The sequence below is a fragment of the Benincasa hispida genome, chromosome 1, assembly GCF_027475165.1.
Source record: "Benincasa hispida cultivar pf3 chromosome 1, pf3_genome.v1.1, whole genome shotgun sequence".
Lineage (NCBI taxonomy): Eukaryota > Viridiplantae > Streptophyta > Magnoliopsida > Cucurbitales > Cucurbitaceae > Benincasa > Benincasa hispida.
Genome location: NC_143478.1, coordinates 42183846 through 42244793, shown reverse-complemented (window position 1 = coordinate 42244793; position 60948 = coordinate 42183846). Strand labels below are relative to the sequence as shown.

Here is a 60948-nt window from a genome sequence, read left to right as displayed (position 1 = left end):
ATGTTGTTAATTCTCAACATGCTTCTCTTTTCGTGTATTAAACTCAAATGACATATTAACACTACAATCAACTACTAACATATAATTTTATTAGAAGATTTAAGTCCTAAGGTTTCTTTGTGACTCCAGTATTATTTTTCTTCTTGTTATAGTCTATATACCTTAATTGAAGGAGAACATTTTTTAAAGATAAATAAAAGTCAAATAGTTAGCTAAAAGGAGAGTGAGAAGGTATTAAAGAAGAAAGGGGAGAAAAAAGAGAGAATATAGAAAATGCTAGGTCATAGATTGAAGTAGGGTGAGAGAGGAAATGGAGGATGAAGGTGATGGGGTCTAGATAAACACTGAGGGCATTCACTTTTTTTTCGAAAAGTAAACATACTAATGCAACTTTTGAAATTTGAGATATTTTAACAATATAATTAAGTGTTAGCGATTTTTTTATATACTAACAATAAAGGTATATTTGATTTTTTTTTAGATTTAAAAATATTCCTAAAACTTGTAAAAGTAACTTTTAAACAAAAGACCAATGTTTATATTTTTTGGAATGTGGTTAAGTGCTTTTCTTTCCAATTTTAATATTAAATGTTAAATAATCCTTTAAATTTAACCCTAATACCTATTAAAAGTCCTCGCCTTCCATCATGGTCGAGAGTGAAAATATCCCCTGACGTTCCTTCATTCATTCATCGCCATTGGCTGACTGTTCCCATTTCGCCAAATTGTTCTCTGCGAATTCCATTACCCTCGATAACAGTCGACGATGATGGAAGAATCCGGTACAGTTGAAGCAGATGCGCCGCAACAGTCTGCATTTCCGCCGGACTCAGTTCCGACTGTTGTTACGCCTCCTGTTCCGGTGCAAAACTCCACTACTTCTCAGCCTGAAGCAGATATTCATCCTCCATCTGTTCTACCGGACGCAATTCTGGTTCCGAGTGTGGCTCCAGCTCCGGTTCTGTCTCCGAATCCCTCTGATCCGACTCGTAAGTATATGACATTGTTGCCTATCATTCTCTTTGAGGATGCGTTTTTAGTTGGCGTTTGCTTATCATTGTTTAGTGTTTTCATTTCAGCAAATGCCTGCTACATTAGATGGATTTCCTCTACATTTGGTGCATTAGGTTCTCTATCTGTTTTTGTTTCCTGTCAGAGAGAATCAATTGCGTGCCATTTGTGGGTTTGTGTGTTTGTGTCTGTGTGTTGAAAAGATTACTCTGTTTTCTGTATGATGAGGTCCTGAGAATTCAATCATAAGTTGCTATTTTTTACTTCAATCTTCTTTCCAAGAACTTTGAACGGTAGATTATTTTGCAAGTTAGAATACTGATAATTGTGTGGTGACGATCTAGAGATTCCTTCTTTGTTCTATTTTTTTTAAAAAATTAGGTTGGGATTCTCTTATTAGAGTAGTTTAGAAATGGTCAAGTGTAAAATGATTGTTAGTTTGTTGGTTAGTTGTATAATTACTTTTATGTCCCTATACCTCACTGGCTATATAATGCCATTTTCTACACAATAATATTATGCGAGTATTTTATAATTCTCAGATCTTTAATATGATATCAGAGGTAAACTTCCGCGGTTTCTTGTAAGAATTTCTCACTTGCATCCTCTGAGAGTATCTCTATGTCTACATCGGAGAACTCATCTCTTCTGATTACTCCTCTGGCCACCAATCCCTCTGTTCTTGAGCAATATACCAATCCATACTTCCTCCATCCATCTGACAACACGAATATCGTTCTTGTATCAAATCTCTTAACAGAAACGAATTACACATCATGGAGTCAAGCGATGGTCATTGGGCTCACGGTTAAGAACAAATTAGGGTTTATCGATGGTACAATCACACAGCCAATGGGAGAGTTGTTATAATCTTGGATCATTTGCAATGGAGTTGTTACCGCTTGGATCCTTAATTTGCTGTCCGAAGAAATCTTTACAAGCATTAATTTCTCCGATTCTGCGCGAGAAATTTGGGTCGATCTTCAATAACGTTATCAACGTAAAAATTGGCCACGAATCTTCCAACTTTGTAGGGAACTACCCAACTTATCTCAAGACCAGACTTCCATCACCACTTATTATGTAAAATTGAAAGCATTATGGAATGAACTTGTCTCGTACCGACCAATATGTTCATGTGGAAAGTGTACTTGTGGAGGTGTGAAGGATCTTGTTGCTTATTTTCAAACAGAGTACGTCATGACCTTCTTGATGGGACTGAATGATTCTTTCGCACAAATCCACACTCAACTCCTGTTGATGGAGCCAGAACCATCAATCAATCAGACATTTTCTCTTGTGGTTCAAGAAATGGAGCAACGTGCGATTCCAAATTCAACAAGTCCAACTATTTATTCAGAAGCTTCATCTGCAACTGCACTGATGGTTAAAAACTCCTTTGGTTCTAACTCTAATTCGAACACTCGAAATCAAGGATCTGGTTCTACCTCTAAGAAGAAAGACCGGCCGATTTGCACACATTGTAATATGCTAGGACATATAGTAGATCGTTGTTACAAGGTCCATGGATCCCTCTGGTCATCGTCTTCATCAGAAGACCATTCCTAAAGGTGATTCACCTTCTGATTCACTTGCTTCTCTTGCAACTGAATAATGCCATGGTTTGTTGAGTTTTTTTCAATCACACTTGGCTAAAGCAAAGACCGAAACTAATTCATCGACTGGTACTTCACACGTTGCAGGTATTCTTCTTGATCTTGCTACATCTAAAATAACTTCTGGTCATTGGATTTTAGATTTAGGAGCATCTACACATATTTGCTACATTAAGGAATCATTTATATCACTTTCTCTAGTCAATGATGCTTTTGTTTCCTTTCTAAATCAGTCTAAAATTTTTGTTTAGTACATTGGAAGTGTTCGGCTTACATCAGAAATTCTTCTTTAGAATGTTCTGTTTATACCCGAGTTTCACTTCAATTTGATATCCATCAGTGCTCTCACTTCACAGTTACCTATTGTTATAAACTTTGTTGGGAATTCTTGCATGCTTCAGGACAGGTTCTCTTTGAAGATGATTGGTAGAGTTGATATTTGTAAAGGATTATATCTGTTTCAAGATCATCGGCCACCTCTTGCTTCTAACAATGCGGCTGTCTGTCACTATCAACTAAGTGCTCTTTCACTACTTGGCATGACCGTCTTGGTCACCCATCTGGCAAGTATTTGTCACATTTGAAAGATCTGTTATCCTTCGATTCAACTAGACATGGTTTTTTTGATTCATGTCTAATATGTCCCCTAGCTAAACAAAAACGATTATCATTTCATTGTAATAATCGCTTGTCAAATAAAATGTTTGATTTGATACACTGATACTTGGGGTCCATATCCTACTTCAACTCATTCTGGTTATAAGTACTTTCTGACTATTGTTGATGATTTCTCCCGGTTTACTTGGACATTTTAAATGCGTAACAAGTTTGATGCACTAACTATTGTACCTCGTTTTTTACTATGATTGAGAATCAATATGCTACTTCTATCGAATGTTTTAGATCAGACAGTGCACCGGAGTTATCTTTCACAAAGTTCTTTTTGTCTGAAGGGGTAATTCATCAGTTTGGTTGTGTAGAACGTTCTGAGCAGAATTCTATAGTTGAGAGAAAATATCAGCACCTTTTGAATGTTCCTCGTGCGCTAATGTTTTAGTCTTGTGTTCCTTTATCATTTTGGGAAGAGTGTTTATTGACTGCCACCTTTCTAGTCAATCATACTCCTTCTCTTATTTTGAATTGGGACACTCCTTACAAGAGATTGAATGGTTTGCAAGCTGATTATTCCATGATCTGTGTATTCGGTTGCTTATGTTTTGTCTCTACATTGCCCTCACAGTGCACTAAGTTTCATCCTCGAGCCATTCCTTTAGTCTTTGTTGGTTATCCATCTGGTGTGAAAGGTTATAGATTGTATGATATAGAAAATAAACGGTTCTTCTTATCCAGAGATGTTGTTTTTCATGGATCTATATTTCCCTTTCACAAGATTACTCAACAAGATAAAGTAGTTGATTTGTTTCCTGACTTGGTTCTACCCACTTCATTTGGATTCTCAAATGATGTTTCAGTTTCTCGCCTTCGGAGTCTATACAAGCTTCAGAATAAAATAATAGCAATGAGGTTTCTGATTGCATTGATAATGGTGATGTTACAATTGCTGCCAATACACTTGATTTGATACCAAGTTCGATCACTGTTAATGAACATGTCGTTAGTGATCATACTCTTGTTGAAGCATCTACTATTAATGAACTGCAGTTGGAAATGCTCAACTTCGACGTTCATCAAGAACAGTCAACTACTTATTTGAAGGATTTTCATTGTAGTCTTCTATATACACAGCCCTTGCCATCCTCCACATCAAAGTTTCCTATGCAACAGTTTTTGAATTATGACAAACTAGCTCCTGCTTAAAGAACTTTGTGTTCAATGTTTCTTTCTTCAACCTTTGAACCCGAGTTCTATCATCAGGTTGCTCCCTACCAGCATTGGCGTGAGGCTATTGCAGCTGAATTAAAAGCTATGGAGGATGACAAGACATGGTCCATTGTTTCTTTGCCTTTTGGGGAACATTCTATAGGATGTAAATGGGTGTATAAGCTGAAATACAAAGCTGATGGAACCATTGAACGCTATAAAGCCTGTTTAGTTGCTAAGGGATATACTCAACAGGAAGGTTTGGATTATGTTAAGACTTTCTCCCTTTTAGCCAAGCTTGTCACTGTCAAAGTTCTCCTTACAATAGCTGTTTTTCGAAATTGGTCTCTCACTCAGTTAGATGTCAATAATTCGTTCTTACATAGCGATCTTGTTGAAGAGGTATACATGGATCTTCCATTAGGTTACAAATACAAAGCTTTATCTCACGGGGAGTGTATTGTTTGCAAACTCCGTAAGTCTATATATGGACTTAAACAAGTGTCTCTACAGTGGTTTGATAGGTTCTCACATGTTATTCTATCTCTTAGCTTCAAACAATCAAAGAGTGACTATTCTTTATTTGTTAGAGGCAATGGATCTTCATTTATTGCTCTACATCTGTATATCGATGATATCATTATCACCGGAGCTTCAAGTTCAAAGATTAATGTTCTTAAGCACCATCTTAATGATGTGTTTAAGCTTAAAGATTTGGGATCATTGAGGTATTTCTTGGGACTAGAACTTGCTCGATCTTCTAAAGGCATTCTTCTTTCCTAACGAAATTATACGTTACAATTACTTGAAGACACTGGCTTCTGACATCCAAACCTTTGGCATTTCCAATCGATCCCAATGTCAAGCTAAAATTTGATGAAGATCCAACTATCTATCGTCGGCTGATTGGTAGACTTCTATACTTGACTATCTCTTGACTGGACATCACCTTTGCTGTGCACAAGTTAAGCCAATTTGTGGCTAGTCCAAGAAGTTCGCATCTTCAAGTTGTTCATACTCTATTGAAATATCTCATGTCAAGTCCATTCTTCTTTTCAGCCAATGGCTTTTTTAGATGTGGATTGGGCCTAATGTCTCGACTCTCGTAGATCCACCACGAGTTTTTTGTTTCTTCTAGGTGATTCTTTAGTCTCTTGGAAAGCCAAGAAACAGACCATTGTCTTGAACCTCAGCTGAAGCAGAATATCAAGCTCTAGCTGCCACTACCAGTGAGCTTGTTTGGCTTAAGCAATTACTTGTTGATTTTCAGATTTCAGTTGATCAGCCATCTATTATATATTGTGACAATGATGCAGCCATTCATATTGCTTCAAATCCGATGTTTCATGAATGAACAAAGCACATAGAATTGGATTGTCACTTTGTACGAGATCATGTTCTCAAAGGGACCGTTAAACTCATGCCTTTTTGGACAAATATGCAGCTGACAGACTTTTTACCAAAGCTTTACCATGTTTGGTTTTTCTACTGCTACTGTCCAAGATGGGAGTCATTAACATTTTAAGTCCATGAGGGGGAGTATTAGAGAAGTTTAGAGTGGTTAAGTGTAAACTGATTGTTAGTTTATTTGTTAGCTGTGTAATTACCTTTATGTCCTTATACTTCATTGGCTATATAATGCCATTTTCTACACATAATAATATTGTGCGATTATGTGAGTATTTTATATTTCTCAGATCTTTAATATCTCTTGAAGAAACTTGTTACGGGGTTTTTAGCATTCTATAGTTGAATTATAGCCTATCACCTTGCCCTTGATCCTTACTGGTGTGGCCTTTGCGAAAAAAAAGAAAATAGTGAGACCATTTATTCACTGTCATCTCATAAGGCTGCTTGTCTACAATCTGCGGTGTGTCCGTTGAGAGATGGAGTCACGGAGAAACTAAAGACTAGTCGCTTCAGGCACGGGTGGATTTGACTCATAATGGGGATGCTTTCTTTGCAGACCAGTTTCTTGACAATCCTTTAATTATGCTCATTTTATAAGTAACAAGAGAATCCTTGAAGAAGTGGAAGATAATTGGGAGGATTTTTTAGTTATGCTCATTTTATTATTATTTCTTTTCTATCTCTTGTGATTTTTTTCCTCTGTGAGAGCCTTTTCTTATAATTTCTTTTGCTAGGTTTGCATGTTGGTTAGGCACTCAGGGCTATGTTTTTGTATGGCCTTTTTGTCATTCCATTGCCCTCAATGAACGTAATAAAAATGAAGGAAAAAAGACTAAGTCGCTTACTGAAGTGGAGAGTTTTGCACTGGACTTGTTTAGGTACAATCTGACACTGCAAATTGGAAAATTTTGTAATTTTCTACCGTCGTACACGTGGACTCGTCTAATGTTCCTCCTCTCTGTTGGGCTTTAATTTTTTTTTTTAATGAGTAATATTTGGGATGCGCCATTCTTTATGCATCCCACTCTCATCACACACTAAAAGAATGAAAATATTTCAAAAAAGAAGAAAAATTTGCCACATGGAAAATTATGATTGGACAATTTGGTGGAATGCACAATGATAGGTGCTGCTCAGGATGCAACTATGCATTTTTCTTTTTTATTTATATTTTAATCTAGTTGTGTAATAAAGAAAAAAGGGCCCCTCAGTTTTATCGTGTAGAAATCTGTTATTTGATGGATCTTTGTTTTCTTTATAAGAATGGAAGAGAAATCAATGTTATGGTTTTGCAGAACTCTCCTTGTACAAAAATCATTTGCACGAGTACACCCAAAAGTCAAGGATCCAATTACCTGTATATCAGACTTTCAATGAAGGATCCCTAGGTGTGCCTAAATACAGGTCAACTGTGATGGTTGATGAGGTACATTATGTGTCTCCTAATACATTCCGTAATCGAAAGGCGGCTGAGCAAGATGCTGCGAGAATTGCCTTTGAGTACATATCGAAAAAGACAAAGGATGATGGCTTTCTTCTCCTCCGTGAGGTATGAGTTATACAGTGAGATTGAAACTTGTTTTGTGGCCTTCAATTTTTAGTATGCTTATAACCGTGCTTGTTTATTCATTTATTTTTTTATTTTAATACAACATATATGGTGGGATTGGAGATTTAAACTTTCAGACCTTAATGGAATTATGGAAGGAATAAATGCCTTGACCACTATATTATACTCATATTGGTCATAATTTTGCATGTTTAGTTGATTATAGATGTGCTCCAATTGATTATAGAGCTAGGTTGTTGACATTCCGGAGAGGAGCATTAACAGAGAGCTCTGACTGGGTGTTTTCGAGAGAAGTATAGTTGGTCTAGCCATCGAGATGTCGGCTTTTCGGGGATGGGGTTGATAGACCCCCTATAATTAGAAAATATGAAAGGAGAAACAATAGGAAGAATAGGAAGGGAGGCACAAATGTAAATGAGGGAGTAGAAGGGAATAAAAGTAGTTAGAAAGGATGAATAATGTGGGGACCACAGGGAGGAATTTGTTATCAAATTTAGTATAAAACAAGAGGAGGGGAGTGAGGTAGAACAGGGAAGATTTTGATATGAAAATAGCTTGCAAGCTTGTAAGGGAGGAAGTCTCGGCTTCCTAGGCCAATTTTGAGCCAAAACAGTAAATACATAATCGAGATCTATCAATTTGGTATCAGAGTCGTTTCTTCTTGGGAGGGGCATGGTGAAGAAGATGGAAGCAAGAATGTCAGCAGTCATAGAACAACACTTACCTTACTACAAGTAGGGATGGAAAACCGGATGGACCAAAGGTTTGTGGAAATGCTACAGGTCACCGAAAATATTATGGTTGCCAAGATAGAAACTCTGGGAGAGACGCTCAAGCAGAAGATGATACGAGCACTGGAGGTTTGGTCAAAGAAGATGGAAGTGCCCGGAGAAAGAGAGTCGGGCTCGTTCGAGCAAACTGTGACGGATAAGGGAAAACAGCCGGCGATGGAAGGTAGCAAGGAGAGGAGAGAAGTGCCATTATTCGATATGAGATTGAGGAAATTAGAGATCCCCATCTTCAAGGGTGAGGTAGGAGAAGATCCGTTGGATTGGTTTCATCGGGTCGAGAGGTATTTCGTGGTAAACCGTTTGTCCGAGAAGGACAAGATCGAGGCAACAATATTATGTTTGGAAGGGGAAGCATTGGAATGGCACCAATGGGAAGAAGAAAGGACACCGATGGACACATGGGCGAAGTTCAAGGAGCAGCTACTGTTGCGATTTTTACCGATAAAAGAAGACCGGCGAGCTCAGTTCCTCACACTGAAGCAGGAAGGCAGCGTTCGAGCATACCGGTGGCGATTCGAACAACTCTCTGGGCCATTGAAGGACCTTTCAGATGAAACATTGGAGAGCAAATTCGTTAGCGGGCTGAAGAAGGATATACAGATTGAGATGCGGATGTTCAAACTTATTGGGCTTAAGGAAAAGATGAGGATGACCCATATCATCGAGGACACGGAGGAGGCCCGAAGAAAGAAATGGGTGGGGGCGGCCCAAGCCCATCAAAACCAACCAGGACCGGGGCAGCAGCAGGCCTCAATGCACCCGCGGGTTAGACCGACCACAACCCAAACCATCTCACTCATTTGATAGCCCAAACCATTTCACTTAACCCGACCCGCAGCGGAGGTACATCTTCTAACTCTGTAACGTTGAAGGATGTAAATGGAAAGACGTTCAGCACCGACGCATTCAAACGCTTGTCCGACAACGAAATGCAGAACCGGAGAGACAAGGGGCTATGTTACCGCTGTGACAAGAAGTACACCCCGGGCCACCGTTGCAAGGAGTTAAGTATCTTGTTGCACCATGATGAGGAAGAAGACCGATGCATCACCACCGACGACCTTGGAATCTATGGTGGTCGATACCACGAAGAGCGAAGCTGCAGAACTCTCCCTTAATTCATTAGCTGGAATCGGCTCACCCCAAACGATTAAAGTCAAGGGAGCGATCGGGGACAGAGACGTGGTTGTTCTCATAGAAAGTGGGGCGTCCCACAATTTCATTGACAAGGAGTTGGTAGCGGTCCTTGAATTGCCGCAAACACCTACGACGAGCTACGACATAATGTTGGGAACGGGAAGCTCTGTCCGAACTACCGGTATTTGTAAAGGGGTAATTTTGAACCTCCTAAACCTTACTATTATTAATGATTTCTTTCCCTTACCTCTGGGCAGTGCCGATGTGGTTTTGGGGGTCCAATGGTTGATGACGTTGGGACGAGTAGAATGTGACTAGCGTACGTCGGAGATGAATTTCCAGATCGGAGATTGGAAAGTGCACTTAAAAGGAGACCGAAGTCTGATGAAAGCACAAATATCCCTCAAGTCGATGTTGAAACTCGTCAGAGAAGAGGGCCAAGGAATTTTGCTTGAGTTGAATTCACTTCTAACCACAACAAGGGGGAGGAGCGCCGACCAGAGGAAGGGAACCCCCCTGAGATCCTGGAGGTTTTGCAAAAGTTCCAGTCAATATTCCGGACAGTGGAAGGATTGCCCCCAACACGACACCACGATCATCACATTGAGCTGAAACCTGGAGCAGGGCCGGTGAATGTCCGACCATATCAATGCCCTCAATTCCGAAAGGATGAAATCGAGAGACTGGTGGAGGAGATGCTCACCGCCGGAGTTATTCAGCCTAGCACAAGCCCATTCTCCAGTCCAGTGCTAGTAAAAAAGGACGGCAATTGGCGCTTTTGTGTGGATTACAGAGCTCTAAACCTAGTAACGGTACCCGATAACTTCCCCAATCTGGTGGTAGACGAGCTTCTTGATGAGTTAGCCGGAGCATGAATATTCTCCAAGATTGATCTGAAGTCAGGTTACCACCAAATCCGGGTGGCACCCTCAAATGTCCACAAAACGGCATTCCGCACCCACGAAGGCCACTACAAATTTTTAGTTATGCCGTTTTGATTGAGGAACGCTCCATCGACATTCCAATCGGTAATGAACGAACTCTTACGACCTTATTTATGAAAATTTGTGCTGGTTTTCTTTGATGATATCCTAATCTATAGTTCCTCAATCTGTGATCATGTCCAACACTTGTCCCTGGTGTTGCAAGTATTGGAAGATAATCAATTGGTGGCCAACTTCAAGAAGTGCACATTTTCGGCCAACCAAATTGATTACCTAGGCCACATGATCTCGGCTGAAGGTGTAGCGGCCGATCCGTCAAAGATCGAAGCCATGATGAACTGGCCCACCCCGACCTCTGTAAAACAACTAAGGGGATTCCTTGGATTGACCGGATACTACCGCAAATTCATAGCAAATTATGGCACCATTGCATTTCCATTGACCCAACAGCTCAAGGAGAAATCTGATGGGATGAAGAAGCTCAGACGGCCTTCGAAGCTCTGAAGCATAAAATGGTGCAACTCCCTATCTTAAAACTCCCTGACTTCAACTAGTATTTGTGGTAGAGACGGATGCATCAGGGGTAGGAGTTGGGGCGGTACTGATGCAAGAGGGGTGGCCAATAACTTATTTCAGTCGAGCACTTCCACCAATGCATCGCCTCAAGGCTGCATATGAACGGGAATTGATCGCCAGGGTCATGGCTGTCCAAAAATGGAGACCTTACCTTTTGGGCCGGAAATTCACCGTGCGCACCGACCAAAAAAGCCTCAAGTTCTTGTTGGAACAACGGATCATCGCTGGAGAATATCAGAAATGGGTAGCCAAGCTGATCGGATATGATTTTGACATAGAATACAAGAAAGGTTTGGAGAATTCAGCCGCTGATGCATTATCTCGACTACCATCCACAATGGAATTGACCATGTTAAGTGTGATTAACTCGATCAATCCAGCCGTGTTTAGTAGCCAAGTCGAGCAAGATCCGGAGTTACAAGGCATTTGAGAGAGCATTCGGACAGGACAGCCTTACCCACAAGGATACTCACTCAAGGGGGAACTTTTGTTGTACAAACAACGAATCATACTACTGCCCCAATCTCCAACAATTCCACTACTACTCCAAGAATTCCACAGCAGCCCGATCGGAGGTCACAACGGAGTAGTTAAAATGTACCAACGGCTTAAAACGAATCATGCTTCTAATTCACGATTGACCACTTTGGAAAGGAATGAAGGCACGGGTAAGGGCTTTCGTGGGAGATTGTTCGGTTTGTTAGCAAGCCAAGTACCTATCTTTAGCACCCGCAGGGCTACTACATCCGTTGCCTATACCAGAGCTTATTTGGGATGATATCAGTATGGATTTCATAGATGGGCTGCCAAAATCCGAGGGATATGATTCCATCTTGGTGGTGGTAGACTGTTTGTCCAAGTATGCACACTTCCTCGCCCTCCGCCACCCATATACCGCGGCCACAGTAGCAGGGGTATTCCTTCGGGAAATCGTGTGATTACATGGAGTTCCCTGGAGCATGGTATCGGATAGAAACAAGATATTCACTACCCTATTCTGGGAAGAACTATTTAAACTAATGGGCACTTAGTTGAAAAGGAGCACGTCATACCATCCTCAAACGGATGGGCAAACCAAAGTGGTCAATCGTGAATTAGAAGCATACCTCCACTGTTTTGCCATGGGAACACCCTCATAGTGGTCTAAATGGTTGGCATGGGTTGAGTACAACTACAACACATCCTACCACATAACAATAAAAAAATCACCTTATGAAGTGGTCTACAGCTGACCGGTACCCCCACTAGTCTGTTATGAGCACGGAAACGCAGTAGTAGGAGAAGTGGATGTGTTATTGAAAGATAGAGATGAAATGCTCAAACAATTGAAGAGTACACTAGAGGCAACCCAACAATAAAAAAATCACCTTATGAAGTGGTCTACAGCCGACCGGTACCCCCACTAGTCTGTTATGAGCACGGAAACGCAGTAGTAGGAGAAGTGGATGTGTTATTGAAAGATAGAGATGAAATGCTCAAACAATTGAAGAGTACACTAGAGGCAACCCAACAACGGATGAAAGCACTAGCGGATTCTAAACAACGAGAGGTGGACTTCGAGGTCTCGGATTGGGTGTACATCAAGCTCAAACCATATCGCCAAAGCTCCCTACTAATTCATAAACATCCAAAGTTGGCACCACGCTTCATCGGTCCTTTTCAAATCATCCAAAGGATCGGGGCCGGTAGCATACAAGCTAGATCTTCCCCCCAGTGTCAACATATATCCAGTACTTCATGTTTCACAACTGAGGAAGGCCGTAGGTACCCTAATGCCTAGAATCTCTACATCACCAGCATGGCAAGCAGAAGAACAACACAAGCTTCACCCAGTGGTCGTCTTGGGGATTAGGAAGATTGGCACCACTATATTATCACCTACTGATTTTGAAGTACTTATTCAATGGGAAGGACTGCCAATCGAAGATGCAACGTGGGAAAGCGGAACACAAATTGTCGAACAATTTCCAGATTTTCACCTTGAGGACAAGGTGGTATTTTGGGGGGAGGGTAATGATAAACCTCCTATAATTAGGAAATATGAAAGGAGAAACAATAGGAAGAATAGGAAGGGGGGCACAAATGTAAATGAGGGAGTAGAAGGGAATAAAAGTAGTTAGAAAGGATGAATAATGTGGGGACCACACGGGAGGAATTTGTTACCAAATTTAGTATAAAACAGGAGGAGGGAGTGAGGTAGAATAGGGAAGATTTTAATATAAAAATAGCTTGCGAGCTTGGAAGGGAGGAAGCCTCGGTTTCCTCGGCCAATTTCGAGCCAAAACAGTAAATACATAACCGAGATCTATAAGGGTATTAATAGGAACCAAGGTAGTATAGGCTATCTTTGACCCACATGGTTAGAATGGGATGACCAATGTGATACTTAAGTGACTCGGCTCTCTCACCTCAATAGTTGGCTTTTGGGGTGTGGTTCTCCAAGGTGTTTAAGAACCTAAAAATGGTATCAGAGCTAGTTGTCGACGTTTCAGAGAGGAGCACTAGCGGAGGGTTCTGATCGGGTGTTTCCAAGTGAAGTACCGCTGGTCTAGCTGTCGGGACATTGACTTTTTGAGGATGGGGTAATATTAAGAACCAAAGTAGTATGGGCAACCTTTGTCCCACGTCAGTTAGAATGGGATAACCAATGTCGTAGTTAAGTAGTTTGGCTCTCTTACCTCAATAGCTGGATTTTTGGTTTGTTACAAATAAGATTTTTTGCATTGAAAATAATATATATTTTTTTGTAATTTTCTTTCACAATGTGTACGATAACTTATTTGAAGCAAACAGAAGCAGTAATTTCCACCTGATATATTTTGTTTTTGTTCTTGGACGAAGAAATCTTAGTAACAGTTGTATATAATCACTTAAGTTGTGTAAGATTTCCTATAGTCATAGTCATAGACAACCTCAAAGGTTGGAATTTATTTAATTGGTTTTAGTGATGAGGCATTTTGTGTCTGAATAATAAGTTTGGACATAATGCCCTCAGGAATATGGTCGTGAGAAACTGGATGCTTTTGTTTGTACTTCATAAGGATAGGATTCAAATGTAGTTTTATTTATTTATTTATTATCTTTTAGAAGAATCTAAGCTTTCATTCAGAAATCAGAATTATGACGGGGCATATAAATAATTAGCCTCAATGGAAACCCAAGAACTACAAGGCGTCAAATCCAAAAGAATAAGGCCTAATGGATAATTATAGTAACACCTTATCCAGCAAGGCCCTAACCAAGGTATTATGTAATGTCCCCCCACAACTCCTCCACATATCTCTCCCTCTAAAATTTCTATTATTTCTTTCCAGCTACATTTCACAAACACTGCAAAAAAGAACATATTAGATAAACAGAGGTTCTATCTCAAAGCCAATCGCCAATGAGAGGAGTAACCCATATATCTTATAAAAGTTATGAGGTTTCTTCTTTTGATGTGCTTTCCTCAACAAAGAAGCCATCACATGAATTTGCTCAGCACTGGCATCCCTTTTCTATTCCAAAGAAACACCAAATGCACTGAAAAAGGGGGATTTAATTGGTATTTATGTACTATAAAATCTAGAACCAAATTCAATTGAGACAACGACCTTGAAAGAATATTTTGAGTTCTCTCTCCATGTCGCTCCTGTTTTGGCTCGAAATTGGCAGCTCTTGCATCACCACATACAATCAACCAACGCAATCATCACAGGTGCTCACATGTTAGGTGCTCACATCAACACAATCATCAACACAATCATCAACACAATCATCACAGGTGCTCACAATCAACACAATCAACCAACACAACATAAATTTCTCCCTCTGTCACTAGACCCTTCTCAACCAACACAATCATCACAGCTCTTGCATCACCACATACAGTCCGATGGAGTCCTCACAGCCTCCCATCAACAACAATTGAGAGAAATTTACTATGGAAGTAGATTCTATGTACATAGGTGCTCACATGTTAAAATATCTTGAGCGAGATTCTTTTAGAAATTTGGTATTGGTTATTATTTTATTTATTTATTTATGTACCTTATGAAATCAACAACTTTTATTGAGAATAAATGAAAGAATATAAAGACATACAAAAAAAGTCAAGCGCACAAAAAGGAAGCCCTCCTTAGAGAAATGGGCTCCAACTACCTAAAATGGTACTTATAGAATAATACAAAAGATCTTCAAAATGAGAGCCTAAAGAAATATGAAAATTACCGAGAGACCAGATATCACTAGGATCCCTCTTCAATCCTCTGAAGACTGTCATTTTGTTTGCCCCAAAGATCTCATAATATAGCACATACCCCAACAAGCTATAAGAATCAGCCCTTCTTGCAAAAGGACGAATGGAGGAGGAACTCCCTAATCATATCACTAGTGTCTTTGTGCCGAGCAAGTGAGAGGCAAAATGCCTGGAGACAAAAAAAGACTTGATGAAACTGCTAAGCTAGCATGGAAGAAGGAAAATGGTTGCTCATGGTCTGATAGGAGGTTGGTGAGAGACCAATTTCTCTGGGCGGATTAGAAATTGTGAACTTAAGAATTCACAATAAAACTCTGTTAGCCAAACGACTCTGGCATTTCCCCCTTGAGCTCAACTCTCTGCCATATATATTAATTATTTTGTTAAGTTTGCCTCATTTCGCTTGGCAATGCCTTTTTGGTGCCTCTTGCCTTGAGGCGATTGTGAAACTTGTTGCCTAAGGTGTGGCTTGCACTTCAAAAATATTGTTAAGTACTAGCGCTTCACCAATAATGAGATTAAATATTGACATGTTGAAAAGAAAATGTTTTATATATTTGTGGTTGTCAAAGTACTTTTTATTGACTTCATATCTGATATACAAACTATGTCATTGGTTCAATTTGCAGGATTTGATGTCATGCAAGTCCATTTTGTCTGAATATACGGACAAAATGAGTTTGAAAAGACCTATATACACAACTAAACACCATAAAGGCTCGGTTCCATTTTTCCAATCCACTTTGGATTTTGATGGTGTGGTCTATACTAGTGATGTTAGTCGGAGTAAGAAAGAGGCAGAGCAATTGGCAGCACGTGCTGCTATTCTTTCACTTCATGGTATGTAGTTGTAAACAATTACTTCTGAATTATTTCAAAATATTGGTGCCTTGTCAAAGTTGATTCTTTTCTAAATAATTATTATTATTATTATTATTATTATTATTTTGTAGGAGATGCAAGAAATCCTAAATCACAAAAAACTCTTGCGGAAATCATTGCATCTAAAGTCAGATTCCATGCAACGTTGCAAAAGGTTAAAGATTCACATTTTTCTCAAATTCAACCGAAATCCATGCCTGAAAATAAAGTGGAACATGTTGCAATGACAGTTGATGAAAATAAAGAAGTTAAAGATGCTATTTTGGACAATGGAGTGGTATGCGGTGCAATTTCAGAAGTTTGTCCAACTTCTCATTTTCGACCTGAATTTAGATCAACAAAACCGGAAGCATCATCCCCTCCAGTGAGACTCCCAATAGAATTTGTGCCTTCAACTTTAGAGGAGCCTGTTGGTGATCATGCTCGTGCAACTGGCTCTAAAAGGAGATCTAAGAACAAGAGAAAGGCACGTAAGAAGCTGTGTATGGAGAACCAGTAAGTCTTCCTCCATGAATTTTCTTTTCATGAAACTTCGTCCAACTGTATAATGTATATGTTCATTGGTTGCCGGTTCTTTTGTCGTTGTAATTATTAAAGTCCACAAATTTCAATTTAAAACTCCAGTGCACACTTTATGGTTTTTAGGGTACTATATAATTGTTTACCGTAAACACCAGTCTTGTTACGACTAGAGCTATTCAATTTGCATGTTCATGGAGACAAGAGAATGATCGAAATTTCTGTAGTAAGACTACTAGGCTGCAATTCCTTTCAATAAAAAGGTGAGTTTATTTATTATTTTCACTAATTTTTTTAGTACGATAGTGGGATGGGGGATTGGACTTCTGACCTCTAGGTATAGGGCACATGCCAATACCATTGAGTCAAGTCTCACTTTGGCACTTTAACTATTTTGAAGTGATTGAGATTCTTTCAAAGTGAGACATGGATTTAAATCATGGTGGTAATATACTAAAATATCTTGCAATTTTCTTAATACTCAATGTAGTATCTAGTAAGATTTGATAATTGTGCTTACGACTAGTATAGATTTATAATTTATTTAACTTAGTCTGGTTGCCCACAATTGTTAAAAATCTTAAAAAACCGAGGAGCCTTCTTGGTTTTGTCTACAGTATATGATGAATCACATGGGTAATAAATGAGTTCAAATGTGTGATTAGTCGAATGGGAAGTTATTATTCTTTTTTGGGCTATATGACAGAGGAGAGATGGCATGTTCCCTCAAGCTATGTTTTTCATGAATAAAATTAATTTGCGCTCCTTATGTGTAAGTTATTTCAATACTATAACTAAATCTTCTTTTGCTAAAAATGAGCAGGGTGACTACCGAGACGAGTCAAACTGCTCCTTGCTCCGTAGCTCAATGACTGTGAAGTGACTTGTACTATAAGGTACTCATCTGCTTCAAAGGTCGATAGTTTTTAGACATGAATTCCATTTTTGTAGTAGGTCCATGTTTTGTACAAGACTTTAGGTTAAGTTGGTCTCGTCATTCATGTAATTCTCTGCCATCAACCACGTGAGTATACAACCAGTCAGTTCATATGTTATTACTGAATTTAGTGGTTTGCTTTGTAGGTTGTCCTTAGGAGCCATAGAAAAAGCATCACAGATTGGTTGATTAAGCTTCCTCCTGGCTGTTTAGGCGTATAAAAATGATGCTTTGAATTAATTGCTTATATTTGGTCAATGCAGGGGTTTGAAATTATATCACATTCGGCTTTTTGGTTGGAAAACGATTTTGGCATTGAAAGCGAGAGTGCAATTGCTTTCGGAATAATGTCAAATAGCCTGCACTAGAAAGGTTCTTGTAATTGTTTTGACAAAACCTAAGCATGTGTTAATTGTTTATTTGTATTTGTATTTTTATTTTAAGAGGTTTAGGTAGTCTAGGTTTAAAAAATCTGTCTTTGTGCAGTTCTAGCAGATTTAGGAAGCTTGAGAATGGAGGGTAAATTTAAAAATTTGGGTTGTGAAATATTTAGTTGTATTCAAATAATGGTTGATTTTATATTAGTTTAAATTTGTCATCTTTATTATTTATTTTAATTTTTTTTAATCTAGTTAAGTTAAAAATAAGAGGGGATGGGTTCACTTCATGGGACACCTACCTAGAATATAATATCCTACGAGTTTCGATGATATCTAAAAAGTAAACTTAGACACATGAATTAAAAAAAAAACTAAATTCAAAATTAAAATTGTGTTTCTTATATTTGTTATTAAGTTTAAAAAATACTTTTTTAAAAACAAAATTAATATGGACTTAAAATTAAGAATTCATAATTCTCGATTTATAAAAACCTCAATTTTATATAATTTCAATCCTAGGATTAGGTTAAACACAAACTGTCTCAATCTCATTTGAATGTCTTTTGCAAACTTTAAAAAACTCTCATAGCTAAACTTGACCGAATCAAAAAGGTCAAAATTTAATGCAATGTAATCTTCAAACGACCTAAAACTGTAATGTCACATTTTAGATGGCAAAATGGCAAAACCACGCTTGCTTAGTATATCATGAATCATAAAATAGATAAAAATATAAATAATAATTGGTTCATATCATTTTTTCCTATTTGTGAAGGATTAGTTTTCGAATCAAATCAAAGCTTTGTATAGTAGCTTTAGGGTCATGGGAAGAAAATTATGTTACTTTTCTTGGATTTCTCTTAAATTTTTTCCTTTGTAAAATAACTTTGTAGTTATGAGATGTCAAATGTTGAGAATGTTCTAGATTTCATCTACTTTGGAATGAAAGTCGGTCTTTCCAATTCTCATTCAACTTGTGACCTTAGAAACATTAAGGGTCAATCTTTGAGCTTTGCTACAAAGTCAATACTTTAATGTTTTACAAAAACTCAAAAGAAAAACTAGGCAAATTTAGTTGAAGCTCACTATCATGATATGGAAATCCTAGCGAGTTGATATTACAAACTTTTTGATATGAAAACCCTTAATTATCAATTACTAAAATCCCCAAATTGATATGATTTCAACCCTAAAATTTTGTTAGACATATGTTTTATGATCAAAGCTCTTGAGATAGAGTAATTCCTTTGGCCCAAGATTCGGATACTTCACAAGATAGGATGATCAACCTTACTTGAATGTTCTTGGCATGCAACTCAACACATGAATTGCAAAATCCAGTAAACTTTCTGGCTAAACTTGAAAGAAGTGAAATGAGAGAAACTCAATTTAACGCAATATGTCAAAAGAATCTAATGGCAAGGCTTTACATAGCCTCCCAATGAAAGTTTTGATGCCATGATCATAGCAATATGACAAAAATACCCCTAATTAATGTCATAAAAAATAAAATTGAAAAATGCTAAAATTACATAAAAATTATTAAATAAAATATAAATAGTAATTTGATGCTCTAGATGGTTTTATATCAAATAATTTTCATTTTTTTTTTAAAAAAATTTGATTGAGGGTTCAAGTGTTTCTAAAAAAAATGTGAAAATCGAAGTATATGAAATTTAAGAAAATACAAGCACAAATATAAAAAATTAAAATCAAAATTTAACAAGCATGGCATCAGCTAAAAACGAAGGTAAAGATTTAGAAGGGTAAGGTGTTGATTATTCACTACATATTGTTTGAATAAAAAATGGAAAAAAAAGGATGACTAATTTTATTATTATTTACTTCAAATAGGAAAATAAGAAGAAATATATATTTTAATATGACTTAACTAAAAATAAAAGTTGTCGATTTTACTAAGTCTAAAAATTAAATATCACATAATTTTGTTGCTTTCACTAATTTTTTTTAAAGGATTTTTTTTACTATGTTAACTTAAAATTAAAAGAAACTAATGTTTTTTTTTCATAAAAAAACTAATATTTTAATTTCAAAATTAATTATTGAAAATTATACATTTTTAGTCCAATTACATTTTTAATCCTTTAAATTTAAGGAATTAAAAAACCGCTAAGTAATCAAATTATGATTTTCATAGCGTTCTAGAGATGCTATCATAGCTAATGTTATTGAAATTTCTCGATTTTCCATAGCGTTTTTCTACGGCTATAAATAACGTTATAGAAAGTTGATATTCGATAACTTTAATTTAGTGTTATGAAAACGTTTCATAGTGTTACAAAAAATGCTATCGTAACTTTTTATATTAATAAAAGAACGTTATAACAAATGCTATAATTGACCTTTAATAGCACTTTTGATGCCATTACTTTTTTTTTTTTAGATTTTACAATTAGTTTCAAATATCATTGTAAAATTAAATTATAAACATATGTATATTTATAGATGTCGCTTGCCCATATATTTGTGTAGACAAAGAAAGATGTAATTAATTCACATTTCATCCACATCTACAATCATAATTATAAACAATAAAATATTCAAATTTCTAGCATGCAAAAAACAAAGCACTATATTCAAAATCACTATAATTAATAGGATAATTATGAATCACAATGATATCTCTATTTAGGACTTAGAAACATGCAACTAATACAAATAATCTAAAAGAGTATTAGAAAGATGACCACCTAATGACATCCATTCCATTATTACTCGTTCAATGTTCAAACAACATGAAATTGTATAAGAAAAAACAGTCAGGAAATACAATTGTAATCAATATATTCGGTACACATGTCAAAAAAACTATGTAATTATAATCACGATTCATAATTCTCAAGAGAAGAAACATGGTAGCTAGAAATATATTATTATAGCAAATTCAGGGAATAGAAAGGTAGAGTGCACAAGAGTAGATTATAGGAATGTTCGATCATCTAAAAGCATGCAAACTATCAACATAAATCATTAGAAGGCTAGTTGCTTGCAATGTCAAAAGAGAACGAGTTACACTTCAATAAAAATCTTGATAGTTTGAAGTAAAGGTAGCCCAAACTTAAAAGACCTTTTGAAGAATTTTAAAGCAAATATAATAAAACCACTATTAATGCCTAGAAGAATTATATTTGAAAGCAAGAAAGTTTAATTCTACTAGCAACACAAACTTCAACTTTTTTCTAACTTTAAATATCATATCATAAAGAATTTGGACTACACATACTCTTATTAGATATTTTTATTCCCATGGCCTTTCACCTTTCAAAAGATGAAAAGTGGGAGAAATTATAAACCAAACAAAAAGCCAGAAACAGAAGTAGAAGCGTAAAAACTAACAATCAAAGTGATAATAGGAAAAATAAGGCTAAAAACATAAAAAAACAAGCCATGAGGAGAGAGAAAAACCTCACCTGATACTCCTGAATGGAATCATACCCAAGAGAAATACCCTCCAACTTTCCTGAAAGAAAAAAGAAAGAAAACCCCCATAAGAGAAAAAGGGAAACAAATAAACAAACACAATAAGGGAAACAAATAAACAAACACAATAACATAAACCTTAAAACCCCTGCAAAGGGACAAGAAGAGACATAATAGTTGCACCCCAATTGGTGAATTTCACTTAAAGGTCACCTCTCATGAGCTCAAAAATCCCAATCTCCACCTTCTTCTCCTACCCATTAGTAAACCCAAAAACAGCCAAAGCAATAACACAGAACAAAGCAAGAAAAATTTAGCCATATTTGCCCAAGAATGAAGAAATTTGGCCCTCCTCCATATCTGCTTCAGCAACCTTATAAGAGAAGCATCAAACGGAAGAAGAAGAATAAGAAAAACGGTGAAATTGACAGACCCATATGGCTGGAAAGGGACATGTGAGTGGTGGGTTTGACTTAGAAATCAATAGTATTTTTAAAATTTTCCTCCCATTGAAAAAGAAATGAGAGGTAAAAAGAAAGACATTAAGGGAGATGAGACTTAGATGTGCAACAAAAAAATGAAAAGGGGGAAAAAGGAAATGCACAAAGCGTTCTTGCATAACACAGAAAGCATCAATAATTTCCTAAGTTAGTTCAACCATATGTCATCTCCTCTAAGAATTAGGATATGTAACACAATTACTCTTTGTTCAAGATCAACCACACACTCTTTCAAGCGACTTCACCACAAGTTGGAAAATAGGATTTCACATCGACATACCAGATCGTCAACAAAATAACCAAGATTATGAAAATAAAAGAATGACAAAGCCACCATCAAGTGGGAAAAAGGAATAACAAAGCTTTGTGAGTACCCTCCAAGAGAAATAATTTGTGAAACATAAAGGGAAATTTTGAGCAACATAAAAAAAGAAGTTTTGTGAGTACCTCAAGAAGTGTCCTTTTATCTATTTTTCCTTTTTACAGATTACAGAATAAGAATAAAGAAGCTGGGCTTGGGCAAACTGTGGAGTTGTAGATGGCGGACTTGGGCGAATGGTGGAGTTGCTGATGACAGACTTGGGCGAACGGCGTAGATGGCGCACGAACGGAGTAGAAGATGGAGAGAAACAAAATAGAAGATGGAGAGACAAGCCCACGAACGGAGTAGAAGATGGAGAGATGGCAGACAGTAAACACACACGACAGAAAGGCGGAAGAGGTGGAAAAATCAAACAAAGGAGAACGAGGAATGAGAACACGGGGGAAGAGGGAAAATGGGGAGAATGGTGGAAGAACGAAGGAGAGAACGCACGAGAGAGAGAGAGAGAGAGAGGCGGAAGAACGAAAGGGGGGAAAGGAACGCATGAAGGGAGAGTTTGTAATGTGGAAGAGGAAAAAAAGTGTACGTGCGCACCCTAATTTTTTTCATTCCTTTTTTTAATTTTCTGTAACAGTTTTTATAAAATGCTATATTAAGATGTTATTAAAAGTGACTTTTGTTGTAGCAGTGATCCCCTGGGTTTGAATATTTTACATTTTTAATCTTAATTTTTTATTGAATATTTAATTTTAATAGTTGATATCAATATTAATTAATTAATTTAAAATAATTATAAGATGAAATTTTAAATTCAATTTTAAAAGTAATGAAAAATAGTGAAATTTAAGTAATTATAATTCGTTTAATTATTTTAAATTTCTTAAGATTCATTAACAACAAAGAAGAAAAATGAGCCTTTAGTAAAAAAATCAAAGTTAAAAATATGAATCATGAAATCTTGGGACTAAATTGAAATAAAACTCAAATGTCAGGGGTAAAATTCTAACATTTTGAAACTTAGAGACTAAACTGAAATCAAATTCAAAAGTTAAGGCCTAAATGTATAACATTTTGAAACCTAGGATCAAATATAAATTAGACCCAAAACCTAGGGACTAAAAAGGTATTTTTCCCAAAAGTATTTTACCCAAAACGTTAAATTACCTTGAAATTTCTCTCTCATCTTTTCTCTCTCTATTTTCACTATTTCTTCTCCCCTTTCTTTTGGGAAAATTGTACAACATGACCCAATAATCCAAAACTTTTCTATGACTGATCCATTCCTAAAAACTTAATTACTTGTGTCCTTTTTACCGTGTGAAATTCTTCAAATATTCTTGATTGAAAACCCACTTAACGAGCGCGACTCTTACAATAACTGTGCGCCTCTTACCGAGGGTATTTGAGGCATGCTCGTTAAGTGGGTTTTCAAACGAGGGTATTTGAGGAATTTCACATGGTAAAAAGGTCACAAGTAATAAAGTTTTAGGAATGAGTCAGTCATATGAAAGTTTGGGTTTTTGGGTCATTTTGTACAATTTTCCTTTCTTCTCCCTCTCATCTTTCATTTGGGCTCTTTTTCGTCTCAATTTTGATACCAACACTTTTTTCTCCTCTCTTTGAAAGTTACACATTTTTTTTTAAAAAAAAGGCATCCAATTTGACCAACTAAGCCAAAATTAATACCTAACATAAGTTTATATTTTGTTAGAGGAAACGATGTATAAGAACTAAATAATACTAGCAAGCTGATTATATACCTCAACTAGATACAATAACTACAATACACATATTATATGTTGGGGTTGATGCCCTAAATCTTATGAGTTTCTTAGTTTGTAAATTATTTGTAGACAAATTATTTATTTAATAAAATAAAGTGTTATTTTATTTGACATTTAGTCTGCATTAACCTAAATACAATAGACAAAGATCCAAGGTTATTTTATATAACTTAAACATATATGTAATTGGCAAATGAGTGATAATGTTTAAGTAATAAACTGAGTGATCTATAATATACAGATAAGATTGGGTACCTTATCCTTTTGACACTATGGATACGGTTGTTGTGCACTCACTTTGTAATATGATAATGGTGTGTTGAGTGAGAAAATAACTTAAAATCGTGTCATTCTTTGAATGAATTAATGTATGGAGATAAATGAAAGCAAGTTTTCCTTATTTGACCCAAGTATAAGTTTAAATAAGATTTCTAGTGAGTCTAGGACCGAACATGGGGACTTATGCTATCTATGCGTTGGAATTGTAGGATCTATGCGATGAATGCTAATAAATATACTAAAGTGGATATTTATGTACCTAAAATCTACTAGCTATCTAAAGTAACTGATGGCGGCGAATCTCTGGTGGAAAAGTGAGATGATGAAATGAGAGTGTGTGAGGAGTGATGATGCAACAAATGGTGATGATAGATACGGGTGATAGATTCAATCACAAAGGAAATAGTTGGCGATGAATTGAAGGAAAGAGCAGTAAATAAAATAGGGTTAAGAAGATTTACTAACATTCTCTCAAATAATGCATGAGTAGGCACCATGTTTTCAACTTTCAGAATGAAAAACTAGCCTCTCGGTCTCTAAGCCACATTTATTTTATTTCTAAGATACATGCTCAAGTTGATTTCAAACAAATGCTTTATCTTTATCGTCAAAGCTATCTTTTTCTTCGTTTAATGAATTCTACAATCTCTTACTCTCTCGAGCAACATATTATTTCTACTTAAATTGATTTCTCAAAGGATTCAAGTCTTAGATTAAGCACACATTAAACAAAATGGACTTCTACTTAAGCATTATTCTTGAAAATGTTAGATTGGGCTTCTTGACCATAAAAAATTTAACTACTCATGACGGAAAGATAAGAACACATGGATGTATGAAAATGAATGGAAATCGTATTTGTATTAAGTATTAATGAGTCATCAATCGTAATAACTTAATACAAAAAAAAATGGATGAACAAAAAGATAAAATGTAAAGACAGAGATATGTCAAGCCTTCAGTTGCAATGTCTTGCTCCCTTTGGCTTTGATGTGGCTGCTTCTTAGTGATCGTTGTGATGGAAATGGAGTTCTCTTACTTTTCAGAAAAGAAATCTGAGCTCTAACTTAAAATTCTTCAAAGAAAAGCTCGAAAAGATGGTGTTAATGGTGGATTTAGAGTGGACGACGGGCAGAGATTCGGCCAACTCTTTAGTGCTTATCTGTATATATTCTCTTTAATTCTTCAAAGGACTATTTATAGGCGTCGAAAGAAAGGTTCCTCTCCTGCTAACCCCCACATTAAATTTCATGCCCTGTTGTGCCGTATGCTTCACGTTAGAGATCTATTGGCTCTACAATGAACTCTCACATTAGCTACCAACTTGCTCTATTCATTTGACTTCCAACGTTCACGCCTTTATCATTTTCTATTTTTTGTGTTTCATCTCATCGCGTGGTACTATGCATTGCAAAGTTGGGCATCGAGTTGATTCCTTCTATGCGTTCACCACTGCAGCTTGTTTCTTTTGCTGGCTTTCTCTTTATTTCATCTGAATCCTACGTCCAAAAGTATCAAATTTTATACTTTTCAAGGATTATTAGTTTTGTAAGCACATGATTGCAAAATATGATTATTTGCATGAATTTCTTGTCAAGCTAATACATTTTTCTCTAAATTTTTCTAATTGTTCTCAATAAAAAGGCAAAATAACTTGTATTTCTACAAGTTATCACACCCCCAAATTTAAAACAATGTTTGTTCTCAAGCATATATTAAAAGTCTTATCATGTATCTAAAATTATTTCGACACATTAGTTAGACCTCTCAAAGTGCTTCCTAATTCAAGATTCATTTGACTAGCATTTTTCCTCAAAGTTTTATTTTCCTTTGTATGGAAATATTTCTAGACCTTAGATGCGGCAAGCTTATTCTTCAAGAGTCCCTTACTCATTTTCAAGGTTTTCTTATATTTCTTTTTAGAAATGGTCTTATGGTTCAAAGTTTACAAAATTTCTCTTTGTTACTCATTTTATTATTATGTAGTTATGCGTTGGTCCAGACATCTCACTCTCATTTTGGCTTCCGCCATGGATGTCTTGCGAACATCTAACTATGAGCAGGTTCTAAACTCAATGCCGCTTTTATTTTATATATATATATATATATATATAATGAAAATTAAATGAACAATGAGATTTAAAATTTTTTTGAATACATTAGCTCAAACCTTCTACCCCAAATTTAGAAGGAAACAAGGTCCTCATTGTTGAAATCGAATTATGCGATGACCTTGAAATTTTTTTGCAAAAGAGGTTTGAGGTAAAACTTGCACGCATACTAATTTCAAGAAATGTTTCATAAGGCAAAGTCCTGAAGTTAAGTACTAAATACTTATCATAACAAATCTAAGCATTGATTAACACAAGTGTCATCACTGCCGTAGAATGCATCAAAGCAAGGAGAAATATTAAGAAAGCAGTAAATATAAGTAAGAAATCAACGCAAGGAAAAGTCATGAGGAAAATGGATCAACATGATAATTCATTCAATGTGATTAATGAATATAAAGTGATCGGCACATAAAAAACCATGAATGAAATACACAAAATGAAAACACCCCAAATTTAGTTTCTGCCTACATTATTGTTGTCATTTGGTGGGGGAGGGGAGGGAGGGAATCTCTTCTTCAGGAAATTGAAGGGGTTGCTGAAGATGCGACAGAAGGGATGGTCTGGTGATCAACTGAGAAAGTACTTCTTGTATATACTGAAGTGTAAAGAAAAATTACTCATGCTAAAGAAAAATTACTCATGCTACCTCTGCATCTGATATCGAATGAAAGTCCTCGTCAAGGTCTGCTGAGGCTGAACTTGCTGAGATTGACGTTGAACAAATTCTTGCAACTCGGTTTGTTGTTGCACGAGCTCTTGTTGTTGCTGCATTAGTGTTTCTTGTTTGTGCACAACTCGTTGAGACTCCCCACGAGTGGTTCTCGGAGGGTAAAGAGAACTGCTATGTTGAGTTTCTTCCCGGATGGGAGGTGGATTCCTACTGGTTTCACCAATACCTGATCCTTTACCCATTTGTTTAGTAGTAGGGGGAAGGAGGCTTGGGTCATTAGCAATAGGCGTTGGCGAATGGACGTCTGAGACCATTGGCTTCATAGAAAATAAAGCCTTGCCTTTGTCTTCTTCCGGAGGCGGTGGAAGAGTTTCTCCCTTGGTTTAAGCGATAAAGAAGAACAGAAAGGTTCATCAGGACGGATAGGAGGATGTTCATTCAAATATATAGGTAGCCTTGCAGACTCCCTTCTCAATAACTCTCGCGACGGAGAAATGATCTCAACCTCTGATTCATCGCAGTGCGGAGATGGAGTCTGTCGCCTAGGCTATGGTAAAAGAGACTTTCCTTTCTTAAGTTCTTCTTTTTCTCTTTCAACTAGTTCAAGGTGGATGGAGGGTGATCTTTCTTTATCCTCAGACCGAGGTGGTGCAATCAAATTATCTTCTCTAATAGGTGAAGAAGGTGCGAGTAAATTTTCAACTTCAGTGCTTGGCGTGGAGAATTGAAAGAACCTTTTCACCAACCTTTTTCTTTTGGGTGGAGAAGGCTGCGATGGAGATGTAGTCTGTTACTAAGAAGGTCACTATTTCTATTTTCTTGTTTAACCGCCTTAGGTTGAAGGGTTAAATACTTCAATAGTTGTCGGAGAGTGTTTTTTGTGATGACTCCTTTGATAGACACCTCTTCTTCATTTTTCAAAACATCACAAGAAAGATGAAGAATAGTTGTCCTCCTTGTTTTAAAAACATAGCCTGAATTTGGGTTGCAGTGATATGCCTAATGTCCACAAGGATGCATCGTATGATGTAGTATATTGCTATTACTCTGTCCCTTGGAATGGAGCTGTCATGCGTGGTTGGGAGCAGCTTCTTCTTAACAAAGTAAAGCCATACATTTCTAATCCCCTTGAGGGAGATAATCCACTTTGACCCTGGCTTGGCCAACACTTTCAACGCTTCCTTCATTTCGTCTTATGTTGGCTCCTTGATAAGTTTGTTCCTTTCAGCCTCAGGATCGTCTTGTAGATTAAATAACATGTTCACCTCTTTAAAATCGAAATATATTCTCTCATCGCCCACTTTAGTGATGTACCTACTGAGATGAGGGTTCCCTTCATAGAACACGTGAATCGCACATGGTTTGAGCTTTAGAGGGCCTTTGTAGAAATCCTACCACCTCATTGTCTTGACAACGTTTATTATGAATGCGAGCAGTGGTGTGGTCTTAAGGAAATCCCCATCTTCAACAGCAGAGGTGATTTTCTTTTTCTATCTCTACCTCTACTTTTACTTTTCCTTTTTCTCTTCTTCTTTCTTCAGGGCCAACAGACGCCCTACTACCTTCTCCTTTTCTTCTCTTTTTTTGGGTGCAACCTTTTTACTCACTGCTTGACTCTCTAGTTTCTTAGGCTACTCCTTCTTTCTCGCAGCCTCATTTTTCTTCTCTTCCTCTACATTATCTTTTTCTCTTCCTTCCTAATTTCTTTAACATTTCTGGTGTTACGTTGGGCTTTTTCATTTTTGGCTATTCTCTCCACATCACTCTCTTTTTGCATTTCCTTTTCAAATTCCTCAACGGCTCTATCCGCACTATCCATCTCTGCAGACTCAGAGGGCTAGTCCTTTCCACTTCGTCGGCTTCTTCTATCTCTTCATCATAGACCTCTCTTTAAAAATTGGTCGCCACAATAAGACTTTGAGCTTATTTTCTTAAGTTCTAGAATCCATCTCTTGTTTTCTTCGTCTTCTCAACCAATTTGGCCCTCTACTGCTCTACGAGGATGCAGGGAGAACTATTTCTTTTTGCATTCTTGAGATGTGCCCTACCTTCTTTGTCTTTGTGCTTTTTCGTCGTAGGGGCACCACCTTCTTCTCCTTCTCAATTTCTTCAAGGCTAGTGCCAGATGCGGCTGCCTCTTCTTTTCTCTTTTCTTTTTCAAACCTCTTTTTTCTTGGCATTGCACTCGCTTTCTAGTTTTTAACATTATTCTTCTTCGCCGTCTGCTTCTTCTCAAACGTGGCAAACATCTTCATCACGAACCCATCCTTAGCACAAATAGGGCTCGCATGTTGGATGCCAATGCCCTAGGGCCATTTGTTGTAGGAACAGACCCATGTGGCAAAACTTCTCCTCTCTTCTCAGTCATCTTCTTTTCGGCTGATTGACTACACCCTTTTCGTCTAAACTTTCTAGTGGGTGCATAGTCTTCAAAATATTTCTAAACACTTCTTGTTCATCTTTTCTCCTCGGCTCGCTGGTGCATACCAGGTCACTACCTGATGCTAGCAATGGACGCATTCCCTACTCAAATATGTTGGGGCAGACATTCTCTTTGTACAGTTCTGTGGTGGTTATTCTAGCTTGAGTTTTGCCCTTATGTGGTGATGATGAGCATGAGAGAGCTAGTTCTTGAGAAAAAATCATGGCTAAGGGTTCAATGCAGGCAAGGTCAAGGGGGGTAGGTGGTTGAAAGGCTAGGGAAGGGGAAATTGAAGGAGAAGGCTGGTTGAGGGATAAGGGTGCTGAAGACGAAATTAAAGGGATTTCCAATGAGCATCTTGAAAGGTGAGGGAACAAGCATATCCCTTGGGAGGGCTAAGTTTGGGGGGAGGAAGGATGAGTCCCACTCGTCGGAATAGCCAATCGAAATCAACGGTGAGAGGATCGAGAAGATAAAGGCATTGGCCGTTTTGGTTGGGAAGAAGAATGCACAACGGAAGAAGCTTTAGAAGTATCTTTTTGGCTTTCCATTTGGGTGGTTTGAAGAATTGAGAGAAAAGATCACGAATTTGCTGGTAAACTTTGATTTGATGGTCATTAAAGGGCAGGGAAAGCAAGGGGTTCTAAGAGCTTCAAAATGGTAAACGAAAGAGGAAAATGAAGAAGGAATGAGGATTTTATAAGCGTGAGTGGGCACGTGGAATTAGGCATGATATCGGTATAATGATGGCGCATTTAATAAAAGGAATACATGACGCCGTGTTAGGCAACACACGTGATTGACGTCATTTCAAATCTCATTGACGGTAAAAAAACCCTTGAGGTACCGTCTCCTACGTTAAGTGTGTTGGATGCGATGAATTATTACCTCTCCACACTTGACACTCAATGCATCACTCTTTTGATTTTTCAATTACCCCAAACAATCAATCAACCAATTTTAACAAAAACAAATAGATAAAAAGAAGCAAACGTCAAAGCAATAAAGTAAAGTAAACAAAACACAAAAGAAGAGTTTGAGATGCATCTCTAATAATATGTGGTCAATCTCATTGCAGGGACCATCTCCACCTTCATCATTTACTCAGGGTCAGCAAGGTCTATGGAGACCTTATCTCTTTCAATATCACCTTCATGATTTTGACCATTTACTTAGAACGCGTTGGAGCCATCTTCATTTGCAAGTTCTATAACACCGTGTGGAAAGACTTCTTTAATAATGAAAGGACTAGACCATCGCGACTTCAAATTTCTTGGAAAGAGACGTAAACCAGAGTTAAACAACAATACATTTTGTCCCACCTCAAACTCTTTCTTATGGAGAAGTTTGTCATGCCAATGCTTTGTTTTCTCTTTGTAGATTTTTGCATTCTCATATGCATTGAGCCTTTATTTCTCAAGCTCATTGAGCTACAACTTCCTTGCTTCACCTGCCAACTCAAGATTCAAATTAAGTTTCTTTAACATCCATAACACCTTGTACTCTTGTTCCAGAGGAAGATGGCAGGCCTTGCCATACACTAACGTATAAGAAGACATCCTAATGGGAGTCTTATATGCAGTGGATAAGCCCATAAGGCCTCATCAAGATGCCCTGCCCAGTCTCTTTATGAAGCATTCACCACTTTCTCTAGAATAGACTTGATCTCATGTTTTGATATCTTTTCTTGGCCATTAGTTTATGGACGATAGGTTGTGGTGATTTTGTGGTTCACTTAAAAATTAGACAAGAGTTTAGAAATAATGTGATCAATAAAGTGAGTACTTTCATTGCTTATGAGCGCATGCGACATCCCAAAGTGCAAAAAGATATTTTTCTTGATAAATTTTGACACGGTAGTCACAACATTCTTGGCACATGAAATGGCCTCGACCCATTTTGACACATAGTCAACTGTAACCAATATGTATTGATGACTGTATGATGGCCCTAGTGAGTTTAGAAATAATGCGATCAACAAAGTGAGTACTTTCATTGCTTATGAGCGCATGCAACATCCCAATGTGCAAAAAGATATTTTTCTTGATAAATTTTGACACGGTAGTCGCAACATTCTTGGCACATGAAATGGCCTCGGCCCATTTTGACACGTAGTCAACTACAACCAATATGTATTAATGACTGTATGATGGTGGGAATGGTCCTACAAATCAAACAGTTCTACTTCTAGAATGGTGGTTAGGGACATCTCATCTTTGTAGCGAATATTTCCAATCCTTTAACATCTATCATAATTTGTGACATACTTGCGTGTATCCCTAAAAAGTATGGGCCAAAAGAATCTATTTTTCAAGACCTTTGTAACTGTCCTTTGTCTACCAAAATGCCCGCCATAGGGAGTCATGACATTTTTACAGGATCTGTTGCATCTCAACTTCAGGAACACATTGCTGCAAGATGTGATAAGGCCCTAGCTTATACCAGTAGGATTCATCCCAACGATAGAACTTGCAGTCGTGAAGGAGTTTTTTGTGTTGATGGTGTTTGAAATTCTCGGGCCATTTCTTACAAATAATATAATTTACAATATCTCCGAACCAGAGTTCTTTTTCTTCGATGCGGAGGAGCTGCTCATAAGGAAATCCATCCCTGATTTTCTGCCATGAGTTTTGGAATTGCTCATTTTCAAGTCTGGACAAGTGATCAGCTGTGAGGTTGATGCCCTAAATCTCGTGGGTTCTGTAGTTTGTAATTGTAATGTACAAACATTTTATTTATTTAATAAAATATGAGATGTTTTATTCAACATTTAGTAACATTAACCCACAAACTAATAAACTAACATCTAAAGTTATCTTCTATAGCTTAAACATGTATGTAGAGACTACAGGTGAATCATATTTAAGTTATAACCTAAATGGTCTGTAGTAGATGGATAAGACTGGATACCTTATACTGATGACACTACGAATTCAACCCATTTTGTAGATGTTACAATTGTTGTAAAATGCTAAAAATGATATCATCCTGATCATTCATGTGGAGACATGTGAGCGGGGGTATTCTATACAAAAGAGTTTGTATAAGATTGGACCACGAAATGACTAGTCTCGTTATATAACACCGTTAATAATAGAGATTTACACTTCACTAGGATGACCATAGGTGACATTACCTGAATCTTGAGTGAGTTATGGACTCCTGCCTATGAAGGCAGTCATTTGATTTGTATGGGTGAGAGTGGCCAAATCCCCGACTCAATAAGCCTACCATTTTGGGGATTTTTCTGATTGAGGAGCTGGGAATACAACTATACAAGACGGAATTCACTCTTTCCCTAACGTCTGGATAAATAGATAAACTGCTCCCTTAAGGGTTGATTCTGGGGCTTGAACAATGTGGCTCTACACCCTCTCTTGGCCCGAGAGGGGTTTAGTCATAGTTGGACTATGACTTATTGTTCATTAGAGAGATTAGTTGTACTTAAGAAGTTAGATGTAACTACAAGGGCAAAGCGGTAATTTTGGCCCAACTATACTTACTAGCAATTTGTGAAAGGTCATTGTACTATTATCTAGTTATATCCAATGGACACAGAATTATATCTGTAGTGCAAAGAGTGCAGTTGTCAGTATTTTGTGAAGTGATCGAATGTTAATAGATGTTGAATAATTAATTAAACTTGTTGAATAATTTAATTAAAGGAGTTTAATTAATTATTCAAGTACCATTGGAACTTCAATCTACAAGTTCATCAGATCTCCTCTGTAGCTCAATAGGGATTAGTGAGAATTAATTTTGGGTTAATTTGAATGGTTCAAATTAATTGAAGGAATTAATTATATGTGATATAATTAATGTAATGCATTTGATACATTATAATATAAAGTTTATTTGAGAGGAAAATGATTTATATTAAATACCACAAAGGATTGAGAGAATTAAAACTATAGGTTATATTGTATTTGATACAATATAAAAACTATAGGTTATGTGTTATATTTGATATAACATATAGTTTAATATATACTATATGATAAGGTAGTTATCATATATATATATATATATTAAATAATTGTTATTAATTAAATTATTTAATAAATTTAATTAATTGATTTTTTGAAATTAATTTGGGAGAGGAGTTGTAACTCTCTCCCTCTATTTCCTCTCTTGATCGATCGTGGTTATGTGAAGTGGTTTTTTTTTTTCAATCTTCTTCACAGAAGGTTCATATAGAACAATGGCTCTCTCTGGCTTTTCTAAGAACTCACTACAAAAGAAAATTGCTCTCTCAAATCTTTCTCCCTCTCCCAAAAGATTATAGAGCCCACTCCTCCTATAAACTCTCATTCCTTATAGAGAATGCAGAGGAAGATCTTGTAGTGGTGCCATTCTATTTTTCCTGATCATGATCAATTCAGAGAAGAGGATTCGTGAAGAACGATTCTTCAAGGGTAACTTTCTTGAAACCCTAACTCTAATTTCTTTTTCCCCTATTTTGCATGCTGTAAATCTTCTATATTTGCATAATTATGTTATGTAATTTGCATTTTGTGTAAAAAAAAAACAAATAAATTGGGAATGATCCCCGTTTCCACTATGAAACTTCACCGTTCCTTCATCAGTAACCTGGTTTTTCGTTTCTTTTCGATACCCCATCTCAAGGTCAAAATCTTGTAGTAACAGAATCCACCAGATTAACCTTAGTTTGGAATCTTTCTTTGCCATAAGATACTTCGTCGCAGTGTGATTAGTTTGCACGATCACCTTAGATCCTACTATATATGCTCAAAATTTTTTTATGGCAAAGACCACAACTAGCAACTCTTTCTTTCTGGTAGTGTAATTCTCTTGAGCTTTGTTGAGAGTTTTGCTAACATAGTAAATTGGTTGAATCGTCTTGTCTGTGCGTTGAACCAACATAACACTTACCGCCATATCACTTACATCACACACTAGCTTGAAGGGATGCTTTCAATCTGGTGTGATTAGAATAGGCGCTGTTGACAAAGCTTGCTTGAGTGTCTTGAATGCTTGGTTACATTCATCATTGAAATCATAAGGTTGGTTTAAACAAAGCAGGTTGTTGAGGGGCTTCGCTATTTAAGAAAATCCTTTGATAAATCTGTGATAAAATCTGGCATGCCCCAAGAAGCTTCTCAAAGTCTTAACATTGGAGGGTGCAAGCAGCTTGGCTATTACATCAATCTTAGCTGGGTTGACTTTCAGTTTTTTTTAGGAGACTTTATGCCCCAACATAATTTCTTTTGTCACCATAAAGTGACATTTCTCCCAGTTTAGGACGAAGTTAGTCTCCTAGCATCTTTGAAACACAACCTCCGGACTCTTTAGGACTCATCGTAAGAGTTTCCAAAACAAGAGAAATCATCATTAAAAATTTCAATAGATTGCTCTAGAAAGTTTGAGAAGATTGTTATCATATAACTTTGAAAGGTACCTGGTGCATTGCACAAGCCAAAGCACATGCTGTAGAATGCAAAAGTACCAAATGGACAGGTAAAGGTGGTCTTTTTCTAATCTTCCAGTGCAATCATGATCTGATTGTATCCCAAGTAGCCATCCAAAAAGCAAAAAAAAAAAAAAAAAAAAGTGTTGCCAACAAGTCTGTCTAACATCTGATCAATGAATGGAAGGGGGGAAGTGATCCTTTTTAGTGGCCACATTTAGTTTCCTGTAGTCCATACAAATCCCCCACCCTGTTGTAGTGCAAGTGGATATCATTTTGTTCTCACTATTGGCAACCACTATCATTCCTCCTTTCGTAGGGATACATTCATCAAGTCATTTAATAGTTTCCTTCTTGACAACCTCCTTCATTGCAGGGTTTAGCCTATGTTGGCATTGGATAGATCCCATGTGTCCTTCTTCTAATATGATTTTTGCATACAGTATGACAGACTGATGCCATGGATATCTGCAAGCGTCCATCCTATAGCTTTGCTATGCTTTTTCAACACTTGTAAAAGGGATTCCTCATCCAATGCATTCAGTTGGGAGGATATAATTATTGGCAAGGTGTTGTTTTGTCCTAAGTATGCATATTTCAGATGTTCTGGCAATAATTTTAATTCTAAAGTTGGCGGCTCTTCAAGCGACAACTTAGTCTTCTTTGTTTCCTATCATGTAGATCTAAAGATTCAAACTTTCTTTTCCTGTCATTCATTGCAAAGATAGGTCCTTCATGCTCCAATTCTTCTTTATCAAACATTTCAGATTCAATATTCCATCTTTCAACGCCCTATTCTTTCGTGTCCTCTAGTTGGCATGGTTCCACATCATTAGGGTATTTCAACGCATTGAAAATGTTGAACTTGATCTCTTAATCATTCATTCACATAATTATCTCTCCCTGATGGACATCAATTGGGGCTTTTCTGGTCAACAAAAGTGGCCTGCCAAAAATGATATGGACTTTTTATCTGCTTCACAGTTCACCCCCTTTGTTTGGGTATAACCTTTTGCCACTAATCGAGCCTTAAAGGTTTGTACCTTACCAGCTTGGTCTTATTTCCTCTTGTACAACCAATAAATTTTATCCCATCTGGCTAATCTACAAGTTCCCATATGAATTGAAGTACATAGACTCCATTTCCAGGTCTATGGCTTTGACATACTAGTCTCTGTCCACATCATTTAGTACCTATTTAAAGGTCAAAGGATCCTCAATGCCATCATCAGGAATGACGATCTGAGTTTCTGTTAAACCTATGTAATGGTCAGGCTGTTGAACAACCCTCCCAACTACGTCAAGGCACTCTCAACTCTTGAGAAGGATGTGACTAACTAGAAGTACCAACTCTATCAACAACTCTTATTGAAGGACCGACCTGATCAACAACTCTTGTTGATTTATTTGTAGCTTCTTTGTGATGGATTAAACATGCAAAATGTGTAAGCTAACATAATCATTAAACACTCTAATTACACTTAATTTGAGTTGAAAGCATGCTAAAAACAAATTCAATAGAAAGAGGGTTTCATATGTGTATACCTTTGTATATTCCCTCTTGAACCTTGCTGTACTCCACGAATTTGATCTTCAAATTCTTAGTAGACCACCAAGAGGAGCTTTTCTACTATTCCCAGCCTTGGATTGAGTGATGGAACTCAGAATTCAAAGGGAACTTAGGTGGATTGGAGAGGATTTTAGAGCTTAGTAAAATTCTGCAGGATTTCAGAAAAATAGCATGCAAAAATCTACTTCAATTCTGAAAATTGAAGTATATATTCAACTCTAACATCCAAGCACTTTCTCAATATTGCTGATTGACACCTAAAAGAGCAATATTAAAGTGGCTAGGTGTTGAATTGTGGAAAAATCCACTAACAAACCTCAAAGTTAAATTTTTCCACTTAAATTAAAATTCAATTTTAATTTAAATAATTTTGTAAATATAATTAATTTTACTTTAAAATTAATTTAGATAAAAATAAAATTCAATTGTAAAAATTGATTTTTTATAAATTAAAATTGATTCATTAATTAATTAAACATATTTAATTAATTAAAAAAATTTAATATCAAATATTAAATTAATAAAACACCTAATTCAAACATGAATCCTATTCATGTAATCAATATTTAAATATTTTAAACTCTTCAATCAACAAAATAATTGTTAATTATATTGAATATTATTGTCCAATCCCTAAATTGAAGTTTGAATATTTCAAATTAAAACTCTAAACTGAATTTGAACACTTCAAATTCACTCAATATTCTAATCTAAGTTTAATCTTTTACGAGCTAGTAGAGGGACCTTATGGACCTATAGATCATGAGCTCCAATGGTTTGAGATTAATTGGCTAAACTCTTTAAACTGAATTAATCAATATTCGTTAACTACTGAGACACACCACTATAGCTCAGTAGTTGCACTTTTCTCACTGTAAATATATTTATGTCCACTTGATTTAACTATAATCAGTAAGTCGACAATTCACAGGTTGTTCGTAATGACGGCTAGGTCAAAAGCTATTTTACCCCCAAAATTATATCTTGCTCCTTAAGTCCCACTGATTCTCTAATGAACAAATGGTTTGTGATCTAGTCATTAAATCGAGTCTCTCTTGGGCCAATGAGAGGGCGGGGCCCCTTGTTCAAAACCTAGAATCAGTACTTAAAAGAACAACCTCTCTACTATAGCTAAATCGAGTAGGAGTGAATTTCGTCTTGTACTCTATGTCTTCAGCTATCTACCCGATCTTACCCCTGAAATGGGAGGCTTATTGAGCCGGCACTGTTGAGTTAACTCTCACCTATGTAAATCTAAGAATAATCTTGAATAAACAAGAGTTCATAGTTAGTTCAGAATTCAGGTCAAGTTACCTAGGTCATCGATTTGAAACAGTCAGTCTTAAGCGGTAAACAACGTTATAAAGTAAGAATGACTTATTTCTTGCTTCTGGTCTTATACAAACTTGTTGCATAGGACGCTCCCACTCGCATGTCTCCACATGAATGATTCAGGATCACGTCGTTTGTATGAATGAAATTTTCAAAGTGTTGGGTTGTATGTCCTCAAACTCGCAACTTGTAATGTTAAACATATTCTATGATCAATAAAAATGTTATTTACATTTGTTCGATAAACTGTTGTTGAATATATAAATGATACTTTTAAGACTAGATCTAATAAACTAAGATCCATGGCTATTACATGAATACTTGGACTTTATGTGGAGACATAAAGATGGATCAAGTTCAAGTTAATAGCCAAAAAGGTCTATAACATATGAATAAGGTTGGATACCTACTAGCTCAAATCAAACTAAACCTTAAAACAGTGTGACAAACAAATTTAAAGTGTTCAAATTCGATTTTTGGAGTAAAGCATTAAAATATATACGATATATTTAACCTTTTAATTGTGAATTAAACATATAGAGAAAGAAAATATGAGATATTTAAATAAGAGTTAAATATCAAGATTATGAATAGGGATTCGATAGTGATTATTGTTGAATTTAATATTAAATTAAATCAATTAAATTGTTTAATTAATTATTTAATATTAATTTAATTTTAAAATTAATTATTATAATTAATTTTGAAATTAAATGGAATTTGTCAAAATTGCATTAAAACCCTAAATTGTTGACTAGGTAAAAAATGCAATGAAAGTCAAAATGTTGGCTTTTGACTTTGAAAGGAAAAAAAAGTCAAATTTATTGACTTTGGACTTTAAGAGTCAAACTTTGACCTTTGACCAAGTTAGTGAAAATATCCAAAAAATCGTGAGTGAGAAATACCAACTTTTGCATTACTAAGTATTGTCTTAATTTGAAGACACTTGCCCTACTAATCCCACTTTGAGTTAGTGGATTTTTTAGTGTCAAATTCTCATCAAACTCAATGTTGCATGTTTTGCATGAAATGGTCTTTAAAACGAATAGTTTTACTCTTGGCTAAGTAGAAATTTATTAGATTATTTGATAACCTCATAATTATTTTCACTCAAATACTTAGCTCTTTTCCTCTCCATATCATCACTCACCGGATCCCACTATCTAGTTCTAAGGCTGAAGAATAGTCGGGAAGACTCTCGTGGTGGTCTCCAAAGGTTGTATTCTTCTATCCTTTTATACTTGTTTTAATTGCATGCTTATTCTTTGAAATTAACCTAATTAGAATACTTTAAATCCATTTTTCCTTCCTCTACACTGTTGGGGTTGATGTCCTAAATCTCGTAGGGTCTTGTAGTTTGTAAACACATGTATGAATAAACATTTGTGATGTAATAATATGATGATATTTTATTCACTACTGTCTATGAAATATGAGATATTTTATTCCCTGGTTATCTTTGTAACTTAAGCATGTATGTGAAGACATACAAGTAGATCGTGCTTTAAGTGATAACCTAAATGGTCTGTAGTATATGGATAAAAGAGGGAAACCTTATCCTAATGACGCTACGAGTGTGGCCTGCTTTGTAGGTGTTACAAATATTGTAAAGTGCTACAAATGGTCTGATCCTGACCATTATGTATTAGACATGCGAGCGGGGATACTCTATACAAAGAAGTTTGTATAAGACCGGACCACAAAATGTTTAGTCCCGTTATATAACGCCGTTCATGACAAAGACTTTCATTTTACTAGGATGACCATAAGTAACATGGCCTTAATCGTGAGTGAGTTGGGAACTCCTGCCTATGAGGATGTTTGATTTGCATAGGTGCGAGTAGCCAGATTGTTGACTCAAACCTAACACTTTGGGGATACGTCTGATTGAGGAGCTGGGAACTCAACTACACAAGACGAAATTTACTTCTTCCCCAAAGCATGGGTAAGTAGATAAATTGCTCTTTTAAGGGCTGATTCGAGGCTTAAGCAATGTGGCGCTACACCTTCTCATGGCCCGAGAAGAGTTCACTCATAGTGGGATTATGATGTATTGTTAATTAGAGAAATCAGTGGTACATAAGGAGTTAGATGTAACTATAGGGGCAAAACGGTAAATTGGCCCAGCTATACTTACGAGCGATTTGTGAAGATTTATCGTACTGTTGACTGGTTATATTCAATGGACATAGAAATATATCTGTAGTGCGAAGAGTGCAGCTGTCAATCTTTAATGGAATGTCTGGCAGTTAACAGATGGTGGATATCGTGATTAAAGAGTTTAGTAAGTTATTAATGTATCGTTGGAGCTTCAAGCTACAGGTCTATAAGATCCCTTTGGTAGCTCAATGGATTCAAGTTGAGAATTAGTTTTTGGTTAGTTTGAATTTTTCAAGTTAACCAGAAGAAATTTTATTATATATGATATAATTAAATTAATTCAATTATACGTGATATAATTGATTTGATGTATTAGATACATTAAGTGGAAGAATTAATATAAATATGATTTATATTAAATGCCATAATTTGAAAAAGAACTATGCTTTAAATATTACATATGATGTGATATTAAAATTATAGGTTATAAATATAATATGATAAATTAGTTATTATATTTATTTATATAAAACAATTTTGAGATAATTGTTGGTGGTTAATTTTTTCTCCTTTAACAGTTTGAGTGGGAAGTTTTTTAATCAGTTTTGATAACTGGTGGATAAAAATGAAAAAGGTTTTCATTTTTTCATTATCGAACACATTCCAATCACATAAAAAAAATAACTATACGATAGCCTTTGAGAGAGTGAACGATCAAGCATCGAGGCATCGAGTTTGCTAGACGATAGCTCCTCGCTACTCAACGATTGAATCCGAGTCTCTCTCATTCTCCTACTTACTCGATCGTGTAAACGATTGTTTAGTTTCTCCTTCCCTCTACCAAATCCACATAAAGCCCACACCTCCTGGATTCTCACTTCGAGAATACCAAGGTAGCCTCTTGGAAGTGTCGAGTTTGCTGTTTAAGGGTCAAGGATCGAGTCTTACTCGATTGTGTTCGAGGATCTGACAATTCGTGTTATTCACTGGTTGTTCGTTGCATTCGTGCACTTGATCGAGTTTGCTTGGACGCTGGACTGGTGTTGATCGAGGGAATACTCAAAGAATAGTTCTTCAAGTATGTCACTTGATTCCCTTTGTATTTAAATTGAATCCATGCTGTAATTTACTAAATGATGCATACTATTGTTATTTGATTGTAAATGTATTGTTCTTTCACAATGGGTTTGGAACGATCTTCTTCCACTCAATGTTTCTCTTTGATAAGAGTTCCTTCATGCACATGTGTTCGTTACATCAAATTTAACTCTCTAGATAATAATTACCAACTCAACTTTCTATTTTTATCGCGTTCAAACGCCTCCTAAGTTTTTTTCCTGCATTATGTGTGTTTCAAATTGAATCTCAATTGCACGATGTTTAACGTTTCTACAAAGGAATTCTATTCCTTCATTATATACAATAATAATGTTCAAACTAAAAAGTAAGACAGAGGGTATAACAAAGCGTATAAATTGAATTAACCAAAAACCTTAAGATCTTCTGGAAATGTCAATAAGTAGTCAAGATACACTTTTGGTAAGCGTTATCTTGAAGATAATTATTTGCGCTGCATAGGTTGCAAGCAAATTACTGTGATTGCAGCAAAATACAACGATTAATTTTGATATAATTGCCATTTCGAACTACTCGAATTTGGCAAAATTTTTGGACTTGCTCTCAACTTAACTCAAAATCAATAAGAAAGAAAGAAGAGAACAACTCTTCAAATTGGAATGAGATGCTTCAAATAAAGAAACGAGTTTCTATTTATAGGTCATGTCTTGATTGTGGGTGGGGTAATTTCTTTTCTTTAATGTTTTTGTATTATGATGGGGTTGAAATTCTTGTCCTATTTTTCTTTTTTGAGTGCAACAAATAAAGGGATGCGTGATCAAACCTCCAACCTCAAGTGATGAAGACCATGCCAATTACTGTTGATCTTCTTTTCCTACTTTTAATGTTTGGTTTATGTCGTAGTCTATCCACGAGAAAGGGAAGAAACGTATTGTAGGTTCAAGTGTTGGGAATGACTTGTCATTGTAGGGAATGATTTATCAAAAAGCATCCCACATTGAAAATTTTAAAATGTTTAATGTTACATTTAGACTAAAATATTACAATTAAATATTTTTACTTTTACAAACATTTTTTTTTATCCTTTGACAGTTACAATTTTATACATATATAACGTTTCTAGTTTTCTTGTATATAGAGATTAGAATTTTGGTTTGACGTATATATTTCTTTTCTTCTCCTTGTTTTCTATCTCTTTGACCAAAAAATATATTTTTTTTTATTTCAACTCTTTTCCAACAAGTGCTCGTCTATTAAGAGTGTTGTGTTAACCTTGAGGTCGGAGCAACTGGCATGAGATGATTAACACCGACCACCGAGGTCGTGCCACAATTTTGTTTTCAAGGTAGTGGTCATTCCATGACACGAAATAGTAGATTTATTCAACACTTTGTTTCTACATGAAGTTGACAAGAAAAAAGTCGGAATGAGAGAGGAGGAGTAGAAGAAAATAGAGAAGAGATGAAGGAAAAGAACAAGATAGAGAGGAAAGTGGAGATAAATTTTATAGGTATTTGACGTTTTTTTCTAACCCAAAGAAAAAAAATAGAATTTCACTTAAAAGGTGAAGTACATTGTTTTTAGAAATTTTCTAAGCAATGTTTCTAGTGTGGATACTAAATCAGCAACATTTAAAAATAAGTTTATTATTATGTGCAATGCACATGTATTATCAATTTTAAAAATAATCTCTTTATAAAAGTTGATATGTGATTTCACTGAAAGGTGTTTAGAGCATTGCTATAAATTTAGTTTTTAACACAATTCAATATTTGGCCCACTAGCTTCATAAGCGGGTATGAAACAATTCAACACCACCAACTTCAATAGTTTTTGCACATTAATCAAAGAATTTGATCTTTTCCTCTTTCCCTCTCCCTCCTTCCAATATTTCTAATGAGTCTATCAGCTGGTCACCACCGACGACGAATTCTGGTGAAAATCATCATTAGTGACATGCCCAAACGACCACCTCCAACACCCAATTTCGGCAACAAACACCATTAGTGACATGCTTTGATGACCACCTCTCACACCCAAAATCTGATAATCACCTTTGGTGATTACCTCCAACAATTATCTTTAACGATCACCTTCGATGTCCAACTTCATGCAACTACCACCTCCAGTGACCAATTTCAATGATCACCTTTGATGACCAACTCTAACAACCAATTCAATCAATCATGTACTTTAAAAAACTTGGTCAATGAAATTATTTTTAACTACAAAATTGAAAGTATTACTTCATGATGTTTAATAATTGACTTATATAGTAATTTATACACTTATGAATTTACTTTATAGTTTCATCCAAAAGACTTGATACGATTAATGATAGTTGTTCCCTTTATATACTAATGATCATCTATTTATCTAGCTCATGTGGGACTTTGATCGAATTTCCAATACCAACATACATGTATAATTAACTCTAACCTACAATTTGACATAAGTTGCCATAAAAAATCCTAAACCCCTTGACAACCTACTTTTTATGTGCATATTACACTTGTACATTCCACTAATTAGAAACATCACATGCACAAATTTGTAAATGATTGCTTAAAAAAATTAAAATGCATAATCTAAAAATAAACTCTAAACCATATTTTTAAAAATTCCTAACAATACAAGTATACTTCTAAAAAAAGGAAATCTATAGTTTATTCAAAAAAGGTTGTCTAGGGTTATTGAATAAAAGTATTTATTAAAAGAAATAGAGTCACCAAAAAAGGAGATTATTTAGGTAAAAAAACTATACCAAATACCTTTGACTTCAAAACTCAACTTAGCACTCCAAGCATAGACATATGTACACCACAAATAGAGTTGACAATGAGGCAGGCTGGGGCCGGGGATGCACCCCTGTCCCTATCCCTGTGGGGATTTGTGATCCTCGTGCCTGCCCATTCCTTATTTTGGGGAGTCGAGGTCGGGCTAAGGGAATCTCCGCAGGAAAAAATTCCTCATTTATATTTTAATTTTAAATTATTTATTTATTTAAAATCAATTAAGTTTTGATATTTATATTGAAATTGTAAATATTTTAGATAACAAATTAATATAATTATTATTTTATTTATTTAAATGAAATTAAAAAAAGTTAAAAATAGAAACAGTAACTTAGCTACTATTTTTGTGTGTATGTGTGTGCATCCATGTGTGCGTGCGTGTGTCTGTGTGTGTGATGAAATGAAAATACCTATCAAACGAAGAAGAAAAGAAATTCCTTTGATGGAATGATCGCGCGCGTGCGTGTGTGATGAAATGAAAATACCTGTCAAACGAAGAAGAAAATAATTTCCTTTGATAGATTGATCGTTTTTCCTTCACTCAGACATAGCAATGGAAAGTATTAAATGGAGTCTCTTTGCTAACTCGACTGATGAAAGGGTTTTGAATATATACATACATACATACATACATACACACACACACACACACACACACATATATATATATTAAAAATATTCGAGGCAGGGTCGGGGATGGGGTGGGAATACCCTCCCTTACCCTAGTCGGAGACTCATTTTGTGTCCCTAGTTTGACCATCATCCCTGGTCAAACCAGGGATTCTTTGCCCCAATTGGGGCGGGTACTTGCGAGAACCCGACCTCGTGGGGATTTTTGCCAACTCTAACCGCAAACATATAAATTCCAAACTTCGCCTCAAATAGCCCCTACTTATCGATAATAATATCATACGAATCATCCTATCAATTTAATCTTAGGCAAATATCAATTTATACCCCTAAATTATGGTATGAGGTTTGTATCAATTAAAAACACGAATTAATAATTATATCAATTTAAACCCTGAAATTTCATAAAATATTGTATCAATTTACACTTTTCTCCGGATTTCGTACCGTTATCGTACGAAACTTATAATTTGAATCAATTAAACTCCAAATTTTCATATTAATTGCATAAATTCATTACGGTTACTTTTGAAGATCATCCATGCATTATTGATTTTTAAATATGAGTAGATTTCTTTGAATGTCAGTTTTACAAAAGGGCCAATCAGAGTAATACACGGACAATTCTCAAAGAAAATTCTAAGTAAGAGTTTATATTGATTAATTTATGAAAGCTTGGGGTTTTGATTGATATAATTAATAAAAGTCACATAATGCATGTTTTATTTTACTGTTTTTGTTTCCATAAACATCAAAGGTCTAAATAAGTGTTCACATGCTTCCGTGGGAATTCGATTCCTTCATTATGATTTTGAAAATTCTTGCATTCATGTGTTCAATATGCTAAGGGATGCGCTAATCTCTGCACCTATCCTGGTGGCGCCAGATTGGATGCAACCAATTGAACTCATGAGCGACGCAAGAAACTATGCAGTAGGAGCAGTGTTGAGTAAGCGCAAAGATAGAATCCTTCATCCTATCTTTTATACCAGTAAGACCCTTAACGATGCCCAAGAAAACTACACTACCATGGAGAAAAATGCTAGCCTGGTATTTGTTGTAGAAAAATTCTGACTATACCTAGTGGGCTTTAAGGTGGTTATATACATTGGTCATTCTGCGATCAAGTATTTGATGGCAAAGAAGGATGAGAAGCCCAGGCTGATTAGATTGGTGCTGCTGCTTCAGGAGCTTGATTTAGAGATTAAGGATAGGAAGGGGACAGAGAACCAAGTGGCTGAACATTTGCCATGGTTGGAGAACGTTGAGATTCAGAAGAAGGAGAAGGAGATAGAGGATTGCTTTTCGGATGAGAAATTGATGACTTTGAATACCAGGTGTTGGGTTTTATGTCCTAAAACTTGCAGTTTATAAAATGATAAACATTTTCTATAATCAATAAACTTAATTTATGAAATTAATTTTATTTTTTAAATTTTAAAATCAAAATGGATTTTAAAAATCAAGTTTTGATTTTTGATAAATTTGGAAAATTAGAAAAAAAAAAAACACAAAATGGAAAAACCATGTTTTCCATTATCCATCTTTTTACTTACTCATACAAAAGCCATCATCTTTGCCTTGTCTTACTCCAAGCATGAGCTGCAACTCATGCAACACTCTCCCTTGCATGTTGATCTGCTATATAATGAAGAGTTTGGAGTGAATTTCGGGCATGTAATCAAGAGAGAATTTTAGAGAAAATTCGTGCTGAAGAAGGTGTTCTTCACCAAGATTGCTACTGTGAGCATTTCTCCTTCATCCCTTGATTCAAGCTTGTTTTGAGCCCACAACTCAATCTAGAGCACCAAGAGAATAGTGAGGAAGATCTTGAGATGGTATGCAATAAGATTTGGAGAAGATTGCAGCTGAAAAACAAGCTTTGAAGAAATTCTACAAGAAGTAAGTCTTAAAACTCACTTGTTTTCTGCAAGAGCATGCTTTATATTTTACCAAAATTAGTGAATTAGAGTGCTTAAATGATCCTTGTGCTTCCGCTGTTGCTGATACATTCCTACACAAGGATCCCTGGTATGCCGATATAGTCAACTACCTTGTTTATGGCCAGATGCCAGAGGACTATAATTTTCAACAAAGGAAAATCTTATACATGAGTTAAGATTTTATTGTTGGGATAACCCATTTCTATACCGTCTAGAACCTGATCACATCCTACGAAAAAGCATCCTAAAATTGAAAGTTTAGAGCATCTTACAATAATGTCACGAGTCCCTATATGGAGGACATTTTTGGGGGCAGAGGACAACTGCAACGGTCATTCAGAGTAGCTATTTCTAGCCAACACTGTTAAAAGACGTTTGAGCCCATGCAGTGAGTTGTGATCGATGTTAAAGGACAGGTAACATATCGAACAAGAAGTAAAATTTTTTGATGTGTGGGGCATCGATTTCATGGGTCCCTTCCCTTCCTCTTTTGGACATCAGTACATCCTGGTTGCAGTTGACTATGTCTTCTAGTGGGTGGAGGCCATTTGCTACTCAATGAATGATGTGGCCACTGTGGCCAAAGTTTTGAAGAAGAATATCTTCTCCCTCTTTGGGATGCCTCGTGTGTTGATTAGCGATGAAGGTACTCATTTTATTAACCACATCATTTTTAAATTGCTTCTCAAATTTAATGTCAAACACAACGTTGCGACTGCGTATCACCCGTAGACCAATGGTCAAGTGGAAGTTCTAACAGGGAGATCAAGTCCATCTTGGAGAAGGTGGTAAAAACCTCTAGGAAGGACTGAATGCAACGATTACATGAGGCTCTTTGGGCCTACATAACTGTGTGCAAGATGTCGATCGACATGTCCCCCTATGCATTGGTACATAGAAAGGCATGCCCATCTTCCTTTAGAACTTGAGCACAAGGTGCAATAGGCTCCGACGAAGTTGAACCTCAACTTAGCAAGTGCAGAAGATACGAGGAAGCTTCAACTGAACAAACTTGCAGAATGGAGACTCACTGCATACAAAAATGCAAAGGTTTTACAAGGAACGAACGAAGCAGTGGCATGATAACAAAATTTGTAAGAAGAATTTGGCTATGGGTCAATGGGTGTTATTATTCAACTTTTGTCTTTGTCTTTTTCCAGGAAAGCTCAAGTCGAGGTAGTCGAGTCCATTCATTGTACGAGAAGTCTTCTCTCATGGAGTAGTGAAATTGATGAATAAAAATGGAAGCAACATCTTTGAGGTCAATGGACAACAGATGAAGCCTTATTATGGAGGCTCTGCCTATTAAGACAAAGAGTCCATTGACCTAAGCCGACAAGCTTGACCACCTGCACTGAAGAGTTCTTGTGGTAACTTCACTCCAATTTTTCCAGGGATGTTTTATTTTACTCTGCTTTCCTAGATTAACTTCTTGATTTGATTTGTTTGGTTATTGTTATTTGGAATTTTTGCTTCAACTTCTTGACTTTGACTTAATTGAAAATGAATTTTTTTATTTGATGCGATGTATGGTGTATGATGTGATTGCTTGATCTGTGCATTTAAGTAGAATAGTACGTGATGACTTAGGATCAGTCAAGCTCCACGTATCTAGAACGGAATGCATAGGGTTTCTATGGGTTTGATTCTCGAGGGTAATTAAGTGCACCACCAGAGGAAATGTCTTTTCCTCTGGCCTACATTTAATGAAATGTCAGAAAGTGGATTGCCTCTCTTGATGCTTGCACTCCCAATTCTATAAGAAACCCTTCCATTCATTCTCATCTTTCTATCATTTCCATTAGTCTTTAAGCCTAAACACCCTCTAACCTTGTTGCCTCTATTACCTCTAACCATTTCTTCGATCATTTTTCCCCTTTCCTCTCCAAAATCCGCCAGAACCCATGGCTTCCCAAAACAAAATTAGTCAAATGCCCATTTCTGAAGGCACTGGAAACCGTTCCTCCTAGCCGAAAGCTTCTGCTCCACCAATAATAAATCCCCTCTCAATGAGGGTAGTAACCTTTCTTGTTGCTAGCTGATAAGATCTCCCCTGGTACAGGACCACTCGACCACCCATCCAACCTAAGGCTGCCCTTTGCAAACCCAACTCATCCTCATCCATCTTAACCTCATCGTTCGGTCAAGGATGTCCTTGCCAGCAGTCCCATACTGGTCGTATTAACACTTCCCTCTGCAAGCGAGCTTCAGAGAAAGAATGATAGGGAAGTGTTTGACAACATCTTAAGCACCATTGAAAGAGATGGGGGCTTAGTGGAAGCTGAGGTGGTCAACAAGCCAGTGGAGTAGAAAAAGGCCCGACTAGAGTAGTGGTGGTGTCGCTGCAAGAGCCATCCATTGCTGCCAAGGATCCTAAGGGAAAATCATTAGTAGACCCCAATGATGGACCTATCAAGCCTGTTGTGGAGGAGCTAACAACAAAGAAAAGAAAAGGAAACAGAAGAAAAGAAGAAGAAGGAAAAGAAAAAGAAAAAAAGAAGAGAAAAGAAAGTAGAAGGAAAAAAAACATCGGCACAAAGCTGAGCGCCAGGCGGTAGAGGAGCAGTCCACCACTACGAGGGTGGAAGAAACATTGATGAGGAAGTCTATTGAGCCAACACCACAAATTGAAGTAGAGCTCCCACGAGAAAGGGTGGCCACATTTGAGGCCTAACGTAGGGAAAATGAATAAGAAGAGGATAAGACAGTGAACCCCTCATCCAATGGTCAAGCAATGTCGAAGGTCATTTATGAATCGAGCTTATATGCGGCTAGTTGAGCGCATTGAGATTGAGAAAAAAGGAAGGCTGAGCTTAAGGAAAAAGCCAGCCAGATCATTGCCTTTGGCGATTTGGCAAGAAGATTGCATCAAGAGGAGGTCCATCGTGACTCTGTGGTGAAAAAAGAAGAGTTGAAGAGAAAGAAGGAGGAAGATGAGCACATCGTGGTTGTAGCCGATGCGATGATCCAAGAGATAGAAGAAGAGGAGGAAGAAGAAATTGAGCAAAGAGAAGAGAAGAAGGTGCGAAAGAAGGAAATGATTATATGCCAGAAGGAGTAAAAAAGGCTCGAACAAGAGCAATGGGAGAAGGAAAAACGAGAAGAGGAAAGAAAGAAGCATAGAGTTGGATGCGTAGTTGCTGAGCGTTCAAAGAATGAAAAAGCCCAGACAAAGGGCAAGAAAAAAGTGGTAAAGACATCTCCCACCTAAGGACTAACAAGGATGGAGAAGAAGGAAAATGATGGTCTGTTGCTTAAAATGGGGTTCTTCCCAAAGCCATCGCCCCTGCCCGACTACATCACTAGCATCATCGCAAAGTTAGGATGGGAGGACTTCTGCCAAAGCCCATCCATAGTCATTCCAAAAGTTGTGTGTGCCTTCTACCATGGCCGTTTACATGCTGAAGAAGATGCGATGACTGTTTCGGGTTGTTATATGCCATTTTACACCCAAGACATCAGTGAATTATTCAAGTTAAAAGACAACCCTGATGCATTTAGCAACAGGTTGATAGAGGCACCAGGCAAAGACCACATGGTCGATGCATTGAGGATATTGGCAAAGCCTAGCTCTAATGGGAAGATCTCCCTACAGGCATTAGACTTTGGTATCTGAGATTTTACTTCTAAAGGTAAGGCTGTGGTTTATCTGGTCAAGAAAAGGTCGATCCCCACAACACATGATAAGACAGTATCAAGGGATCGCCTGATGGGAGCCTACTGCATCGCCAGAGGCATCCCCATGGATGTTAGGCGCATCATCGCATCGTAAATCAGGGGAATATTTGGCAAGCCCCGAGGCCAATCTTCTCCCCATGGACCATCACTAACCTTTCTCTGTGCATGGGCTTCGGTGTTGAAGAAGAACCCTTGGCGGAGGTAAACAGAGTTCTCACCAATCAGATTTTGAGATGACTATTGAATAACTCCTCTCATTGCCTTGAGCCTGCCAAAGGCCCCAAGTGACCAACCCTTATTGACCTAAATTCCCTTCAACCTCGAACAGCCAAAAGACAAAGAACCAAAGCCAAGGTTGAAGAAGTGGCTGGAACCAGCCTTGAGCGCAATGATCTTGAAGAATGGTTCCCCTCTCCTTTGCCATTGAAGATCTTCACTCCTCATGAACCTTTACTTCCCCTGTCCTCTTTTCCTAAAACTCGTAACCTACTTTCCCTTCCCATCGATCCAAATGACCAAGCTTCTACTGATCCCGAAACTAACTCCTCTTCATCGCAGAAATCTCCCTCCCTTAAACCCAAAGAAAAATCTCCTCACTCGATTTGGACCCCGGTTCATCCAGCCAACACCAAACCTCAGCTGTTGAGGATTTGGACACATCGCTGCACCAATCCTATCACCGCTCCTCCTCATCGCATCTCTCTACACCATCCATCAACCTTGATTTGTTAAAGGACTTTATCTGCACAAAGCTCACTTACTAATTGTGGCCTCTTAGACGGTCCATTAATTCTCTACAGTGAGATGTCTCCATCATCCTCTCGTTTCTGACCTTTCAAACCCAAAGAAACCATCAATACTTCAACTTCTTGGTTTCTTATCTTCATGGCCCTAACGTCCCAACTCATGTTCATCAGCCTCTGCGCTTCTACTATGAACTAGAACCTGCTCCTGAACGCAGGAATGATGATCCTCCGACACAGATGTAAATTTGGGGTTGTATTTTTGGAAGTTGAATTTTTCTTTTCTATCTTTTTGTTTGTCATTTATTTTGTACTCAATGCATTATGTTTCTAAGGAAATGAATTCTAAGTGCGCTCCCTATTTTTCCTGCATCTTTCCCTTACTTGTTATCTTTCATGCCTTGTCCTTTTGAAATTCGTTTTTATTTTTTTGTCATCTTGTGTTGACAAATTAACAACTATGATGATACTTATATATATTCACTAAGTCCACTCACTAAGAGTCGCATAACTCACTTAACTTTAGTCACTTCTTCATTGTTTGACAGTCTAATTTTTGTTGCGCATAAACCTTTGCTCAAACCTTTTTTTACAAAATTTTTGAATAATTTTGTTTTCAGTTATTAGCAATGAGGACCTTGCCACTCAAAAAATTTTGAGGTAGGAGAGGTTTGAGTAGATGCGTTTAACTTAAACATTACTTTTACCATTACCACTAAGAAAAAAAAAAAATCTAAGTTTACACTAATAATGAACTTCACTGTGAGCACAAGGGAAAAACCTAACCTGATAAGAGTTAAGTTGCAAAAAAAACTTGCCTGTGATTGGATACTTCGTATGACACCCGTGCAAGTAAGCTAAAACAAAAGTAGGTGACTAGGATCAGTGCATTGCAAGTAGCATTAAATAAAAAAACTCCAATGTCTAGAAAAATTTAAACTTGGCTAAGATTAGAGTTGAGTTGAACTTGGCACACAATCGTAGTTGGATGTTTGCATGACACCCGTAGGGGCAAGCCAAAACGAAAGGCATAACCAAGTTCAGCACCTGCCTACAAAAATTGAATAAGTAATCGCAAGCTTTTAAAATCTTCTTGAACGCACGCATTACAGAAAAACAGGAAATAAAAGTGTTTGAAATGAGTAAAAGTTTTTTGAGTGGAGGCTTGCCAGATATAAACATAGAAAATATTTCTTAGAAGAGGTGACTAAGCTTATGAGAGTAGTGTTGCTTGAGAAAGGAGTATAAGTGAACAACATTCTGAGAAGCTAGTCAATGCAATATAGAGGTGTTGAGTAAGTTTTAATTTCCTTAATATAGGATATGCTTGAGGACGAGCATTATTCTAAATTTTTGGGGTATGATAATTTGTAAGAATACAAGTTATTGTAGCCTTTTACTTAGAATAACAAGGCTAGATAGGCTTAATATGCGTTGATAATACTATGAATTCATGCTTAAAATTATACTTGCGCTGAAGCACACTTGAAATCCCTACTGATCATATATCATGAGTTAACCCACGCTGAAGTGTTATATTTTGTAGCTGATCACGGGATCTGACTACATGTGTCGAGCTCTCACCCGATGAAGAAATATTTGATCACATGCCTTGAGATCTATGACTCAGTTCCAGTGGATCTTCTACCACAAGTTTAGAATGATGACCATGATAGCAGTGATGACATTCTCACCAACCAAGTTAGAAATAATGATTGATCAGAGCGGGAATCCCAAAGCTGTCAGCACATGGCTCTATAAATACAGCCTTAATGCCCATGAAGAGGGAACTAAATTTTGTTTAAGTTATGCCCTTAGATAGAATACTTGGAACATAAGCAAGAACACATTTGAGAATACTTTTGAGAATTTTTTACTTCCAAAAATCCCTCCAACTTACCATCGAAAAACTTGCCGAAGCAAGTGCTTGAGAGAGCCTTCTCCATCTCACACTACCATTAGTCACCAGCACCCTTAGCACTTCATCAGTTTGAAGCAAGAGATTTCTAAAAATTGCAATTTCGTTACTTACTTCTTGTCCTTATTGTCGTATTACATTTTGACATTACGATATTAACTCATTGTGTAATCGATATTTCTATTCCTATATTTATATTATCATGTCTACCTTCATCACCTTCGCTATCTTATCATTTCTTCTGTTCTTATCATGAGTTACTAATTTCCACAAGGTAAAGGGGAAGTTTAATACCATAAGCTAAGTTTAGTCTTTGAGGGTTAATCCTGTTTGCTTAATATATGATTACGTGAATGCTTGCCTATGATCACTCATAAAGTCAAGTAGCTATAACCAACTACCCGAGAGGGTAAGTAGTTGTGGAACTCACTAAGAAAAATAAGAAGTGTTTCTAGAGATAGAAATAACCTTATGCTCAACGCAACATCATTCATGCATCTTAGAGATATGACAAATGTAGTTGGCCTCCGAGAGGTGTGCGATGAATAGATGTAGCGAGCCTGGATTACCCGTAATACTGAACTTAGGAACTTGGTATTAACTTTCCTTAACCCTGCTTTGTCCATTCTTTTTTACTCCAAGTTAAAGTTGTTGTTCTGTAAAAAAATTATAAGGACTAGTCTTAAATTGCTCGTCGCTTTTCTATTTAATTTAATCGCATAGTGTATGGTCACATGCTTTTAAGTTATTTTTCTCCACTGTGATTCATTTAACTCTCACCGCAAACAAATTAGCATTACACACATTTTAGTTACAAGTCCCTGTGTTCGACCTCGGTTCTCACCAAGAAACCTATACCTTATATATATTCAGAGAAGGTATAGGAAAACTTGTGATAATCGCATAGCATACCAACTGTTGGGTTGTATGTCCTAAAACTCACAGTTTGTAAAGCTAAACATATTCTATTATCAATAAAGATGTTATTCAACATTTCTTTAGTAAAGTTGTTATTGAATCTATTAATTGCATTCATAAAGTCTAAATCCAATAAATTAAGATCCATGGCTATTATATGAATACTTGAACTTTATATAGAGACATAAAGATGGATCAAGTTCGAGTAAATTGCCAAAACGTTCTATAGTATATGATCAAGGTTGGGTACCTTATTCTGGTAACACTATTAGATGCAACCTACTTTGTAGCTGTTACAAGTTATTGTAAAGATACTATAAACGAAGTGATCCAGATTTGTTCATGTATTGACATGAGGAGTGGGGATGTCTTATGCAATAAGTTTGCATAAGATTGGACTAAGAAATAAGTCACTCTTACTTTATAACGTTGTTTATTATTTAAGACTGACTATTTCACTTAGATGACCTAGGTAACTCGATCTTAATCCTGAGCTAACTATGAACTCTTGTTTATTCGGGAATATCTTTAGATTTGCATGGGTGAGGGAATATCTTAAGAGAGAGTGAGACTAAGAGAGAGAGCGAGATTAAGAGAAAGCGAGATTACAAGAGAGAGTGAGATTAAGAGAGAGCGAAAGTACACTTCAATTGCTTGTACAACTTAATGACAAATGTTCTTTTTCTTTATAGGATGACAGAAAAGTGTCTACTTATTCGATATGAAGGTGATTGGGATGAGAATGAAAGTTTGTATATTGGGGGAGAGTTGACATGAATCATTGTGCCTGTTACATTGAAGAATGAAGAACTTAAATCTCACATTTACAGGGTTACAAATGTCAGTTCTTCAGAGTTTGATCTTATACTGAGAGTTAAATATAAGCTTGAATATGAAGCCCCTCCACAATACATAAGGAATGGTGATGATGTTCGCTTCCTTCTTTTCCGAGAAGACCTTAGTAAACTTCAGCTATCTGTAATTCTGAAATCAAATCAGAACAAAAATATTAGAATGGGGTTTGGAAATGTTAATTATGATAATATGACTGTGGACAGACAATACAAGGAATCACATCAGTTTCTTCGGAAAGAGGATGATATTCCATTGTCTACCAATACTGTACCATCAACATTATCACTAGACAACGACCGTACTAATCTAACAAGATTGAATTCAAAATTTGGCGGTACTTCAGTTGTTGGTAATGAGAGATCATCTAGATTTGATTATATGGATTGTGATCATCTAGTGCAAAGTTGTGATCCTTCAGTGGATGTTAATGAGCAACCAACAGGATTGAATGAATTGGATCGTGATCATGGAGATGTACGTTGTTCTACAGCAGCTTCAGTGGTTCCACTATCTGTGTCTTCAAGTCATAGGGCAAAGTTGATTATGCTTGGTACCTCTTCATTTGGAACAGAGGACGTTGAAGTTAGTCAACTATTTTTTTAGTAAAAAGGACTTGAAAATGTGATTATCTATTTTGTCCATCAACAAAAATTTTGAATTTAGGGTTAGGAAGTTAACCAAATCTTTGTTCACTGTCAAATATATTGGGGAGTCTTGTAAGTGGATCCTTCGTGCAGTGAAAATGGAAGGGTCTGATATATTCAAGATCACAAAGTACTGTAGTTCGCACACATATTCCATTGGAATTCTTAATCACGACCATAGACAAGCAACTGTTATGGTTGTTGGTCAGTTGATTAAAGATAAGTTCACAGGAATAGGACGTATTTATAAACCTTGTCATATCGTTGAGAAGATGAGGAGAGATTATGGCATGAACATAAGTTATGATAAAGCATGTCATGCAAGGGAAGCTGCATATGATCTCACTAGAGGTACTCCAGAATACTCATACTCCATACTACATGCTTATGGAGAAGTGTTAAAAATAAAGAATCTAAGTACGATGTTTGAGATTGAACTTGAAGATGAGGTGCATTTCAAGTATATGTTTATGGAATTAGGGCCTTGTATTAGAGGTTTCGCAAGCTATCGGCCTGTGATAATTGTTGATGGATCGCACTTGAAAGAAAAATATAAAGGCACCATGTTGGTTACGGTTTCTATGGACGGGAACAATCAATTATACCCACTAGTATACGCAATAGTGGACAATGAAACCGATCGATCATGGAAATGGTTTATGTCAAACTTGAAATGAAGTATCGGAGAACCCAATAATCTAGTGTTTGTGTCTGATCGGATGGTATCTATCAACAATGCTATTCGTGCATTTTTTTTCACAATATTTCATGGATTGTGCACATGGCACATAGAACAAAATCTTGTTACAAACTTTAAGGATAATACGGTTGTTGGGATATTTAGAGATGCAACAAGGGTATTTCGCATGACAGAGTTCCAGACAAAATGGGACGAACTCCGTAGTTTTCGAGATGGTACTGTCACGAAATAACTGGAAGACATCAGTCTTCAAAGGTGGGAATGAATTTACCAAATAGAACGAAGATATGATAACATGACGTCCAACAGTGCAGAGTGTTTCAATTCATTAACTAAAGAGTATCGACTATTGCCCATAGTATGCTTGATTGAACATGTTAGAGAAATGCTCCAATCGTGGTTCTACGAACGGAGGAATTATTAGGCATCTCGAATGACATTGCACTCTAACTACTGTGAAACTCGATTGGCAAGTGAGGCCGATAAGGGCAGACGATATCAGGTTGAGCCTATTGATTGTTATTGGGTCCACGTACGAGATAATCGATTGGACGGAATTGTGAATCTTCACATGAAGGAATATGCGTGTAAGGAATTTGACTCACTTGGTATCCCGTGTTCGCATGCAATTGTTGCTGCCAAGGAACGAAATATACCCATTTAGAGTCTTTGCAGTCGATTTTATACAATGAACTCTCTAATGACTGCGTATGTGGAGCCTATAAATCCACTTGGGCATATATCTAAATGAAAGAGACCTCCTGGATATGTAGAAAAGACTATCCTTCCTCTAAAGTTTGTGGCACATGCGGGGCGATGGAGAGTGAAAAGAATACCATCTAGAGGAGAATTTTGCAGACAAATGAAATGTGGTCGGTGTGGGAATTATGGGCATAACCGCCAAAATTGTAGCAAACCGCTCATAACCGTGCGACGTACTGAAAATGCCAGAAACCGTGACATAAACACCTTTCATCTAGTTTAATCTATAACTAACTTGTAACATACTTCATCTTGTAACATACTCTCATATTATCTTGTAACGGTCTGTTGGTATGTGTTATAAATACCATTGATCAGGCCCCAAAGAAGAGTTTTTCATACTTGTAACATACTTCATCTTGTAACATACTTTCTGCAAACAAAAAAACAATAACAAGCTGGAGTATTTCTATAATAGAAATCTTCATCTGGTAACGTACTTTCTATTTTTTCCAAGTCTCGCTCTCTTAATCTCGCTCTCTCTCAAAATCTTGCTCTCTCGATTTCACTCTCTCTCAAAATCTCGCTCTCTCTCAAAGTTTCGCTCTTTCAATCTCGCTCTCTCCCAAAATCTCACACTCTCTCAAAATCTCGCTCTCTCAATGTTTAAACTTTGAACCTTGAACTTTGATATAATGTTTTATATACCATTGATATGATAAAAAGAGTAGTAGCTCAATTACACATGTTTTGATGAAATGTATAATATTGAACTTTGAACTTTGAACTTTGATAAAATTATTCTATACATGTTTTACATACATAAAAAATACATGTTTTTACATACACAAAAAAATACAATAAAAAATACATGTTTTATTCACATAAAAAATACGAAGTGTTCCCCCACAATTGACATGCTAACTGCATCCTATATCCTCCCATCGAATTTACCGGTGATGTAGTCCTTGTATGAATAAGACATGTTTTATAATAGGTGTTGCAACCCTACGACAGGCAATGCGCATGAGGCCTTCATCACAATTCGAAGCGTTGCAACGCTGTTCTATCTTCGCGAAAATGTAAGGCTACTGCTTTGGGCATTGCGCAATGCTCCTTTGAGTGTCACAACACTCCGAGTAGGGGCATAATGGTAATTTCTCGACATTCTTTCCTTTTTGTGAAATTTAGCTCCAAACATGGCCATTTATCGTCTTTTTACACCGAATGCCTGATTCCACCTCCAAAATGCTTGATACCTATAAAATCATTAAAATAAACACATTAAACATAATAACAACCTAGAATTAAGAAGACGAAAATAACACAATTTTGGTGTTATCACCTGGTCGCATTCTCCCTTCGGAAAGTGTTTGTATAAAGTCAATATCAGGGGAAAGCTCTAGTAATGGATAGACTCGCCTTAGTTTTTACACCAATATGGTTTTCTCCTTCAGTTGACTTAGTGGATGTGGAACTCTGGAATCTAAAATGGAGGGTTACACTCACAAGAACCACTAAATGTGTTAATTCTTTCTTGACTAAAATAATGATAACTAAACACTATAGGAATAAGAACTGTTTTGGAGTATTGTTTAGTTGAGAGTGTGTCAGTTCAGTGAAAGAATAACTGACTATCATCCATACTTGATGTATGTTATTGAATGTATTGGAACTGGTGATAAAGAAAGGTCTAGTTACAAGGATAGTGACAAAAGGCACCTTGATTTCGTACTAATATAGGAGATTGATCATATTGAACTAAAGGGAAATTCTATTATTGAAATAACCTAATTATGCACGCTTAAGGTTTATATGATTTAATTATATCATGTACACAAACATAGTCCAAGTGAGAGATTTTTAGACATGTTTAAATAATAACACGTATAATTAAAGTATGGGCTATGTTTGTGGATTAATCTTATATCACATTGGGTTATTTTATTAGATTGGACCCTATTATGTGATCTAATTAATTAAGACCCTAGATTCCTAATTGGATATGAACTTAATTGGTAGAAGCTCATTCCTAATTAATTAGAGTTTAATGGGAACCCTAATTGAACTAATATCAAAATAATACGCAGTCAGTCTTCTTAAATCCCATCTAGGAGAGAGATCCTACTAAGGGTATTCAGAGTTTTGGTTAAGAAAGACAATCGTTATCTTAAAGCTATCATCAATCTCTCAATGGAATGTGGTATTCTTAATAATTTAGCATGAATGATCTTAATGACCTTAGGATTAATCAATTTAATATACATTGGATATTTTTCCCTTTAAATCTTTTACAAAGGGCTTAATACTTATCTTTCCATTACATTAATATTCATTATCCCAATGAATTGCCACTATGTCAAAAATCAGAATAGAATATAAATGTACACCTCTTACTTAGAATGATAGTATAGTAATATATTAACCAAAATTATAACTTTTGATCATACCACGCGCTAAGGTCTCATAATTTTCCTTAACTTTGCAACGAATTTATGAATACATGATATTTAAGAAAAAAAAAAGAAAAAAATAATTTTTATTAATTTCACATTAAAATCACAATTTAGTAATTTGAAAGGATAACACTTTGATTTATTTCATCACTCTATGACATTTGATTTCACTCAAAATATGATTGTATTATTAAATAAAATAAATAAATATTTGAATTATTTTATTATTTTTGTTAAGTTGAGAGAAAAATATTCAATTCTCATTAGAAACCATATAGTTAATGTTTTGCCACCCGACTCCATGTCACGGGGTTAAAAATTGAATTAAAAGTTTCACTTTACCTCGTGCGGCCTAAGAGGTATCTAAGCTCTTGCACCCTTCCCTTTGTTGCCTTAAACCTCACATATTTTCGTCCCTAAAAATAGTTTTGTGATACTCCTACTCTTGGTGCCATTATTTCTATGTAACCAATTCTCTCACATGAAAATAATTTTTTGCCTACTCCTAACTCTTGAAGTCTTTTTTCCCTCTCGTGAGCTCTTCAGACATTGATTTATATATTCCAATCACTAATCAATAGAGATAGTCCATTTAATTTGGAGGCTGGGAATCTAAAATTACACAAAGAATGAGATAAGGAGTTGGAGAACTTTCTCCCTATTGGCCAAATAGGGATGGGGATGGAGAAGCTTTCCTCATCCCGTGGCCATCTTTACTACTTAACCAAGCACCATCAATTCGATATATATGTACATCTAGAGATAGAGCCCAACCTCTCCAAAAGAAGGATTCTCAATGGTCTCACCAATCTTCACTCGTCAAAGTTTGATGCATTCTAAGATCAAGTATCAAGCCCAAAGTTATTCTTAGTTCCTCTCAAGCCATGATCAATAGAGAGACCTTTCATGTCCACATGTCTAGTATTGGGAGTATTTGTAGGCTTGATCGTGGATAATGGAGAAAGAAGGAAGAATTATGCTTTATCTTGTTCATGTGATAAAGTAGAAAGGAGAGACAAATATAATGAGAAAATTCTCTTAATTTAAACATTCTAGTTCAACAATACACATATATATATATGGGTTAGTTGCATAAACAGAATTCAAGCTCAAAAGAATAGAATATGTAGTACAAGGATAAAATAATTGCATATATAGATCAAAAAATAGTAAAAGACTAAAAAAATCATACCTAGCCATCATTTTGTTCGCTTCTTCCCATTTTCTCAAATTAAAAGCTATCACTGATAGCATCACTGATAGTTGCTATCAGCTGCTATCGCTTATAGCTTCTATCAAATGCTATATATAACAATGATAGCAGCTATCAGTGATAACCACTGATAGTTGCTATTAGCGATAACTTTCAATTTGAGAAAAATTAATACAATCTTGAAATATTAGCTTTTAATTTGCTATCAATTATCGGTAGCTATCATTGATTCACTTTTCATTAATTGAAATCAACGTCGAAATATTACTATTTAAGGCTATCAATGGCTATCAATGATAGATTTATAAATAGTGATCAACTTTGAAAGAAGACCAACAACTTTGATTACCATAATATTTATCACTAATAATCTTTTATCATGGCTATCATTGATAGCAGCTATCAGACTTTATCACTATAGATTTTCGTCAATTCGAATCAACCTTGAAATATTAACACTTAAGGCTATCAATGATAGACTTCTATAACTGGTTATCACCTTTGAAAGAAACTCGATATATAGATATCACCTAAGTTTGATCACCGATATCACTAACATCACTCATATTGTGGTTATCAGTGATAGCTTCTTTCACTGATAAGATGCTATCAATGATCTCACTGATATCATGCTATCAGTGATAGTTCTCTATCACCGATAACGTGCTATCAAATAGCTTCTATCATCGATAACATGTTATTAGTATTAGCTTCTATCACTGGTAACATGCTATCACTAGTAGCTTCTATCAATCATAGCCACTAAACACCTTTTTGTCCCTTTCTTGTCCTTCCCAAACATTTATAAGTCCCTTTTCTTTTCGGTGATAGCTTTTATCACTGATAAACATGCTATTAGTGATAACTTCTAGGCATTCCACGT

The 60948-nt window shown here is 36.3% G+C and overlaps 1 protein-coding gene across 5 annotated transcripts; it reads left to right on the top strand.

The window, feature by feature from the left end:
- The first annotated feature begins 265 nt into the window (after positions 1–265).
- LOC120085244 (uncharacterized) lies at positions 266–18049 on the top strand. Of its 5 annotated transcripts, none has more exons than XM_039041170.2 (7): positions 658–989; positions 6593–6736; positions 7154–7407; positions 15743–15953; positions 16067–16490; positions 17338–17410; positions 17598–18049. In XM_039041170.2, exons 2-6 carry the CDS (start codon positions 6622–6624, stop codon positions 17384–17386), a joined length of 1053 nt encoding a protein of 350 aa, XP_038897098.1. In that variant the 5' UTR covers positions 658–989; positions 6593–6621; the 3' UTR covers positions 17387–17410; positions 17598–18049. The 5 variants fall into 5 exon arrangements, with proteins under 5 accessions (XP_038897083.1, XP_038897078.1, XP_090166151.1 ...); XM_090310026.1 differs by having other exon boundaries at positions 688–989; positions 17715–18049; XM_039041155.2 differs by lacking the exon at positions 6593–6736 and having other exon boundaries at positions 266–989; positions 17715–18049.
- The last annotated feature ends 42899 nt before the right edge of the window (positions 18050–60948 follow it).

Bases quoted from the DNA above. Each gene is read 5' to 3' on its own strand.
- LOC120085244 (XM_039041155.2), top strand. From the start codon at position 767: ATGATGGAAGAATCCGGTACAGTTGAAGCAGATGCGCCGCAACAGTCT. The intron at 15,954-16,066 runs GTATGTAGTTGT...ATTATTTTGTAG, and splicing joins TGCTATTCTTTCACTTCATG to GAGATGCAAGAAATCCTAAA. The intron at 16,491-17,337 runs GTAAGTCTTCCT...AAAAATGAGCAG, and splicing joins AAGCTGTGTATGGAGAACCA to GGTGACTACCGAGACGAGTC.